The sequence below is a fragment of the Syngnathoides biaculeatus genome, chromosome 12 (assembly GCF_019802595.1).
Source record: "Syngnathoides biaculeatus isolate LvHL_M chromosome 12, ASM1980259v1, whole genome shotgun sequence".
Taxonomy (NCBI): Eukaryota; Metazoa; Chordata; class Actinopteri; order Syngnathiformes; family Syngnathidae; genus Syngnathoides; species Syngnathoides biaculeatus.
This window is the reverse complement of record NC_084651.1, coordinates 24,023,875-24,095,963: the sequence shown is the minus strand read 5'-3', so window position 1 is coordinate 24,095,963 and position 72,089 is coordinate 24,023,875.

Sequence of the window (72,089 nt, the reverse complement as noted above, 5' to 3'; positions counted from 1 at the left end):
CACTGTCGAGCCGGGGCGCATTACTGCCTACCTGTTATTTGGAACCCACGAAGCTCTCGTCCTCTACACCCGTGCAATCCATTTTTCTTGCAAACTTATGAAGGCTAAATCTATTCTCCCGAGTGTTCAAGCAATGTCCAGCAATGCAATGAGCCGGCATTTTGGCTAACACGAAGGAACAACGAGCTACCTTCTCGGAGGTAAAGCTAATGGAAAAAAAACGAGTCCACTAGGGGGTGCCTCTGTTCTCATACATCACTACCTGCTTCTTCTCGAAAATCCCTGAGAGAATTTTCATGGCAGGAGTTACAAAAAGCTGTATACGTCAAAATCATGTTTTGTGGTGAAAAAACACACGGGACCATATTGGCTATGGGTTTTTCATGAATAATATAACAAAAATCATTCATTTCATGAAAGTCGCACTTTAAAAAGGCAAAGGTAGAGGACAGAATCAGGTAGTGGAAGGTGAGAAAGGAAGAATGTTGTGTGGCCTTTCGAAAAGAGGTGAGACAGACTCTAGACTATAGGTGCTCAATGTGTCGATCGCAATCGAAGCGTTTCGGTCGATCGCGATGGCGTGGCGAGAAAAAAAAAGAAAAACATCAGCTGTATATTTTTTAAACTTTAACTTACCGCGCATGTGCAAAGAACGACAGGACAGGAAAACACGCTGTCAGTGAGTTCCCCCCTATTTTAAGCTCTTGCTTAAGAAATCTTAACAAACATGAGTATGGCTGCTGCAGTAAAGAAGACCAAAATGTATCACTTTCATACGGAAATGGGAGACAGACAACTTTTTCATGATGTCATTTACGAAATATGTTTGCCTCATCTGCCAGTGTAGTGAAAAGTGTCACGGCATTTTCAAACTATTTATAGAAAATACGACGCGAACATTCTGCCGAAAAGCAAGCTGAGAATGAGAAAACTGAACAAACTAACATCACAATTGGCCGCACAGCAGTCACTTTTCACAGCTGTAAACAGTTACATGTGATAGGACATCAGAGATTGTGTTTCTCACTGCAATTGGACGAATCCACTGACGTGAGTGACACAGCCCAGGTGGGCATTTTCATGCACATGGCATTTAGTGATCATCAACGTAAACTTAAATAGTTACAAAAAATGTTTATAGTTAATTATGTTGTGCTCATGCGGTTATGCAAGGCACACAAACATATTTACACATGAAGAATCCTCAATATACTTTAAAATAAATGTGTTTTGTATTTTTGTGTGTAGATCTTTCTGACTTGGTCATTCTATTTCTTCATTGGTCATTTAAAAAAAAAAACACCCCCACCCAACACCCCCATCGATCACAAGAGGGTGGAGGCTTGAGAAGTATATCTTGGGGTAAAAAAGTCTCGGCACCCCTGCTCTAGATGGACAGGAAGAACTCACAGAAAACTGGAATACTACTGCCAAGGTTTTCAGAGGGACAGGCAGGAGAGTACTCGGGTGTCTACTGATGGGAAAGGGGAGAAGGAAACTTGGTGGTGGAACCCTAAAATAAAGGAGGTCAAAAGGAGTACATTGAGATGCGACGTAGGGCAAAGGTAGAGGTGGCCAAGGCTAAACAGGAGGCATATGACGACATGTACACCAGGTTGGATATGAAAGCAGTAGAAAAGGATCTCTACAGGTTGGCCAGACAGAGGGATAGAAATGGGATGGATGTGCAGCAAGTAAGGGTGATTAAGGATAGCAATGGAAATGTGTTGATTGGTGCCAGTAGTGTGTTAAGTAGATGGAAAGCGTGCTTTGAGAAGTTAATGAATGAAGAAAATGGGAGAGAATGAAGAGTAGAAGAGGCAAGCATGAATGACCAGCGAGTGGTAATGTTAGGGTTAGGAAAGGGAAGCTAGAAAAACACAGGATGAAAAATGGAAAGACAGTTGGTCTGATGACATACCAGTGGAGTTACAGAAGCAATTGGGAGAGGTGGCTGTGGAGTTTTTGACCAACTTATTCGGTAGAATACTAGCGGGAGAGAAGATGCCAAAAGAGTGGAGGAAAAGTGTACTAGTTCCCATTTTTAAGAACAAAGGCGATGTTCAGAACTGTGGAAACTACAGAGGAATAAAGATGATGAGCCACACGATGAAGTTATGGGAAAGACTAGTGGTGGCTAGACTCAGGTCAGAAGTAAGTATATGTGAGCACCAGTATGGTTTCATGCCTAGAAAGAGTACCACAGATACATTATTTGCCTTGAGGATGCTTGTGGAAATGTACAGAGAAAGTCAGAAGGAGCTACATTGTGTCTTTGTAGACCTAGAAAAAGCCCATGACAGAGTACCAAGAGAGGAACTGTGGTACTGTATGCGCAAGTCTGGTGTGGTGGAGAAATATGTTAGAATAGTACAGGACATGTATGAGGACAGCAGAACAGCAGTAATATGTGCAGTAGGTGTGTCAGAAGAATTTAAAGTGGAGGTGGGACTGCATCAGGGTTCCGCTCTGAGCCCCTTCCTGTTTATGGTAGTAATGGATAGGCTAACTGATGAGGTGAGACTGGATTCCCCTTGGACCATGAGGTTCACAGATGATATTGTGATCTGCAGTGAAAGCAGAGAACAGGTGAAGGAACAATTAGAAACATGGAGGCACGCACTTGAAAGGAGTGAAATGAAGATTAGCCGAAGTAAAGCAGAGTATATATGCATGAATGAGAGGGGCGAAGGGGGAAGAGTGAAGCTCCAGGGAGAAGAGATAGTGAGGGTGGACGACTTCAAATACCTGGCATCAACAATACAGAGCAATGAAGAGTCTGGTAAGGAAGTGAATAAATGGGTCCAAGCCGGGTGGAACAGTTGGCGGAAGGTGTCTGGTGTTCTATGTGACAGAAGAGTATCTGCTTGGATGAAGACCCAAGTTTATAAAACAATGATGTACGGCTTAGAGACGGTAGCTCTGAAGAAACAACAGGAAGCACAACTTGAGGAAGCAGAAATGAAGATGTTGAGGTTCTCGCTCAGAGTGAGCAGGCTGGATAGGATTAGAAATGAGCTCATTAGAGAGACAGCCAAAGTTGGATGTTTCGGAGACAAGGTTAGAGAGAGCAGACTTTGATGATTTGGACATGTTCAGAGGTGAGATAGGGAATATATTGGTAGAAGGGTGCTGAAGATGGAGCTGCCAGGCAAAAGAGCGAGAGGAAGAGCTGTGAGGGAGGACATGAACAATGTCGGTCTTAGACAGGAGGATGCACGAGATAGGCTTAGGTGGAAAAAGATGACACGCTGTGGCGACCCCTAATCAGGACAAGCCAAAAGAAAAGAAGAAGAAGAAGAAAGAGGAAACTTGAGTGCCCAGAGAAAACCCAAACAGGCACAGGGAAAACATGCAAACTCCACACAGGGAGGGCTGGGATTGAGCCGGGTCCGCAGAACTGTGAGGCCAACGCTTTCCAGCTGCCCCACCATGTATCCAATCTAATGTATTGCTATTGAAAATTTAGTGTATTCCTCAGATTTTCATGAGTACATTTTTGTCGCCATCAGAGCACATGCTAAACAAAAAAATTACTCTTCCCTGTGAACCGTTTTAAAAGTGTGGAAAACTATCAATAAGAAAATGAACAAACTTTGTTGTGAAAATATGAGCATGGCAACAGAAAAAAACACATTTTTACAGCACATTTTCATTTAATTGAATGGATCCTTGATCAAAAAAAAAAAAAAAAAAACAGACCTTGACATCACAAACATCAGATAACACAGAATGTGTCCAAGAGTTCCCATTTGTCACTTAAACTGCCAGTGACAAAGTCTATTAGTTCCCGAATTGGAATTTAAGTCATACAGAGCATCAATCCATCCATCCATCTTATCTTCTTATCTTGCAGTATCTTATCTTGCTTATCCTTACGAAAGTCGTGGAAGTGGTGGAGCCAATCTCAGCAGTCATTGGGCAGGAAGCAGGATATCTGCTGAACTGGTTGCCAGCCAATCGCAGGGGACAACAATCACACTCACAATCACACCTCGGGGAAATTATTGAGTGTCCAATTAATGCTTTTTTTCGTGATGTGGGAGGAAACCGGAGTGTCCAGAGAAAGTACACGCAGACTGTGGGGAGAAAGTGCAAACTCCACCCAGTGGGAGGCCAGTATTGAACCACGGTCCTCAGAACTGTGAGGCCAACACTTTACAGCTGTTCCACTGTGCCGCTTTATACAGGCCATGGGAGTAACAAATTTCTGGGTCACATGACTAGATCAAGTTCCATAAGACTTGCCTGCCGTCCCTATGTGGTTCCGCTGTTAATGTGGACCATGGACACGGTGCCCATGTGACGATGGTTCTATGTATGTATATCAAAATAGTGGGGGGAGAGAGAGAGAAACATGAGAGTTTGTTTTCATTGATATTTCATTAAGCGTGAGGATTAAGTTTCTTTATATGCCCTAGGTCTCAGGTGGCTCTATGCCCTACATTGTCTGAACTCACTTGGGATACATTGGATAAGCACCACCAATATTAAGAATATTAAAAATGTTTAATGGGCAGGCAGGTTTATTTCTTTGTCAGTTCAATGAGCCAATGTAATTCAGGATAACTACCATAATTTCTGATGTATAATGGAGACCCATGTATAAAGCGCAAATGGCACTAAAGCTTTCTTAGTTTAATCCTGTATCATATTTTTGTCCTTTTCAGAGGACTTCTTGACTCAGAGTGCATGTTGCCCTTCACAGAGACTTTAGAGACCTGACAAAGTGAAATGAAAAGAGGTATATGGTGGGAGATAGAGGGACTGATACATGTTAGAAAAGTAAAAGGCAAGAAATGTAAAAAAAAAAAAAAAACGAGTAGAAGACCAGAGGAGTCGGAGAACTCCGTTTAATGGGATTGGGCTATTGATTGAATTTTGACATTGATTAAGCATCTCTTGATTCACAATGGCCTGCCTGTCCATGTGCCATGGGTGTGTAGTAAGGTTTATGTATGAGTGAATGTTTATCCACTTGGATTAAACCTAAAGTGGCAGCAATATAGAATGAGAAAGAAAGGACCAGAGTTTATTTTCCTCTGGGTGTCTGTTTACATTCATGTGTGTGTGTGGTGTGTGTGTGTGTGTGTGTATTGCGAGTGTACCAATAGATGTCTACCCTTAGGAGGCCTGACTTGCAATACCACTTCATCCATCCTTGTGGAATAAATATGGGTCCCAGTTCACCCCCCCCCCACCCCCCGAACTCTTTGTGTGCTTTTCTCTTTATTCATCATTAATCCTACAGTCTGGGTCTTGGATGTCAAAGCCCCTACCTCCTTCCACTGCCCCTTTTCTCTTGGTCCCTTTGGCTCTCTTTATCTGTTATTGTGTGCGTGCGTGAGTGCAGGGCAAAGGCCTGTCATCTTGAGCGCCTGTCACTCTCCCCTCCCTTTCAGAGCGTGGCAACCCTTTTACCAGGGATAATTATCACCCCCCCATTACTGGAATTTTACTCTAGCTCCCCCCATTATTTTAACCCTTATGCAGAAGAATTTTTTATTCAATTGCAATTGTGATAAAAGTTTTGAGGGTGGGTCTGAAAACTGTTGCAAAAGCAAAATGTGCATTGGTGAATGATTTTCTTTTGGAACTCGGGCTTGCTTTGTAGAACTACAGTACTTTGGCCTCAGTGAAGCAGGTAGTCTTAACAGGAGTTGCTACAATGCTACAATGCAACCCAGGTATAGAAAGTAAAAGGTTGAAACATACAGTAGATAGGTGATGTTGTTTAGTTGCACCAGTAGTATACTGTGTGTGCATATATATATATATATATATATATATATATATATATATATATATATATATATAAATACATATGCACTGAGGTAAGGGGTGCATTGTGAAAGTAAGTATTCAGTATTCTCCTTGTTCGAAGTGAAAGTTTAGAGGGACGGCTGGGTCTTGGTAGATTTGCAGTGGTCTGGAAATCCTTCCATTTATAGATCATTGCTCTCACAGTGCTCCTTGAGATGTTTAAAGCTTGGGAAATATTTTTGTATCCAAATCTGGCTTTAAACTTCTCCACAACAGTATCTCATACCTGCCTGGTGTGGTCCTTGGTCTTCATGATGCTCTCTGCACTTTAAACAGAACCCTGAGACTATCACAGAGCAGGTTCATTTATACGGGGACTTGATTACACAGAGGTGGATTCTATTTATCATCATCAGTCAATTTTGGATTATTCAGAGAACCTCACTGAACTTCTGGAGTGAGTTTGCAAAGGGGTCAAATAATATTGCACGCCCCACTTTTCAGTTATTTTATTTGTTAAAAAAGTATAAAATATCCAATAAATTTTATTCCACTTCACGATTGTGTCCCACTTGTTGTTGATTCTTGACAAAAAAAAAAAATATTCCAAATCTTATGTTTGAAGCCTGAAATGTGGCGAAAGGTTGAAAAGTTCAATGGGGGCCGAATTCTTTCACAAGCTGACTAGAAAGCGTTGGCCTCACAGTTTTGAGATCCCGGGTTCTATCCCAGCCCTCCTTATGTGGAGTTTGCATGTTCTTGCCGTGCCTGTGTGGGTTTTCTCCGGGCCCTCCGGTTTCTTCATACATCCCAAAAACATGCAACATTATTTGGACACTTTAAATTGTACCTAGGTGTGATTGTGATCCAGCTGTTTGTCTCTATGTGCCCTCCGACTGGCTGGAAACCAGTTCAGGGTGAACCCCACCTCCTGCTCATTGACAGCTGGGATAGGCTCCAGTACTCCCATGAACCTGGTGATGCTTACCAGTTAAGTAAATGGATGTATGAATATATATACTGTTTATATGTCAGTTTTGTTTTGTGAAAATGAGGAATGCAAGGAAAAATGTAGTGGACCCAAGTGCAGGGAAACAAGGAGGCAAAGCAGCTGAGGAGTCTAAAAAAAAAAGTACATTTAATTTCCAAGAAAGCAAACTAAACAATGTCACACAGCTAATAACCAAAGCAAGAAAGGAACAATTAAATAAACCTAAATTAGAAGCAAAACATCACTGCTTAGTGAGACGTGGCACAGAGAAAGAATGACACCTGACAATGACACTGACAGGGTAATGGACAATGGCACAGACATCAACAATACCTGGATGAAACCAGGGAACTAAATACAAACAGATTGATGACACAACATGGAAGACCTGGACATGACACAAGTGGCTGGAGGGATTTGTGTTGTTGTTTTTTTCTTTTTTTTGCATATCTATCACTCAAAGCTTTAAAATAATCAAACCAATTTTAATATCTCTCAGAGACAACCCAAAGAAATACAAAATGCAGTTTTCAAATGACAATTCAATTTATTAGGCACAATAAAAAATCCAAACATTTCTGACCATCTGTGAAGAAGCAATTGGCCCCTGAACCTACTATCGGGCTGCACCATCCTTGGCAGCAAGAACTGAAATCAAGCATTTGCAATAATTGGTGATGAGTTTTTCACATCGCTCTTGAGGAATTTTGTCCCACTTTTCTATGCAGAATTGTTTCAACTAACTAAATAACCCATATTAGATGATTCTCTAGCATGAACTGCCCATTTCAAGTCACGTCACCTCATCTCAATTGGATTTATATCTAGACTTTGATTTGGGCACCCCAAAATCTTTTTTCTTTTTTTTTTTTTTTTTTGAGACATTTAGAGGTGGACTTGCTGGTGTGTTTTAGATCGTTGTCCTGTTGCATGATCCATGAGCATTTGGGTTTGAGGACACAAGCTGATGGCCGGATGTTCTGCTTGAAGATTTTCTGTGACACAGCAGAATTCATTGCTTCATCAATCATAGCAAGTTGTCCTGGTCCTGAGGCGGCAAACAACCCCAGACCAAAAAACTGTCACCACCATGCTACAAAAAGACCTTTATGGAGGGGAGACAGAAACGGACAACAAAAACACATTTTAAAGAGGAGGAGAATCGTAAATCATTGCATATCTACAACAATGAAAAAGATATGTATTGTATGGCACTGTTGTGCTACACCCAGTGAGGGAAGGACCGGACAGAAAAAGAATTGGACAAAGATGAGAAATGAAGCATGCAGGAAAAGGGTTGTGAAGCTGGCTCTAAAACTAAAATGCGGTGGGATTGACTATGTCAATTAAGTGAGTCTATAGGACGATCGTGTGAGTGAGAGGATATCCAAGCAATTCACATATTCATGAGCTATTTGTCGCAATGTGAGCGGTCCCATACCCAACAAAAGAGTCAAAGGAGTGTGTGCCCCCAGACTAAGACTGACAGAAGCATTCTGGAATTGCTGTGGCTGGATCATAGACGCTGAGGACCCCACCCAATCAATCGAATGGTGGGATCATGCCCAGGGGTACACCTGAAGGCCCCAGGGATCCACCCAAGAGCAATTCGGTGTCATGGTCCTGCCAGTCCCACGCTGGCCGTGCGGGTCCCCGCACACCTGCATTGATTAGGAGGCGCACACCTGCGCCTCATCGGCAGTGATTAACCCCTGTATTTATAAAACCCAGCGGACGATCTGTCTTTGCCAGATCATTGCCACCCATGCCTCGTTCCCGCACTTCCACATTCCTGATGCCAACCTTCCATGTACTAACCAACGCCGGTTTCCTGACTAACCCCGTAAGCCTGTCGCTCCTGTTCCTGCTGCTTGTGCTGACTGACTCCCCGGTTACCGACTTTGGAACGAATAAAGACTTTCTCCTAACTGCCTTCCTTTCCACCCAGTCATGCATTTGGGTCCCCCCTCTAGTCCTGGTTATGACACTCCGTGGATGGGACACTTTGCACACTGAGGAACCCAGAGGGGTCTGGTGGAGGGCGCTCTAGGCCCGTCTATCTGTAACTTATAACAACTGAGAAGGACTGAACAAAAATTCCATTGACGAGAAAATCATATTCTGCAGATCATTTTAAATAACTTTGTGGTAAAGCAATGATGACAAAAGTACTTCTTACCATGAATGCAACTTGTCATACGTCGTTAGATTCAGCTTCACGCAGGTGTTGAGACTTCCGTCTGTTTATCGTGAAGGTAACTCAGTTTGGTTTGCCATCATGATGGTGCCATGGTGAACGGTTCTTGCCGACAAAGGCATGTCTTTTATTCGTTTGATTATCTTGTTTTCATGCAAAGTTGGCAGAATGTTTATTGGCAACATCGAGGACGAATGCTTTGGCATACTGCCCATCTGTGCATGTAGACACACACCAGAGCCCTCCCTCTCCAGAAAGGCTGCCCATTCTTGTTGAAAACTTCAGTACTCCTCATATTTTTTCTTTGAGCGACCTTTGTCAAAAGGGTTTCTATAATTACGTAGTTGTTCCGACACGATTACAGTTCGACTCGAAGCTTGTGGACTATGGGAAAATCACTGGGACAAAATGTTTCTGGATCATTGCGAAAGCACAGCTTCTGGGTGAATCCCCCATGCAACTTTCTGGGAAGTCATTGGATGGCTCGACAAAGTGTGAGCTTCCGTGACAACCAAAACCATCCTGTCGGGATTCAGAAAGGCTGGAATAGGCTAGTTGTAACTGCAACCGACAACCAATCTGACATAAGCGACATAGAAGAGGAAGCGGTGTATCGTCTACCTCTGGAATTGGTGCACTTGTTTAGAAGTGACACTGAGGATGAAGATTTCATTGGATGTTAGTTACCTGATATTTGGAGTGACACGGTTGGTTTTAGTAAACTTCTTTGTATGTTATTTATGCTATAGTTATCGGAATAACTCTTAATATGTTATGTTAACATAACAGGCACGTTCTCAGTTGTCATGTAGCGTTAGCATACGATTCAGCCTGTTGTTGCCTCTATTCTATTTTTTTTTTCGTCATTTAAATTTTAAATGACGTCTGTTCTTGGTGTTGGATTTTATCAAATAAATTTCCCCCAAAAATGTGATTTATACTCCAGTGCGACTTATAAATGTTTTTTTCTTAATTTTTATGTATTTATGGGTGGTGCGACTTCTACTCCAGAGCGACGTATAGTCCGGAAAATACAGTGTAAGTGCCCAGACTAGTGAGACTAATATACACAGTGAGCGGCATGAGTGTGTGCAAAGTCAGAGTTTAAAGGAATGGCTCCTGCAGGTTCAGCCAATAAGGCAGGACAGACACCGCCAAAGAGGGCTTTTCCACCGAGCCCCGCACCACCGATCCATGATCTCCCCCCAACATACACACACACACAAATTCCAGCCTGCATCCATTACCCAAATGAAAGTAAATATGTGCCACCAGGATTTGAATTAAAAATACCACTGGAAATTTTATGTTGTAAAATTGACATTGTTACTTCAAAGCGATCACATTTTCAATAGCTGTATTTTAGTTTAACTTTTCAAAAATTCAACCTATAAAATCCAAACGCAATATTTTCAGTCTCCTGAGATTCAACTGGCTGCAATTTGCTGTCTGAAATTCAACTGACTACAATTCGTTGTCTGAAATTCAACTGGCTGGATTGGCTGGGTGTTGGGTTCTGACCTGAAGTAACCCTGCCTTAACACTGAATTTAGACAGTGAATTTCAGACAGCGAATTAGTTTTTGGTAAATTTGTTGACATTGAAAAGTTAAAATGAAAGACAACTATTGAAAATGTGATCACTTTGAAATAACAATGTAAATTTTACAACTTAACATTTTCAGTGCCATTTTTAATTCAAATTCTGGTGGTACAAATTTACTTCTATATTCCCCTGAAAGTGGGAGGTGGACCTGACCCCCACCCCCCCCCAAAAAAAAAAAAAAAAAAAACATGAAATAACTGACAAAACCTCCACAGTGGGCTGCACAGCCTGCAGGAGATCCCCCAACGCACCCCAACCCACACGAGAAGAGTAAGAGCAACCTCAGCAAGAGCAACTGGCTTTTTATCACCACAGCTGATTTCAATCATCTCTAATCGAAGTTGGTTAAACGCAGCCATCAGTCCCCCAATGTCCCAAGCATCGGTGGCCACCTTGCTGACTATGCCCCTGACTGCCTTGGCCCCTCCCACTGCTGATGAATCCATTGGAAGACAGACACGTTACCTCGTCGGGTATTGCCTGGCTGGGCCCCATAGGTGCAGGCTTGAACACAGGGTGCTTGCCTTCGAGCCCAACCTCCAGACCTGTCTCCAGATGCGACGACCAGCGTCAGATAAGCAGGACGCTGAGCAATACTTTGGTCCCTAAGCTAACAACTGTTTACCGTGGGTGAACCGACCAGGAGTGCAACACTCCAGACAACTTAGCTGCTAGGATCATCAAGAAACAAAACCCCCACCATGATAAGGTAACAACTCAGTCAAAACGTGGTTTGTAGTGGTCTTGTGGTCAGTAGTTTTGGCAACAAAACAAACTTTCCATGAAAGAGTGATGGGCAGTGCTCACTCCCAATGATACAAACTGAGAGGAAAAGAAGACAAGTTCCTTCAAGAATAGGGCCTTTAAAGTTGATTATATAAACAGCAAAGCAAATTTAATAGAAAAAAAAATGAAAATAACTTTTTATCTGTAATCTCTACACCCTCGGCAGGATCTTTAAGGGTGCATGAGCGTTCGCTCCTAATATCATTGTGACATACAAACTCCACCACTACAGTAAGGTGATGGCTCAAGGAGGGAGAACAAGAATATATTACATGCAAACAACCCGCTGAAGCTACTGATCAATGACCACATGGATTTACATTGTTTTTGTAGTTGGCCTTTCATCCAATAGATATCATTATCTTACATTTTAATGGGTATGTTGTCATTTATGACAGCTTCTCATCTCTTTTCCTTTCATTCTTGTCAGAGCAATGGTCATTCAGAGGGGCAGATTTCGTGGAGCCAAATGGCTTTCTATTAGATGCCTGATGTGTTTGCATGTATTGATTGCAGCTGGTTCAGTAGCAGAAAATAATGGGCTCATGAAAGCTTAGTCGTAGATTGGGCAATGGAGACAGGAATTGAGAGCCATATGTATATGTGTGTATGCATGTACACATAAACACTTATATTCACAATCCCTTGTTACTGCCCTCCTCAATGCTTTTCACTAACTCCTCAATGTCATCGTGTAGCTGTCCAGGTTTCCTTATTTGCATGTGTCTATGTGATGTCTATGTGAATAAATCCTTTTCCCAATGTGCCTGAGGGTGGTGTGATTTGGCCAGTGCCCGAGCCACCATAGACTAGCTAATTTACAACCAACCTAGTGTATGCCCTGTCTCCCGCATAAATATATACAGACATACCCACGCCTTGATGACACCACGGTGAAACATGCTGTCTAGACGACATTGAACCCTGAGTCCGCCCAGGGTAATTGTTTTATGCAAATGTAGAGAGCTAGGGCAAGCATGATTGGCCCGACTTGGTGTTGACTGTATTGTGTGTGCGTGGGTGTGTGTGTTTGTGTAATATGGTTATGATTGCGCTGTAATGCTGGTAGCCATTAGTATTATTACTATTATTGGAAATGTTCTATTATTCAGCAGGGTAGGGAAGGACAGGATACAGAGCAAAACATAAAAATAGTAAAGTGGGTAACATGCACTCCCCACAACTGTGCATCCGACATATACTGTACATACACACAGTCAATACAGGCCAAAACAATTTGCATGATTTTCAACTTGCCATTTTACTGAATCATCTATCCTTAATCACGCCACATGCTATGTTTCTAAATCTTATTAGGTGACAATGTATGACGCCATGTAAGATATTGACACACTGGAAAGCTACATATAGAGTACACGTACTAATATTGGAGGCATTAACATATGCACACACACACACACACCACACACACACACACACACACACACGCACACACACACACGCACACACAGTTATATGTTATCAAAGCAGGCATCAGAAGGAAAAGCCTGTGTGCGTGTGTGTGTTGAGTGGAGGGCAGTGTTGGGGGGGGGTTCCAAGTTGTAAATTTAATTTCATGCTGGATTTGCAGAGCTCATCTGAATTGCATGTGAGGGTGATGGGCCTCAGTCTCATTGCTGGAGAATGACACTCAGATGCAGATGCTGCCATTGATGGCGTACTGAGGCATACACATGCACACGTACGCACACACATATTCACAACATGAGTGGAAAACCCAAATAGTGTAACCTGCTTTCTTTCGTTTCTTCATGAACTAGTTCATGAACAGCATTTGGAAATCAAAAAGAATGTAGACTGGATATACAGTGAAGAAAATAAATATTTGAACACCCTACTATATTGCAAGTTCCCCCACTTAGCAATCATGGAGGGGCCTGAAATTTCCATCGTAGGTGCCTGTCGACTGTGAGAGATATAATCTAAAAAGAAAATCTAAAAATCACAATGTATGATATTTTAAGGATTTATTTGTGTGATACAGCTGCAAATAAGTATATGAACACTTGTCTATCAGCTAGAATTCTGACCCTCAAAGATCAGTTAGTCTGCCTTTAAAAGTCCACCTCCACTCCATGTATTATCCTAAATTCAGAAGCACCTGTGTGAGGTCGTTAGCTGCATAAAGACACCTGCCCACGCCATACAATCAGTAAGACTCAAACTTGTAACATGGCCAAGAACAAACAGAAGTCCAAAGACACCAGAAATAAAATAGTTCAACTCCACACGGCTGGAAATGCCAAGCAATTTGGTGAAAAAAGGTCCAATGTTGGAGCAATCATTAGAAAATGGAAAAAGCTAAACATGACGGTCAATCTCAATCAAGAGACCCATGTAAGATATCACCCCGTGGGGTCTCAATGATTCTTAGATAGGTGATGAATCATCCAAGGACTACACAACAGGACTTGCTCAATGACCTGAAAAGAGCTGGGACCACCTTTTCCAAGATGGCTGTTGGCAATACACTAAGATGTCATGGTTTCCATGGTCTCCAGACTTAAACCCAAAATAAAATCTTTGAAGGGAGGATAAACTCCTTGTTTCTCAGTGACAGCCCAGAAACCTGTTTGATTTTTAGAAGATCTGTGTGGAGGAGTAGGCCAAATTCCCTCCTGCAGTGCGTGCAAACCTGGTGAACAACTACAGGTAACGATTGACCTCTGTAATTGCAAACAAAGGCTACTGTACCAAATATTAACATTGGTTTTCTCGGGTGTTCAAATACTTATTTGTAGCTATATCACACAAATAAATCATTAAAATAGCATACGTTGTGATTTCTGGATTTTTCTTTTTAGATTCTCTCGCTCACAGTGGACATGCACCTACAATGAAAATTTCAGACCCCTCCATGATTTCTAAGTGGGAGAACTTGCAATATAGCTGGGTGTTCAAATACTTATTTTCTTCACTGTACAGCATGTCTGGAGTATAGACTTGAATGAACAATTTTTTTACACCAGGCTCTGAACCATTCTGATTATAACCACATCTGACCAGTACAAATACAGTATGTGATCCGAGATGAGAATCACAAATAAATGCACCTACTTTGATTTAAATAGAAATAACATTAAATCCACAAACTGTATACACAATGTTGCTGCTGTTGTTTATTTCCTCTATAATTCGGACATCACTGGATGACTGACAGTGGGCTGTAGCAGTAACAAAGTTTACATACCTATTTGGCATTATTTGTTTAACTTCATATCATCCATCCATCCATTTTTCCATGTCCCTTATACCCACAAGGGTTGCGGAGGTGCTGGTGGCTATCCCAGTTATCAACAGGCAGGAGGCACGGTACACCCTGAACTGGTTGCCAGCCAATCGGCGGGCACATAGAGAAAGACAACAGCTGAACACACAATCACAACTAGGACTAATTTAGGGTGTCCGATTAATACATGTTTTTGGGAGGTGGGAGGAAACCGGAGTGTCCGGAGAAAACCCATGCAGACACGGATAGAACATGCAAACATCACACAGGTGGGGCCAGGATTTGAACTCCAATACTCAGAACTGTGTGACCAATGCTCTAACCAGTTGCTCCGCTGAGATTTGTCAACAAATTATAAAATATTGTACATGTGCAACATTGTAACATCGCCGCGACAGCGGTGAACAAAGCAAGAGACATAAATAAAAGACCAACTTGCCAGCTTGGTAGACCATGATTTTATATGCACATGTGTAGCGACACATGTAAGAAAAGGCCAGGATTAGTCAAACTGACTGTCAGTCAATCAATGTGACACAATTGACGTATTGGGCACACCTGAAACATGTGACAGGATGGGTGATAAGGTTTTTGTGTGTGTGTGTCAAACAATAGTAACATTGCTCTTTTTTATTCTAACCTCACCAAACGATATCCAAACCAACGCTATTCAAACGCTCAACAGACCGCAACTCATCGAACAAACCCATTTTTCATGGAGTTGTATGGGGTTTATTTTGCTGAACCACTTCCTGAAGCAGTCATGAGATACTGTTGGACAGGCAAGATTTGGGCCTCATCATTTCTGGCCCCTGCCACAGACAAAGCAAGCCTCGATACACGGTTCGTGGACATGCCCTCTCACTACTTGACATATGCCTTGGAGCGTCGGCACAACCCATAACATCACTTCGAAGAAGAAACTGTGGGTTGGCTAATTGCCTGGGAAACGTAATGTGTTAATTTGCTTGTAACAACGGCAGAATTGTGGAGTTACAAGAATTACTGTATGGACTTACATACATATAGTGGATGAGCGGTTAGCACATCCACCTTACGGTTTTGACTTTTGGGGTTCACATCCATGGTTTGGTTTTCTTTTGTTCTCACTGATTTGTGTGGGTTTTCTCCAAGTAGGCAAGTTTCCTCCCACTTTTGAAAAATGTGTTTTAGGTTCATTGAAGATGAGCCAAGTGTCCTCAGGTGTGATTGTGATTGGGCGAGGACCAATCTAGGGTACCCTGCCTCTCAGCCAAAGTGAACCGGGATAGACTCTAACACACCAATGACAGTTCATCTTTGACAAGACACACACTCCTAAAATTCTAATACAAAATGAACCTAAATTTAGAAGGCACTATTCACTTAATTCTGTCTAAAAAAAAAAAAAAAGGATCTTTGTTCAGCTTTTTGGTTTTGCTCTTGATCTGGACTTTAATTCTTTACATTTATTTGTAGTTTTTTTTTGTCCCTGAATACTCGTTATGCTTTTGTCTTTGTCTGTTGTAGCCATCTCTGCTCCCCTTGGAAATCAGATCTCTCCATCCTCTCATGTCATGTCCCCTTTTACTCCGCTGACTTGTGAGTCTGTTTTCATTTAGTGCCATGTTTTCCTTTCAGTTTATCTTTTCATGTCTTCGATGGTTTGGACTTGTTCAGAGGCGAGAGAGTGAGTATATTGGTGGAAGGGTGCTGAGGATGGAGCTCCCAAGCATAAGAGCAAGAGGAAGACCAAAGAGGAGGTTTATGGATGTGGTGAGGGAAGAGATGAGGGCAGTTGGGGTTAGAGAGGAAGATGCAGGAGATAGGCTAAGATGGAAAAAGATGACACCGGGACAACCCGAAAGGAAAAGAATAAGAAATGTGTCCTGTTGTTTTATGTCTGAAGTGGTTTGTTTGGTCACTTTGTACCCTTGTTGTTGGAGTCTGTTAATGTAGCATTTTTATCTTATCCTCCTATCTGTTACATTTGTTAGACATTTTTGTAAATGTTTCTTTTTTGGGGGCGGAGGGGGTGAGGAGATTAAGCGCTACAGTATTTACTCACCTGGCCTGCTTCCCTGCACCTAGATCCACTTAACTTTTTGCTTGTACACCACCACCACAAAAACCCCAATAAGTGACAAATTCCGTGTTTCACACACATTTCTCAAGCTAAGTGATCTCAAGAGAAGTGAGGGAGTGAAAACCCCATTAGATATACCAAACTTGATGTTAAAAAAAAGTAAATCACCCAATACAAGTGCTGTCACAACTAAAAAAATGTACAGTTCAAGCAGATTCACCGGTTTCAAATGTCTTTTGGAGGCATATGCAGAACCTCAGAAGGCAGTGAATCATTTTTCGCTTCTCAAGTCTCTCTTTGACACTCTCACACTCATGCACACACACAGTGGTGCAGTTTTTTGTTGTTTATAACACTTTCCTCTGTGACATTCTTCTTTCTTTCCTCTGTGCAGGCACAATTTAAGAACTGCATGACAAAGCTATTGTATTTTTTTTTTTTGAGTCTGTAAAGTAGACACACTTGTGTGTCAGTTTTTGTTTTTCCCAAAGTCATTTTGATTGAGTGATTTATGAAGGCTATGTGCTCAGTCATGTGACTGCTTTGTGTTGTTTGCTTTGTGAATTGGAGTCAAATGACTTACTCAATCTGTGTCAGACTACATACAGTATTACTTAGGTACATGTGTGTGTATGTGTCTGTGTGCCTGTTGCTGAAGTGCATCAGTGAATAATGTCAATTAAATATATGAGCCCTGTCTTTGTCCTAGCCAATTAGAGGCAGAGGAGGGCAGATTTTCTTCTTCTTTTCCTTTTGGCTTGTCCCGTTAGGGGTCGTCACAGCGTGTCATCTTTTTCCATCTAAGGCTATCTTGTGGATCTTCCTCTCTAACACCTCTGTCCTCATGTCTTCCCTCACAATATCCATCAACCTTTTCTTTTGTCTTCCTCTCACTCTTTTGCCTGGCAGCTCCATCTTCAGCACCCTTCTACCAATATACTCACTCTCTCGGCTCTGGACATGTCCAAACCATCGAGGTCTGCTCTCTCGAACCTTGTCTCCAAAACATCCAACTTTGGCTGTCCCTCTAATTAGGAGGCCAGATTATCATTCCCAAAAAAATATTTTTTCCTTGATCAGGTAAATGTTGTGTTAACACCCGATGCGCAGCTCAGGACGTAGTGGGGCAGTGGTGGATTAGAAGATACACACAACTGGGACAGGTCATTATTGATCACATTCACAAGCCTGGGAGCTAACTAGCTAACTATCTCGCAAACTAAGGAACTAAACACTGGCCCGTTCGATCATAGCATCATTATTTAAAAAAGGTCATAAATTAGCGGACTATAGTACACGTCCAGACACAAAAACCGTTCTGTATTGACCCATACCATAGACAAAAAAGAGGTTTAGTAATAGATGGAGTTACTGATGGTGTAGTGGTACAAACGCCTAACTTATATGCAGCTGGCGTGGGATCGATTCACGCTCAGGGATGGTGTTGAGATCTGCCCTGCGACTGCCTCGCGACCAGTGTAGTCCGCCTTTTGCCCAAAGCTAACTGGGATAGAATCCGGCTCTTCCGTGACCCTTCTGAGGATAAGCAGCTTGAATGATTGAGAGATGGAAAGTAATAGACAGAGAACGATCAGAAAGTCACTGATAATGAAAGAAAAAACAGAATTTAAATAATAATGCAACTCTCCCCTCTACTTACGAAAGTAATCCGTTTCATATATATATATATATATATATATGTTCACTTACCTTTGGTGTTGGGCAACTATGCGGAAAGAAAGGTGAGTGACAAACAAGAGGCATCATGGGAGATGAAGGAGGAGGCAAACTTTGACAGCCGAGAGAAAACCTACGTACGAACGTAAGCACGCACACAACTTAATTACGCTAAATTTTCTTGGGGGCCCATGATGAAGCAACATTCGATGCCACCACACAAACCACGATACAGGAAAGGCATCATGGGTAAAGATTGACATCCCTCCTAACCAATGGGATGCCAGGAAGATGCTATGGCAATAGCTAATGGGAGAGCAACTCTATCGAGCACAAACCAAGATACAGGATGTTTATGTTTGGTGGAATTTGAGGTTTTTCCTTTCGTTTCCTGAATTTCCTTTGTAACTAGAGACAACATTTTCCAAGGAGCATAACCACAATTTTTCAATACTAGAGATGTTCGTAAGCAGAAGTACCACTGTAATCCATGTCATGTTTTTGTACTTTTCCGTGGGAAATTCCATTTGATATAAGAAATACCATGAAGAACCAAAACAAAGGTTTTGATTAAAATATGTAAAACTGTTCAACGTTATTGTTGCATTGGGATGTCAAACAGAAAACTGGAAATTCTAACTTCTCATTTTCTTCAGATTTTATTTTTACACTCATTACTTTTTATTTACTTGCTCTTTTTGTGAATTGTATTTCAACTTTTAACTTCATAGATGAGAGAACATTACAGTTGTCCTCATATGTTCGATTACCAGGGCAGAATTAGAGAGATGTGTACAATTCTACATTGTGTGATAGTATAATTATTCCAGTGGGATTAAAATGAAAAATAATAATAAAAACAATAGGGAACCTTCAGGATCCTCTTCAGTCCCCTAATAATATCAACAATAAACATCACCAATACTATAATTTATTGTAAAATTTTGAACAAAATATGTTGTTGTAAAAAAATGTATTCTTCTATTTTTGCAGGCCGAAACATAATATATTGCAAGACACACTATACAAAGATTGTAAAAATAGTCAGAGAATAACAACTGCAATAAAAATCTGCAATATAGTGGAACCATGAAGATATAGAGGATGATTTCTGAACCTGTATTGTGATGATAAATTGCAAGGAGTCATTGTTTGAAGGATGTTTCAGTATCCCTGTACAGTCTCACGTGTAAAATGATTGGCTGCAATAAATAATCAGGTAATACATTATTTAATAATATATTAATGAAATATACAATATGGCGACCAATTCAGGGTGCACCCTGCCTCTCGCTCAAAGTCACTTGAAATGGATGCCAGTGGTTCAGATTAATTTTCTGATGGATACAAATATTATAAATATTAAATACATGCTATTACTTTGTTGTTAAAAAATACTCAAAAGTACTAGAAACTCAATGTGTAGGACTTGGGACTTGACTCAGGACTTGCTTGTCTCGACTTGGGACGTAACTCAGGACTTTAAGGGGAAAAAGACATGACCACCAAAGCAAATAAGCAGCTAGTTTTTATTTATTTTATTTTTTTTTTATTTCTGCACTTTCTGTGAATATCCATCCATCCATTTTCTGAGGTGCTTATCCTCACCAGGATCATGGGAGTGCTGGAGCCAATCCCAGCTGTCATCGAGCAGGAGGCAGGGCACACTCTGAACTGGTTGCCAGGCAATTGCAAGGCACATGGAGACAGACAATAGGTGCACTCGCAATCACACCTATGGGCAATTTAGAGTCTCCAATTAATGTTCCATGTTTTTTGGAGGTGGGAGGAAACTGGAGTGCCCAGAGAAAATGCACGCAGGCACGGGGAGAACATGCAAACTCCACACAGGCGGGGCCGGGCATTAAACCCTGGTCCCCAGAATTGTAAGGCCAACACTTTACTGCTGCGCCACTGTGCCTCCTACTATGAATACGCATGTTCTTAAAAGACAAAGTTAATAGATTTGTATTATCTTCACTTATACTTTCATACTGTCAGTCTGCCTGTATACTAGAATTGGGTCTTTTAAACTACTTATCCATCAATGTGTTGTGTACATTTGGTAAGCCAATCAAATATTTATGATTTCACAGTTATAACGGCCTGCTGAAGCAAACTGTAACTACATGAACTTTGCAACCCTGCTTCAGATTAAGACCAAATAACAGAATGTGAAATGCTTGAATTAACCCTTGAGGATATGAGTAGAAAAAAAAAAAAAAAGGAAGGATTTTATTAGAAGCCTGTGAAACCAACAAAAAAATAAATGCAGAAATATCTGGGAATTTGCTTCTCTTTTATTGGAACAGTCATTTATCTGCCATTACCTGGACCTTGTCAAGTGAGAAGTATTTTTTTCCTGTTCAGTGTGTACATAAAAATACGTGTTTTCTAAATGCAAAAAAAAAAAAACAACACTGAACCCTGCCCTAATTCTTCACGAGTCTCACTAAAAATGCATCTTAACTCACTGTCAAATTGTTTTTAAAACATTGATATAGTACAGATGTACAGTTAATGGTTGTATTTGATTCCACTTTACTAATTGGGGTCTCTGTACGTCATTTCCAACAGAAAGATACCCATTCGCCAAACACAATTTTACTCTTAATAAATGTTTGAATCAGTTTGGGCTTAACTATATAAACTGTACAGTATGAGATTCTGACATGCAGTTTATTATTTGCCAAGGGTTGGGATAAGATATCCATCTTTACAGTGACAGTCTACTATTTATTTATCTATTTATTTATTTATTTATTTATTTATTTTAACCATCCTCTATTATTCACAGAAAATCTCACCCATCTGCTACTTTTGTGATCAGGTCAAAGCAATGGTATTTTCTCTGTGTTGAATAATTTAACGACCAAATACAGACGTTTATGTGACATGGGTTCATGAAGGTGAGAGTTTTAGATGGATGATGGTCATCATTTAAGATTCTCTTCATATTGTTTTTTTTTTTGTGGCTATCCTGTGACCTCTATAAGCAAATTTCCAACCCATTCATTCATATTCATGGCATGGTTTGATCCCTCACTTAGTTTCCACTTTACCCTCACTGAAACAATTTTGACTAACTAACATTTCCAATAATTATGAGTGTACACCCAAATGTTTTGTTCTAGAATTCTTGAATTATTGCAAAGGACCAAACTGATCAAATGGGTTGAGTGCTGTGCTACTGGAAAGATCAGAGTGAGGAGGTTACTAAACAAGAATATTTCCCTTCCACAAGCATCCTCCACACCAATTGGTGTTCTCAGAACAAAGACGAATTCCTCACTCACTTTTCTCACCTGACCAGTCTCAACATCACTGTGCTCTTTTAGGTGACATCCCAACTATTCCACTGGGTCCCTCATTAAGGTCTAAGATAACACTCAACTGAGAAGGGATTGTGGATGTTGGAGGGGGCCACCAGGTAAACTTTGGAGAGGTCACCACTCTCGTAGTGTCCTGCTACTCTAATCGCTTGGTCCTGTCAGTGGAGTCCGTAAACAAGCAGAAAGGTTAGCGTCTTCACTCAATTGCATCTTCTCTCATTGAGGATGAGGAAGAGGGCGCCGACACCAACGCGGTATATTTGTGACTGGATACATTTGACTCTTTAAGGTTCAAAATAATTTCAAAGTGTGCACCCAAATCTTGTTTAACAAATAGAGCTGAAGGAATCCTTAAATACTAAAAATTAAACATTCTTGTCCATTAGAAGTGTATATCAACCAAACCAACCGAGTGTGTACACTAACGACATCCATCCATCATCCATCCATCCATTTTCTTTGCCGTTTATCCTCACGAGGGTCGGAGAGAGTGTTGGTGCCTATCCCAGCTGTCAACGGGCAGAAGGCAGGGTATAACCTGAACTGCTTGCCAGGCAATCGCAGGGCACATGGAGACAAACAGCCGCACTCACAATCACACCTAGGGGCAATTTAGAGTGTCCAAGTAATGTTGCATGTTTTTGGGATGTAGGAGAAAACCAGAGTACCCTGAGGAAACCCACACAAGCACGGGGAGAACATACAAACTCCAGACAGGCAGGTCCGGGATTGAACCCGAGACCTCAGAATTGTGAGGCCAACGCTTTACCAGCTGATTCACCGTGGCGCCACAGTAACAACAGTGTATTGTATATAAAAAGGCAATAATAATGACTGTATTCAAGCATATAGAGCGTCAATGACTGTACATCTATAGTAAATCTCTGAGGAGCACCAAAGTGGTGAATGTCTGGTTCTATAGAAGAGCCCATTTAGCATCCTGAATGTCAAGGTCAGTGTGTGCCATCTTTGTCATCACTCGTCAGTGAAAAAGTTCTCAAGAACAGAAAATGCATTTTTTTAGGTATCCGGTACGCTGGAAAGAGAGTAAAAGAAGGAAACCGATTTTTCTCACACTCCAGTCAACAATCTCCTGGTGAAAATTTGATTAATCAGTTTAAAGGATTACTATGATTTTATAGTGTTTTTTTTTTTTTTTAAGATTCAACTTCAAGTTCTATTTGAAAGGCCAGGTCCAAAGGACCAGATAGTCTCAACATTGAAGATCACTAAATCCATTATATTGTTGACTGTCATAGCATTCTTTTGCCACCCATTTGTCAGTCATCTCACTGTTTTGATTGTATTGAGTTGACATTAATTTTACATACATTTCTCAACAGACTCTTCAATTTATCCTGAAGGGAATACTTTGTCGAAAGTAATAAGAAAGGGATTAAAAGTTAGTAGTTGAGGGTTCAGTGTTTCTTTTAATGCCAGAGTTATCCGCAGATTTCATCAAGAAACATCTCTAAATTGGAAAACTATTATCGAAAATCCTCTCTCGCTCAGATATTCCAATAAGCCCGGCTGGAAAACTGACAGCCAATCAGCGTTTGCCACGCCTGCAGTGCTTCCTGTTCTTACCCCCCATTGCTCGCAGATACATTTCACTGAACAGAGAACGTCCACTATCTGGCATTTTGTGGCATTCATTTGTGAAAAATAATCACAAGCAAACAAAATAAAAATAGCATAATCTACAATGTTCAAGCCTGTGCGCTTGAGCCAAAATATACACAGGCAGAACTTTACATTTTGGAGAGGGGGCGTGCCACTGACGACTAACAATAATCCCATTATATGGACTGCGGAGATTTGTTTGATGCTTTTCTAAGGAGTTTAGATGTAGAGAATATACAGCAGTGTTGGCCAGACTTTTTCACTCCAAGAGCTACTTTTCGAGTAACCAGCCTGGAGTAAATAGAAGCCAGGAAGTGTTGTGTGCTAAGAGTCAATAAAGCGAGTATAACAGCTAGTCGATCCTCCGTGTTATTACTACTCTCATCATTGAGCAAACAAAACATTAATAACAATGTATAATGTTCAAGCCTATGCATTTGAGCCAGAATACACATAGACGGAACTTGATGTGTTGGAGAGGGGGCGTGACGCTGACGGAGGAGCACAACAATCACATAACATGGATCTCGGAAATGTTCCAGACAGGCTCATTTCAAAAGATTGGTCTTTGTGTTCTCTTTGTGACCTAATGCCAACTATGGTGGAATGTCAGTGTTGTAGTGAGTTTGAAAGGGTTCAACAAAAAATGGAGCAAATCGAAATGAACTTGGATCACCAATATCATGTCTGCATAACATAGGTACTTGATACTATATAACAGATATGAAGTTGTTTGTTTGGACGAAGACATGTTGCACATCAATTTACTTATGATCCATGAAGTTTTCTGAAAGGACCACTTGTATGTCCAATGGAAAATCGGTGAGTACACAATTTTAATGATCTTGGAATGCTATGTGAATGCTATGTCCAAAGTTTATCAGAAATGCGAACTTATTTTCTGTGTACGGCATAGGACTATCTAATGGTTTATTTATATCTGGAATATAAAACATAAAAAAAAAAATAGGCCTTCCCTAAAGTGATTACACGTATATATTCATCCATCCATCCGTTTTCATAGCCGCATGAAGGTCGCAGGAGTCCTGGAACCTATCCCAGCTGTCAACAGGCAGGAGGCAGGTTACACCCACGCAGACAAGGGGAGAACATGCAAACTCCACACAGGGACGTCCAGGATTGAACCCAGGTCCTCATAACTGTGAGGCCAATGCTTTACAGCTGCACCACCGTGCCATCTCATAAAGTATGTTGTTGCTTATACATTACTGGCACGAGAGGCTATAGCTAAGCGGCTAATAACCAGTAATGATTAGATGCGCGCAAATTTCCCCGGCTAATGAACGAGCCTCAACTGTGACAGCCACAGCTTTATCCTGTGACCCCATGGGAGGTTAAAGAAGGACCAATTTGGGTGTGTTTTCTCAATTTTGTTGCAGTTTGGTGCACAACACGGCAGCATTTTGGACTAGCTAAAACAAATGGTCTGTAATGCAAAGCACCGGGGACATCATGAGCTGGGTCAAGACATTTCTTCCGGGTCTGGCTGTGAAAGCTGGCACATATTTTGTTTGGATCCGGTGTAAAAATTGTGCCAAACGTATATATGCGTTCATCTGAGATGACACGCTGTGGCGACCCCGAAAGGGACAAGCTGAAAGAAACACACAATAATATTACTGTACATTGGAGGGTTTATTGTACATATGAATTTTGGGTAAAGTCCTCCTTTAAGGTTCCGTAGTGATGATAAGTAAATTGGAGCACAAGCTTCATCCAGCACATACAAAGGATTCTGTACAACATTAGCTAACTACTGTAATGCATTCTGAGCCAGTATTCCAGTATTCAATTTGAGTACATAATAAACCAAATAAAAGACTTCCAAACAAGTTCAAAACTGTGTACCTGTATCACTTTCCCACATTCCAAAAAACATTCATGGTGGTTTAATTGAAGGTGGATAATATGGGTTACATGTACTAATGCCAGTCTTAATAACAGCCCACTTATGTGTTTTTTATACTGACATTTATAGGTTACAGGAGATGGGTCCATTCCTACAATCTGACTTCAGGCAAAAGGTGGATTACGGCCCAACCTGGTCCGTGTAGCACATAATAACAGAAAACCATTTACTGTATACTCACATTCACCTTGTCACTTACTTTTAACTTAACCCACTCTACCTGGATGAGAGTAAGGCAAAGAAACCAATCCACTATCATGAACAATATTAAAAAATAATCAATACAATATTAAATTGCAGCAGATCAACAGGTCATCAGACACCAGGACATGTCTCCGGAAGTTAAGATCTTTGTCTTGGGCTCTTTTTGCAAATCTTGTTATTATGTGTTTCTTTAGAAGTAATGGCTTCACTGTCGGTGAGTGGCCTTTCAGCCCATGTGGGTGCAGGAATCATTTCACTGTGGATAGTGACGCTTTCTTACAAGCTTTTATCCAGCATCTTTACAAGGTCATTAACTCTTGTTTTGGGGTTGATTCATACATTTTGGACCAAAACGTGTTCATCTCTGGGACACAGAGCCCGTCTCCTTCCAAGGTGGTGTGATGGCTGGACAGTCCCATGATGCTTACACTTGCATATCATTTTTTTGAAGAGATGAATGGCGGACCTTCGAGCATCTGAAAATTGCAGCTAAGGATGAGCCAGACCTGTGGACCTCTAGGATTGTTTTTGTGATTTCCTGGCAGATTTCTTTGATTTTCCCATGATTTCAAACAAGGAAGCAGTGTTTGCGGTATGGCATGACATACATCCCCATGTGTGCCATCAATCAACCAACATATTGTCAGTTAACCTATCAGGAGCTTCCAAAGGCATGAGCTCATCATCTGGGCTTCCGCATGTTCTTTAGACATTGTATTTTTTTTGTGTATGTAAACTTTTAACCTAGAGTAACATCATAAAAAATTATCTACTAAATTTTCTCTCTCTCATCATTGTGGCATTTAACAAAATTAGAAGTGTTTTGAATGGCACAACATTATTATTATTATTATTATTGTTCAATTCAAAGTTTCATTGTACAAATGGTCATATATGGTATATATATATATATATATATATATATATATATATATATATATATATATATATATATATATATATATTATTTTCATTTCATATTTACACCCTACTATATTGCGAAACCTCCCACTTAGAAATCAAGGAGGGGTCTGAAATTGTTGAAAAACTGTTCTTTACACAGCCACCATTCTGCATGGTCATTCACCTCAACAAAATCTAATCTATCTATCTATCTATCTATCTATCTATCTATCTATCTATCTATCTATCTATCTATCTATCTATCAACAGTGAAGAAAATTAGTATTTGAATACCCTGCTATACTGCAAGTTCTCCCACTTAGAAATCATGGAGGGGTCTGAAATTTTCATTGTAGGTGCATGCCCACATGTCAAGGCCCATCTTAAGTTTGCCAATGACCATTTGGATGATACAGAGGAATCATGGGAGAAGGTTTTGTGGTCAGATGAGACCAAAATGGAACTCTTTGGTCATGATTCCACTAACCGTGTTTGGAGGAAAACGAACGATGAGTTCCATCCCAAGAACAATATCCCTACTGTGAAACATGGGGTTGGTAGCATCATGCTTTGGGGGTGTTTTTTTTTTTGCAAATGGGAGCTGAAGCTCTTTTTTGAAGAGGAGAACATCTCAGAATCGAGTGAAGTGACTGGGGCCATTTTACCCTATCATTTCGAGCTTTAGTGAGATGATGCGCAGATCACTTCTAACTAACAACAGACTCCCCAACAGGCGGACAAGGAACCCAATGAAATATTCAAAATGACAGGCCAGTAATTCTTTGATTTCCTTACTCTTTTACAAGTCTTGTGTATGTAGCGTACACAGGAGGACCCATGCCGGGCGAAGTATGTACTTTAGGGGTACCCGGACACTGGTGGCCAGTGGCGGTTGTGGGGGAGGGGGGGGGTCCTTTCCCCTCCGCACCAGTGGTGTGACAACACGGGGCAGCTAGGGTCCTGGCCTGACCTACCTCCGCATTGGGTGAAATGGCAGCTAGCTGCGGCGACTGTCGATATGATGTGGTTCTTTTGTTACGATCTGAGAGAAGGGTTACGTCGTCGGAAGCGGACAGGTCTTTTTATTCATCCTTCTGCTAATGAACAAGCAAACGGACACTGCCGATATAACGTGGATCTTTTGTTACGTTCTGAGAGAAGGATAACCTTGTCGGATGCAGACGGAGCATTTTTTTATTGCTGCTTTCTAGTTAGCAAGTTAGCTCGTGTTACACACTTTTATGATTTTTATTCATTATTTTATTGTTTTAGGTTGTATTATAGTGTGTGTGTGTGATTAAATTGTTTTAAACGCAAGACAAGTGCTTTGTTATATGTTGCTGGTTTGACCAAAGGAATTTATTCTAAATTCACAAGTAACATATGCTATTAACTGTGAGACAAATTAGTCCCCCAAACTATCATTGTGTTTAATAGCTCTATACACACCTACCTCTCATTTAGAACCTGTCACGACCCATCGGAACGGGAGTAGGACCCAAATGCAGGACTCGGACGATGCAAGGTAGTTCGGGGAGAAACGTTTATTATTCCGTGGTCGGTGATCGGGCAGGCAGTCGGATGCAGCAGCGGTAGTTGGGACGTCGGTCGAAGAGAGCAGATGAGTGGGCAGGCAGGAGTCGGTACCCAGGAGAGCGATCAAAGCAGGCAGAAGTGTCAAAGGAGTCAGGCTTACGCAGTCGGTCGGAGAACAGGTGGAGGTTGATACACACGGGTTGACGATCAGGGATACGGGAGTACTCGAACGGGACATGAAGCTCAGTGAACTGGCGTGGACCAGTCGTCATCGGGGTCATATAAATACACAGGATAATCAGCCCGCATGAGCCGCAGGTGTGCGCCTCCCAATCAGCGCGACCGCGCAGGCACCTGCACAGCCTGGGCTGGAGCGGCAGGATCATGACAGAACCCACACAGGTCTCGTCTTTGTACCTGTTCAATCCATTTTTCACAACGAACTGGGTGTTTTGGAAGTGTGAAAAGTGAATCCATCCTCTGAGCAAAATCCAGCAATACGAAGAGCCAGCATTTTGGCTAACACCATGAAAACAAGTCATTTTTCGCCGGTACACTAAGTATAAACCAATATAAACACTCGTCCCCGCTACTGCAAAAAACATCGCTTCCTGGTTCTTCTCCAACACAAATGCCTCGGTAGGATTTTCATGGCGGGAGATGCAAAAATCCATATATGACAACATCATGACGTGTGGTGAAAAAACTAATAGGTCCATTCCAGCTGCCTTTTTAAAAAAAATTGAAAACATACTAAAAATCATGCTTTACGTGTCAGTAGACCTTTAAGCTTGTTCATAAGTTACAGTTCCATGAAGTGTATTTCAGGTTGGATAGGAAGCAGTTTGAAAGCAGAGATGTGTCGGAAGAGTATGTTGTCCCAGTCCACAAGAGAGTGGGAGACTAAATTTAATATGACATCCTCCCTTTTCCTCTTTTCATTTACAGTACAATTCTGCCAAAATATCACTCAGAAATCTTGCATCCAGCCCCTCTTCTTTTGGAGACATCACAGTGTCCCTGCTCTCAAAAAGGCCTTAAGCCTTCATCACTTGGTTTGTGGATGGCATTTTTCCCACATACAATATATATAAAATGTCCAAGACTAATTTCACAAAACAAAATGGCCTTTCTGCCAGCAACAGCATCACAAATGGTCCTATATTAATCAATTTTACTTGAAAAAAAAATCCCATTGAGCTAAGCAACCGATAAGTCAGAGCCTTCTTGAATAGATAAATGGAACCATCTACAATAGTTTAACAGATTCTAAGTTAAATAGCAAGAGTCACCAAAACAACCAGAATCAATGGCAGGCTAGGTTAACAAATAATGGTAGTATGTAAGCTAGAATTAATTAGACGGGCTTTCAATGATAACCTTAATTTATGTACGTTCTTTTTTAATTAATGTATCTGTTGAAATGTAAATTATGGCTGCTATTGGCTCTCCCTTCACAAGCCGTTTACCTCATGCAGCATCTTCTTTTCAACTGATATGTCACATATTCAAACTATGGCAACCCTGTACCACTCTGCAAGGATAAAATTAGACCTTTCTTTTTTGTATTCAATAATTTCTGTAAGAGATGGAGTACCTGCCTAACTTGATATGGGGTGAATGGCTATAGACAGTTGTCACCATAACAAATTGACAGGATACAATTCTTGGTGGTTGGGCTCAAGGAACATGACCGAAAAATGCACCAATGTCGAGACTACACAACAACACACAATGTTATAGCGGAGCCATTTATTATCTGATGCTTTACAATTATCTGAGCCTCCCTTTGGTTGGGGGTTCTGGATGTTGTGAAGGCAACAGAAACTTTTCATCACCCTTACTTGGCCTGCGCAAGGATTTCAAAGCAAGATCACACATGCCTCCCACTCCTTCCCCTCGACTGCTGTTGCTAGGCCACTTCTAGGGCATGCACAATAACACATGAAAGATTAAGTGTTGCATACCCCTTTGTCATACCACACGCACACACACACACACCACACACACACACACACACATACATCTGCCTGTACCTGCAACAGCCTTTGCACTCTCATCTGCATATCCCTTGCTCTGCACTATAAATTCCACCAGAAACGGGCACTTATACTTTCATAAATCTCCTCCTTGTCACTTTCATATTACAGAGATTTATTCACCGCCGAACAGGGCCGAACAGAGTCAAGGGAACAAGGGAGTCAAGAAGGGAGGGAAAAAATTTTAAAACAGTGTCTTTATGACCTACCAGAGCAATGTAGGGGTACCAGGGATATGCGCTGTGATTTTGTGTATGTAACATTTCAGTGCATATGCCGTGAGTTCCATTTCTACCATCATTAATGTACATAAATGATAATCTTTTAGTAAGAAATTTCAAGTGGTGTCATTTAATTGTGTGGATTTGTCTGTGGATGTGTGCGTTACTTCAATTCTATAATACAGTGCTGTCAACACCTCTTTCACCCTCTCATCATACTTCTACTGTTCATTAAATATACAGTATGTGAAACTGGAAATGACAGATTGTGCTAACGGTCTTAATTAAATCCAATTTACAACATACAAATTATACATGGTTCACACTCACATGCAGATTAAAACAATTCAGCATACTGCCTGAATACGTGCCTAGTGACACAGCAAGTGGGAAGTTCAGACATTTTACACTTTAAAGCTCAAGTGTCGTCAAACGGATGCTTTTTGGTATATTATTAATGAAAAACCCACAGCCAATATGGTCCCGTGTGTTTTTTCACCACAAAACATGATTTTGACGTATACAGCTTTTTGTAACTCCCGCCATGAAAATCCTCTCAGGCATGTGTTGTCTAGAAGCAGGTAGTGACGTAAAGGACAGTAGCGCCCCCTCTTGGACTCGTTTGTTTCCATTAGTTTTTCCTCCGCGAATGTAGCTTGTTGTTCCTTCATGTTAGCTAAAATGCCGGCTCATTGCATTGCTCGACATTGCTTGAACACTCGGGAGAATGGAATTACCCTTCATAAGTTTGAAAGAGACCCTGTTCATTGTGAAAATGGATTGCACGGGTGCAAAGAACGAGAGCTTTGTGGGTTCCAAATAACAGGTAGGTGTGTATACAGCTACTAAAAAAAAAATGTTTGGGGCGGACCACGTAATCGGTCTCTCTCATAACGTAACAAAAGATCTGCGTAGGAAATGTGTCAATGTGCGCGGCGCCCAGCCAACAATGTCTCACTCAGCCTGCAACATAGCTCGGCTCCACCCCCTCCTTATATAGCACGGCGGGCCGAAACTCAGCCACACCGGCTGAGGCGCCGCGTTCGGCGGTCACATCTTCCGCGAAGGCTGCGCGTCAGGCTTTGAGACAGGGGCAGCTCTGAAGAACCCAGCCAAAAATGTTACTCAGTCGCGTGCGAGCATGAAGCGCGCCGGCTCGACTGTGAACCGTCATAAGCCACACCGGCCGCCTGCGATGAACCGCGATGGCTCATCTCCGCCGTGGAAGTGGATCGGACGAGATGCGGTTTGGCTGTGATGGCATAACATCTGAATATGGCTCGAAACAATAGTGTAATATTGCCCCGGTAACTTCACTCTTTTGTGTGGTGTTGTCCTTTTCGAAAAGAGCTTCCGTGTCAGAAGGGGTGTTGGAAAAATCCGAATATCTCTATTGTTCGGCTTCCATAGTAGCAGGCACTGCGCATTTTCACCGGCGGAAGTGACGATGATGTCAAGGACATATGACGCGACTAATATGGCGACCACTTGGATGTCGAGGGACACTCAATTGCGCAACTTTGTGCATGGATGACGCGCTCTCCGCTCACTTTTTTTTCTTCGTATAGACATTGAAGTGAATACTGTTATATGTATTTTTCATTACAATATCTTTTTTAGAATGTTTATAGGGATGTCACCCACACTTTAAAATCGAAATGCAGACAAGACTTTAAGAAGAGGTGCTCTAATTCATGTTTTTCAATGGTTCTTAACAACGAAATATTGTTAACCACTCACTCCCCACACCATACCTACTTGGAGAACTTCTTTGAAAACAATATTTAATTGATTCCATTGTCAACTCAGGAGTACACTGCACATGAATTTCATCTGTACATACTCTTACTTTTGTAGAGACCAGAAAAGTTGACGCTAAATTTCTCCAAAATGTTGCTTTTTAAAATACATTTGACAAAATGATCTCAAAATAGCGTTAATCCTAACAATCACAATAAAATATAAAGTTATTGTGTTATAGGCCATGCATCCATCCATTCATCTTCGACCACCTTTCTTCTAGTCACGGGTTTTAAATTAAGTTGGGGATAAACACTTTTTACACATTTTGATGGGCTATACTTACTGTGAATCTTGGTTTGTTTGGGAAATGTTGGTTTTGTTGTGCTGTGTGCATGAGAAAATAAAAATGGAGCAATTACAGTTCCGAAGAGAATTTGTTTCTGACACATGAACAATGTGACTATTATTACAAACTTGAATTACAGTAACTTGTAAAGAAAAAAAAACACAACTAAATTAATATAATACATGCGTTCAACGAAGCAAGGGTAATATAAACACACATGATCAACATTTCATTAGTATCTTTCGGTCATGGAAATTAAGGGGAAATCAGAATATGCTTTATTGGCCAAGTATGATACAAGACAAGCAATTTGTCCCCAGTAGTTGGAGCCAGTCAAGTATAACAGTAAACAGCCATGACGAAATAGATATTTAGGAAATCCTTACAATGGCAGAAGTTGGACATTTTATCGTGCAAAGGATGATGGGAGCCACATAACTCGGACTGACGTCAACCAAAATTCCATGATGCAGTGGACACTGTACTGTAGTAAGTAGATCATCACTTTACAGTATTTTACTGTAAGTTATGTAGTAAATGACTACAATTTCAATGAAGGTATGTTTATGTGTGTTCTTTTTGCTAGTAAGAAAAAACAAATGCATGAAATTATTTCTGTGTACATGAAATGTTTTGTTAGTTTTTATGTCATATGAAGCAAGTCAACAAACAAGATTTGTAATTTTTTTCATTTTTAAAAAGCATTGCAAATAGTATTAATACAATGCATGGTCATTTTCTACTTATAGCCACTACTAATCAAAATGGCTCTCATTCATTTGTCTCATTCTTGAATTTATTGCCTTCTTCGGTCACTTTTTCTTTCTCGAAATGCTAAGGTTTAGTTAAATGAAGAGACCTTTAGAGTTTTAGTTAGAATTTGTGTAGGCAGAGTGTGCTCCTATCTGTCTCCCTTTATTTTACTGTTGGGATTGACGGTGATGCATGTACTTCTTGTGAAGACCACCATTAATTTCTTGTAATACACCTTTTATCTCAGTCTTTGGGTCCATGATTGCGTCCATTTCTTTTTTTCCCATTTTATCGCTCTCATTTATTTTCTTTGTTCTCGCTGACTTTTCTACCTTTGATTGCTTATCTGCAACTTTCTCTTGGGGAAGGCCTTTCCATTATAATAATTCATCAACGCCCAAGACTTATCTCTACTGAATCAGTAATATTTGTGCCGACCATATCAACACAAACATTTGTGGAATGATATTGTAATGATATTAACATCACAATGGATGTTGCAGTTAAAATAAACTTAAACATTGATTTGCAAGGTTACTCTCTTAGGACCTCATTTTAAAATCTGTCTCTTATTTTTTCTAATGGGATTAATATTCTTGTCAAACCACCATTTTCATCACATATTTACTGGATCCCTTTCTTGTGTTTTTTCAAAATATGGGACAACATGTCCTAAAAATGATACATAAAGAAAAAATCTTTGGTAGATTTGACAATCCATCAATCTATCTATTTCCAAGCCCCTTATCCTCACAAGGGTCGTGGGCGTGCTGGAGCCAATTCCAACCAACACTAACCCTTCTAAGAATAAGTGGCTCAGAAAATTAATGCGTTTGCAAATTATTGTCAACCATTATCATATGCAACATATGCAACAACAAATCCTCATCTGAGAGTGTCTGAAATTAGCTTTGATTCATCGAGGTCAAAGTGTCCTTACTTGGAAGCACACACTGTGGTCAGAGTTGCAGATAGACAGATATATGGTTGCCACATTTATGGAGTTGCACCGTTGGACCATTGCCATAAACTCTATCGATTTGACGGAATGTACCACCAACACACATATTGTAACAGCAACCATCAGAAACCATGTTCCAAAATGAAACACCATGATACAAAGGTTCCTCTAAAGACAAACCACAAGGATGAAAAGTAACTACTTTTCTACAAATATTCCATGAAAACCACAGTCAGTCCACGAGGAGACAAGGTTAGAGAGAGCAGACTTCAATGGTTTGAACATGTCCAGAGACAAGAGATTGAGTATATTGGTAGGAGGGTGCTGAGGATGGAACTGCCAGGCAAAAGAGCAAGAGGAAGACCAAAGAAAAGGTTGATGGATGTTGTAAGGGAGAACATTTGGACAGTGGGTGTTAGAGAAGACGATGCACGAGAGGCTTAGATGGAAATAGATGACACACTGTGGCGACCCCTAACGGAACTAGCCGAAAGAGTGAGCCTGCCCTTTTTACCCAACATTAGTGTCACCTCAAAAATATGCTCCTGGAAAAATGGGCAAAAATTCCCATAAAGTCACTCTTAAAGTTTGGTGAAAGCTTTGGCACATGAGTTGAAACTGTTGAATTTTAAATGCGATAGCACTTAAAACCATATGTGAGAAATAGTAGATTGGAGAACACATTTGGCAATATAGTTTGAGTGATATTTTTATTAATGTGTAAAAAAGATAAGTCTTAGTAATAACAATGGATGATTAACTGATCATGAGAAATAGGTTGATTAATTGTCTTAAAGCCAAAGCCAATGCTATGTTTTTTCTGATAAAAATGATTCCAATACGGACCTGGCAAACGTGATGCTTTTTATCACAAGTCACACTTGGGTAATTTGAGAAAAAGAACTTTGATTCAACACTATTGTAAAAAAAAAATGAAATTCATTTGTATGTGGAAAACAGTATCCAGTGTCATTCATGCATTTTGTACCGCTTTTCTGGGTCAGATCGCAGGGGAAGTAGCTTCAGCAGTGATACCCAGACTTCCCTTTCCCCAGCCACTTCTTCCAGCTCCAGGTATCCTAAGGTGTTCCCAAGCCAGCCGAGAGACACAGTCTCCCCAGCTTGTCCTGAGTTGTCTCTAAGGGAGAGCTTGGACACTCTGCGGAAGATACTCATTTCAGCCGCTTGTATCTGGGATCTTGTTCTTTCAGTCACAACCCACAGCTCGTGCCCATAGGTAAGCAAAGGAATATAGATCGACTGGTAAATTGAGAGCTTCACCTTTCGACTTAGCTCCCTCTTTACCACAACGGACCAATACAAAGTCCGCATCACTGAAGACGCTGCACTGATCCGTCTGTTGATCTCCCGCGCCATTCTTCCCTCACTCATGAACAAGTGATGACAAGTGACAAGTGAAGTCATTAACTCATGACCCCAAAATACTTGAACTCCTCCGCTTGGGGCAGGATCTCATCCCCGACCCGGAGAGGACACGTCACCCTTTCCGACTGGGGACCATGGTCTCGGATTTGGAGAAGCTGATTCTCATCCCAACCAGTTCACACTCAACTGCGAACTGCTCCATTGAGAACTGGAGATCACTGGTTGATGAAGCCAACAGAAGCACATTATCTTCGAAGAGCAGAGATGCGACGCTGTGGCCACCAAACTGGACACACTCTATGCCTCGGTTGAATCTAGAGATTCTGTTCACAAACGTTATGAACAAAATTGGTGACATATAGCAGCCTTGGCGTAGTCCAACTCTCACCGGAAATGAGTCCAACTTATTGCCGGCAATGTGGACAAAATTCTGACAACGGTTGTACAGGGACCGGACAGCTTATGTCAGGGGGTTCGGTACCCCATACTCCTGAAGAAACCCTCACAGAACTCCCTGAGGGACGCAGCTGAACGCCTTCTCCAAGTCCACAAAACACATGTAGGCTGGTTGGGTGAACTCCCATGCACCCTTGAGGATCCTGCCAAGGGTATATACTTAGTCCACGAAATGAAATTCAGTTGACAATGCCGCCCCTCTCTTCACCGAGTGTCCAAGACACGCGGTCACAAGTCCAATGACATGACCACAAAGTCAATCAGCAAACTACGACCTATGGTGTCCTGGTGCCAGGTGGACATGTGGACACCCTTATGCGTGAAAATGGTGTTTGTTATGGACAATCCGTGATGAGCACAGAAGTCCAGTAACAGAACACCACTTGGGCTCTCATCAGGGGGGGGCGTTCTTCCCAATCACACCCTTCCAGGTCTCACTGTCACTGTCCACGTCGGGATTGAAGTCCTCCAGCAGAATGATGGAGTCCCCAGAGGGGGCACTCTGCAGCACTCCATCTAAGGACTCCAAAAAGGGAACTCTGAACTGCTGTTTGGTGCATAAGCACAAACAACAGTCAGAATCCTTCCCCCTACCTCAAGGCGGAGAGAGGCCTGTCAACCACCGGGGTAAACCTCAACTTACAGGCCCCCAGCCGGGGGGCAATAAGTATACCTACACCTGCTCGGCATCTCTCACCGTGGGCAAGTCCAGAGTGGAACAGAGTCCAACCCCTCTCAAAAGGAGTGGCGCCAGAGCCCAAGCGGTGCGTATAGGCGAGTCCGACTAGATCTTGTCGGAACTTCTCGACCTCACGCACCAACTCAGGCTCCCTCCATGCCAAAGAGGTGACATTCCCCTATGGCCCCTCTCACAGATGGTGAGCCCATGGGAAGGCGGGACCCATGTTACCCATGTAACACTTTCCGGCTGTGCTCAGCCGTGCCTCATGGGTGTAGGCCGGGCCACCAGGTGGTTGTCTTCAAAACCCACCTCCAGGTCTGGCTCCAGAGTGGGGCCCCGGTGACCCGCGTCCAGGCAAGGGAAACCAAGATCTGATGTTTGTACTTGTCATAGAAGTTTTGGAGTCGTAATTTGGTCCCTCACTTCGGACCTTTTTGCCATGGGTGACCCTATCATGGGCATAAAGCCCCAGACAACTTGGCTCCTAGGATCATCAGGACACACAAACCCCTCCACCACGATAAGGTTACAGTTCGAGGAGGGGCAGTATCTAGTGGCCATCTAAAATTGATAAATATAAAACGAATAATGAATCATTTGGTAATTTTTCCCAAGGCGATCTAAGCTGTTTAGTCGTCAAATGTGCATTTCCAATATTTAAAAATAAAATCATTGACTCCATCAACCAAATCAATGTTATCAACAATGTGCGAATGTGCATGATGATAGCAATCTCAATCACAATACCAAGACTCCTTCCTCACAACAACGTTGTCACATTTGTTGAGTGTTACCCTCCTTCCCCATGATTCCACCACACAGCCTGCAGTGACACTTGGAATAGAAATGTCAGGGGTCAAGTTTATGTTGATGCTAAAACCCTGGTCACCCTGGGCCATAGTAAAGGTCAGTACCATGGTGACAGCTGGTTTATATTGTCGTGAAGGAACCATATGACTCATTGGTTAAAATCCCACCCAGCAGCAGAACTGTTTCATTTTCATTATTATTCATCTATTTTTTTACATCTCTGCATCTGTATCAGATAAGCAAAACTTCCCTGTGCTGAAAATTAATGAAATGTCACTTCCTGTTGTTCAAATACAAATCTAAAAACATTGGTCACTTTTTCCAAATACCTTTTTTTTTGTTAAGGTGCAAAATAACAGCCATCCATCTATTTTCATACCCGCTTATCCTCATGAGGGTCGTGGGAGTGCTGGAACCTATCCCAGCTCTCAACGGGCAGGAGGCAAGGAACACCCCAAACTGGTTGCCAGCCAATCGTAGGTAACATCGAGACAAACAGCCGCAGTCACAATCACACCTAGGGGCAAATTGTTTTTGGGATGTGGGAGGAAACGGGAGTGCCCGGAGAAAACCCATGCAGGCATGGGGAGAACATGCAAAGACCGCACAGGAGGGGCCTTGATTGAACCCAGGACCTCAGAACTCTGAGGAGGGGCAAATTGTTTTTGGGATGTGGGAGGAAACGGGAGTGCTCGGAGAAAACCCATGCAGGCATGGGGAGAATATGCAAAGACCGCATAGGAGGGGCCTTGATTGAACCCAGGACCTCAGAACTCTGAGGCCAACGCTTTCCAGTGGAACTACCGTGCCGCTGCAAAATAACATAACCAAGTTAGTTTATTATGGGTCAAAAGGATTATATTTGGACTCCTCGGCAATATTGAGGTGCTTAAACGTACCTCAGTTTTCCTCTGGTGTGGTAAAGTGTGAAATTTTGAAAAAAAAAAAATACTGCATACACTATGATGAAGGTCATACAGTTGACACAAGGGAGTAAACGTTTTGATATTTTATTAATTTATATGGTATTTTTTAAACTGAAGGAGCAAGGACACTGGCGTGTACTATATGTTCCCACTTGCCCACATATACAAATAGTAATGAGGGAAAGTACTTTCCTGTTTGCAGTTTTGTTAATTTTTTTTGACTCAGTGATACATACCTGAAGACCAGTGCTCATGACCATGGTGCCCATAGGCACCGGAATTGTCCTGAGGACCACATGGGTACCCCACAGGCCTGATCTAAAAATATCTCATCAATGATCAGTTTAAATACTGTAGGAGATGGTACTACATCAGAGTTCAACTCTGAGCGCCTTCTTATTTGCAGTGTTGATAGGCTGGTAAATGAGGTTATACTGAAATTCCCATGGACAATAATAATCGTAGATGATTGTGTTCTGCATTAAGATTAGGAGCAAAAATCCTTGTGTGTTTTTACACCAATTGCCAATAAACCTGATTCTGATTCAAATTTTGATTAATACATATATTCAAACCAACGGACAATTTTGCTAAACAAGAAGTTGTTTAGGATTGAGAAATAGTGAAAATCCAAGTAAAATGCTGGGGATTGTGACACATTAAATGTCTCATAGCTTTTTAGATGGAGGAAATTATCAGAACACGGCCTTGTGTTGCTATCATTATGTAAGACCCATATTTATGCAAGTGAACAAACTCATGAAACCTTCCTAATTGGCCAAAACATGATATTGATCCGGACTTAATCCCAGTTGGGAATCATCGACTGTCTTCAAATCTGACATGACAAGGTCTCTGAAAACACTGATAAATGTAAATCTTTCATTTAACTATTAAAATGTTTTTTAAATACAGAATGACATGACTGCAATTAATGAAAAAACATGATACAAATTTCCTCGGGTATTTCTGAATCCTTCTACACTTTACAAACACAGAATATAAATGAGAAAGGGCACCAAGGAAAAAATACTGTATGCATGTGTATTGTATATGTTTTGCAATGCAGGTTTGTGGCTGTTGAATATTTTACTGGAATTCAAGAGACAGTATAGAACCTTGAATAGTTCCTATTTTCAAATTTATTGTTAATTATCAAAAGGTCCATTTTAAATGTTCTTGCCTGTAAAGCATATTGGAATGGGACAGAGCTGATGTGTAGAAAACAAGTGCACTTATCTTGAAAGATTAAACAGTTGACGCTGTGTACGTATGTGGTTATGGACACACAAAATCCTGAACCCACAAACTTTTACATTTCACATGCGAATGCTCTCTCTCTCTCTCTCTCTCTCTCTCTCTCTCTCTCTCTCTCTTCTCTCTCTCTCTCTCTCTCTCTCTCTCTCTCTCTCTCTCTATATATATATATATATAATATATATATATATATATATAACAGGCAAAAAAATTAAAAAAAATCACATGATTGTCTTAAAAATGGATCACTGATGGTTTGATGATACACATGCCTGACTTTGGTGCGGGCAGCGTGGGCTTGCCGAGGCTTGGCCAGGAGGCAGCTGTGGACTGGTCACCAACAAGGCCAGGTCATGAAGTGGCTGGGAGCCATCAGGAGCATAGAGTATGATGGAGAGAAGGACCAAAGCCATGACCGCCACCTTCACCATCACAGCCATCACAAAGCCTTTCCAGTTCCAGGGGGGCCCATCAGAACTCCCCAGCTCCTGTTGCCGTCGAGACAGGGGCTTGGGACGGCCGCGGACCGGTCGCTGACGGGACTGGAACAAAGACAACTGTGGTTCAGTCGCCGTCTGCTGGACAGGAACGTGAGGATGCCAATGAGCCGTCGCCATCCTCTGTTGAGACAGGGGTGTGGAATAAACGTGTGCCAGTTGCTGACGAAGCAGGAGTGGGAGGCGGCAGGGGGCCGGTCGCCGACGAAGCAGCAGCGTGGGGCGGGAACCCTCGCTGCCGTCTGCTGGACAGGAACGGGAGGCGACTGGGGAACCCTCGCCGCCGTCTGCTGGACAGGAACGGAGGCGGCTGGGGTACCGTCGGCACCTCCTGGACAGCAACGTGAGGCCGCACCTTCGCCACCTCCTGGACAGGAATGTGAGACGGCTAGGAAACTCCTGCCACCATCTGCTGGACAGGAACGTGAGGCGGCAGCGGCACCATCGCCACCTCCTGGATGGGAACATGAGAAGGCGGCGGCGCCATCAGCACCTCCTTGACGGGAACCTGAGGTGGCGGCGGCGCCATCGCCACCTCCTCAATGGGAACGTGAGGCGGCGGCCGAGCCATCGCCACCTCCTGGACGGGAACGTGAGGCGGTGGCAATGACATCGCTACCTCCTGTACGGGAACGTGAGGTGGCGGCCGAGCCATCGCCACCTCCTAGATGGGAACGTGAGGCGGTGGCGCCGCCATTGGCACTTCTTGGATGGGAACGTGTGAGCTTGCCAGTCGGCGTCAAAGCAGGAACGGGGGGCAACCGTGGACTGGTCGCCGACGAAGCAGGAGCGCGGAGCGACCATGGACCGGTCGCCACCGGTACTCCTGGACACGGACGAGAAGTGGCTGCGGAGATGTCACCATCTCCTGGACAGAAACGTGAGGCGGTGGCGGATCGGTCTCCACTGCCACATGAGCTCTGCTCGGCACCGGATCAGTGGCCACCGCAGCGTGATTCTGCAGTGAAACAGCCAAAACCGTAGCGTTGGCGTCGCGAGGTGGCGGATCCGTTCCCACTGCAACGTGCACTTGGCTCGGTAGTGGATCGGTTGCCACTGCAGCGTGAATGAGAGGAGGCAGAGAGTCAGTTAAAACCGCTACATGGGCGTGTCTCGGGAGCGGATCCGTTGTGACAGCGAAATGAGCCTTGCTTCGTAGCGGATCCGTTGCTACTGCAATGTCACCATAACTCGGCTGGTTCTTTAATCCTTACTGGATCTGGGCCGTGAGGACCGCCATTTCGGTGCTCTGACGCTCTATCTCCACCCGCATTTCGTGGGAGAACACCTCGTGATTTAGCTGCCCCTCCTCCCTCTGGGCTGGGAGCTTCGCCACCAACTGCGGGTCTGCCAGTTTAACCGTTGCCGGTGAGGAGTGGGTGGATGAAGACGCGTCTTCGTTGCCGCGCACCAGGAAGCACAAGGGAGCGCCCGGCCTGGGCGTCTCCTCTGGCCGCCACGCGGAGGTCCCGGATAGATGGCCAAGCGGGTTCCCACAAATGGATTGGGGAACTCGGACCAACCGGGCGAAGACACTCGGGATCTGGAGATGCGGGGAGGTGAAACAAACTGGGTGGGATTAAGGATCGGGTGAAGAGATTCAAAATCGAAAAAATCTGAGTCGTAGTCAGGCAGCCGGTCATACAAATCAAGGTCCTCCTCATAGTCCGAAAAGTCAGAGTCTAAAAGAATATGAGGTGCTGGACGGGTCGTGGTCGGGACGTATTCATAGTTCGCTGGCGGAGCGTGTAACACGGAAGCGGAGGACGTCATGGAGCCTACCCGAATCGGACAGGCTTGGTCCTCCGGCAGTCGGTCTACCTTGCGTCGGTCCCAGCGATGCCGGGTCTTTCCTGCTGGGTCCTGTTTTGGCCAGATCGTTCTGTCACGACCCATCGATACGGAGGTAGGACCCAAATGCAGGAGTCGGGAGACGCAGAGGTAAATCAGCAAAAATGTTTATTATTCCAAGGTGGGGATCGGGCAGGCAGTCAAGTGCAGCAGCGGTAGTCAGGACGTCTGGCGTAGAGAGCAGGTCCCCAGGCAGCCAGGAGTCGGTACACAGGAGATCGATCAAAGCAGGGAGGAGTATCAAAGGAGTCAGGTTTACGAGTTTGTCGGAGAAAAGTCGCAGGTCAGTACACGGGAATACGATCAGACATACGGGAGTGCTGGAACGGGGCATGATCCGCAACGATCTGGCGCCGAACCAGTCGTCCCCATGGTCCTATATACACCGGGGCCAATCAGCCAGCATGAGGCGAAGGTGTGCGCCTCCCAATCAGCGCGACTGCGCAGGCACCCGCACAGGCAGGGCTGGACCGGCAGGATCATGACACTGCCCTGAGAGCAAGGTGTAGTCCGCCTATCGCCAGAAGATGGCTGGGTTAGACTCCGTCTATGACATGTACACCTGGTTGGACATGAAAGAAGGAGAAAGGGATCTCTACAGGTTGGCCAGACAAAGGGATAGAATTTGGAAGGATGTGCAACATCTTACGGTTATCAAGGCCAGTGATGGAAATGTGTTGACTGGTCCCAGTAATGTGCTAGATGGATGGAAAAAATACTTTGAGGAGTTCAGTGAAGAAAATGAATCTGGACAGATGGACTGTCATTTATAGGGCAACACAGTCCTGGCATCTATCTGACTGTACTATTTTAACATTCATGTTTAAAATGCTGATTACATGTCCATGTGTCGCAATTGTAAGAACAGTGAGGCTTCCTTTAAATCTATTGAAAATACTGAATTTTTCCCTCCTTATAAAATGCCTTGGCACCTTAACATTAGAGGGACTTGTTCTACTGTAAAATACTTCCTGGAGTGAGCGTGGCATCTAACCATACTCCAAACATTAAACAAATAAAGGGCTTTCAAATATGGCATTTTACAGTGGGAAAAGAGATACTACTTTGCTGTCATGGGAATGAATGGAAGAGGCATTTAGTGACAAAAGAGGTGGCCTTTTACTTTGCTGCATAATTCGAAGGTAGAGGGAGAGACTAGAGCTTTATCAAACCCTCGGAATGGTTAAATGCTGAATGTTTAAAGTACTCATCATCAAAGTATTACTGATAAGGCAAGAGGAAGGTGAAACAAGGGAATAATGGTGGAATAAACAATACAGGAGAGGCAGGTACCATTTATTTTCCACATGGTTAAATTAAAACCTGCACTGTGAAAGGACAAAAAAAAATCTCGTCATCCCCACTTTTCCATTTAACAGATGTCCGAATGGTTGTTAACTTCTTTTCTTCTTCTTTGCCTGATGGGGTACTGCTCCTTGGGACACAAGAGACCTCATTTTTATATATGAACAGCCCTGAACACCGCTGAATGACACACTACAAAGGTTGGATGTGCTGGTGCCCTTTCTCTCTTAAATGGTACGTTGGCATTTAGCTTCACACGTGTCAGCGGAACACACACCTCAAGTTTTTGTACCGAAAATGTGTAGAAGTGTGTGCGGCCATCTTAACACTTCTTTCTTTTTTGGAAATCAGTTACCATTTACAGGAAATGTGAACGTGTGTCTTTGCAAGAGAGGGATGCGACTTAAAAATGGCAAAGTATGTTTTAACCATGAACAGCCATCAACTGCCCCAACATGAATTCCTGCATTCTCTCGAGACAATAAAATGTTGCTAATATTTGCTGTTCAAAATATTTACAGAAGCATTATTGTAGCACTGAGTGGCAGAAGAAATATTCATAAATCTATCAATATATATCAAGAAAGAGAACAAAAATCTTGTTTGACCTTAGGTGAAGGCAGTTTAATTTACCTTTACATGGGTCAAATACAAGATTAGTCTATTATGTCTGATGGTAATGTGAATACTTTTGACACTTTGTTTGAAACTGTATATCTAGTACACAACACTACAGGCTGTAAGAATAACACACTATGGGCCACTCTGACCATGTCATTTGGTGCATCGTTCCTTTGGTTCACTCACATACCACACTGTAATGCACACTTTAGAAGGGAACTAATTACAGAGGGGACCTTTTCACTGACGACATCCATGGCTGAGGTATGTGGCTTTGTGTGCTCGGGAAAACTCCTGGTGCTTCCAATCAGCAGTCCCGCCATGTCTGTGTGTGTGAATATGTATGAGTGAAAAGTGAGGAAGGCACAAGATAGAGAGGCGCAAGACAGAAAATTCACATGCACATTAAATTTCACAGAAAGATAATTTACATTTTGAGTCCATATTATGTTAATTTGGAGTGGCCTCTCCAGCTAATTCTATTACACAGATAGCTCTTATATGTCATCCAGGGCAGAATCATCTTTTTGCCAAGAATGCACACCTGCTGATGAGCACCACAACATGAAAGACTAAAGCCAAGTAGGTGTGTATTGGAATTATTTGTGTTCATGTATGTATGTGTGAGAAGACAGATGTACTAATATACTGTACTTCCAAAGAGCATATTCTCTAAGCCACTTGTGATTTGATAAAATAGCTCATCGACTTTTTTTTAAGATTATGTATCCAACGAGTAGAGTAATGAAACACATTGTAGCTTGTGCAACACAACATACATACGCAAATCTTATAATAGGCAATTGTAAATCTTTGCTGTCGAAAATGAATGGACAGGGGGTTGAAAACAATTAGATACAACAAATGATTTATATGAGACACGAGTTCAACATCTCAACTTTTTCCAGGCATTAATTGTACATCTGGAGAGCATTATTTGTAACCAAGCTTTTTTTTTTTTTCTGGTGCGCAAAAGTGATGGAACAATATTCAAATAATTTCCTTGCAATAATAGCATTGCGCTAGTGACAGTTCCGTAAACCCAACATTTGCCTCTTTTTGTTTCTTTTACAGCGTTTTCACTGCAGTTGTTGGTGATGCTCATTTGTTTATTTATTTATTTTTGGGTGGGGTGTAGGGGGGGGGTTACTCACTTTTGTCCCCTCTTTTTCTACAGAGATTAAATCCAGCAATTGATTTGGCTCACCTTAAGAAAAGTTTGCTTGTGAACACCTCTGTTGCTTTGCTGCATGATGTTAGATCACCCAGTCAGTTTGCTTGCATCTTTGCAGACAAAATGTTTCAGAAGACTTTTGCATTTGTTTTGCTCTAGTCGTGACGTTGCTCATAAACGTGTCTTTGTGAGATCAGCTCTAGTTCCAGTCGAACTCACTTTCAAATGCTCTGGACTTGGAGTCTTCCTCTTCCCTTGGTCAGATTATTCACCAGTTTGAACTGATATTTCATTCCAGTGGAACTACTGTCAGCTCCACGTCAGCACACACCCATACAACCCCTTCCATTACTCGAAACTGAAGGATATCAATCTTACTTGATTTAAACACAGATAAGGGGGAAACTCATGGTTGTGGGCCCTGTGGCACTGCTCAGAAAGGTTGGAGAAATCACCATTAACATCAATGGCTGCTTCATCCGCCCTTCTCCTGAAGTCACAACCAGTGCATTATTCTGGACTTAAGCCCAACATTCTGATGAAAGAAACATTTAAACGTTGGTATTACTCACTGAATATTTTGAGGAGATCTTCATCCATGTCTGAATTACTTCTCAGCTATACTACTGCAATGGAGTCCAGAACTCCTCTGCCAGACATCTCACCCGCTCAAAGCCCTGGCAGAACATCTGCCTCACCCTCATGCACTTTCACTGACTCCCAATCAAATTCCAGATAGTCTTTAAATTTCTCCTCATGACATATCCAATGAATCTCTACACCCCTGGCCAGAAGCAACACTTATCTGATGCTGGCCTGCTTTCCATCTCTTCATCACAAACATCAGTTTCCAGATGTTTGGTGACAGAGCATTCAGTGCTGCAGCCCCCCTACCTCTTGAACTCATTGCTTGCAAAGATATAGGATGGAATTTCCCTGGATGTTTTTTTAAAAAGTCCTTAAGCACCATCTGTCCACCAAAACTTACATTTCGCTAGATTAATAACGAAAATTTAATGCATGCACAAGGAGGTCATGCAAACACCTCAAAGCCTTTAGACCAGGGGTCTCAAACTCAATTTACCTCGGGGCGACTGGGGGCAGCGTCCGGCTGGACCTGAGCCTCGGCGCACTTGCAACCAATTGAAATTAGAAATTTAAAAGAAATTCAATCTTTTCAAACATCTTAAAAAAAAAATAAACACATTAAGATAAACTAGGAGGCAGCACAGCGATGCAAGTGGTTAGGCCATTAGCCTCACAATTCTGAGGTCTGGGATTTAAGTCCCGGCCCCGCCTGTGTGGAGTTTGCATCTTTTCCCCGTGCTTGCGTGGGTTTTCTGTGGGCATTCTGGTTTCTTACCACATTCCCAAAAATATCCATTAAATAGGGACTCTTAATTGTTATTAGGTGTGATTGTGAGTGTGACTGTTGTCTGTCTCTATGTGCCCAGCGATTGACTGGCAACCAGTTTATAGTGTACCCCACCTCTTGCTCGATAATATCTGGGATTGGCGCCAGCACTACCGCGACCCCGGTGAGGATAAGCAGCTTGGAAAATGAATGAATGAAAAAGATAAGGATCCTTGTATCAAAAGTTTTGTACAAAACTAATAGTTATACGCTACATGGCAATGCTGCTGTAATTTTCACTCCGAAAAATATTTCTCTGATTGCACGTGGCTGAGAGCGATATAACCCACCATGATTGGTTGGCTTTGCACACAACACTGTAAAAGTGTTATTCCTGGAAAACACGAGGGCCGCACGAACATTACACTTCCATATGAAGGTGGGGGCCACACAATAAAATGGGCCACAGGCCGCCAGTTTGAGACCACTTCTTTAGACCTTAAAGTTCTGCATGCTACCGCACATTAATATTCAAAAATTGCTTTGGAGTCTGTTATGGCTTGGTTTTTGAATTTACAACATTCTAAATATGGAAATCTACAACAGCAGCATGATTTTGAACTAGTCTTAAATTTACAACAGTTACCATTGTCCTAATTCATTTATTATTTTGAATATACAGGATAGGATTTCCTGACCATAAACTAGTACTGACAACAAGCCACTTGAATAATTTTGTTGTGTCTGGTCAAAAGTTATGTATATGGACTTTGTGCTTCTCTCTGGTCTGTTAGCGGCCACAATCGCTGCCCCCTCAATCTCTCTGAGGAGGTAGGGGTCATTAATGAAGTGGGCTTCTCATTGATATTGACTTGCCTGTCAGCTGGCCTGCCACACACCCTAATAGGACTCATTGGTTTTGGGTGAAGACCTGACTAAGGAGTGGGTGCAAGAAAAAAAATGAGCAGAAGTGACACTTTTCCTTAAAGTGGCTTTTTGCTTATTGCCTACAAAAATGGGATTATGGGTATAATGCCCTCTGTTGCTATTCAAAATACTTAGAACAAATTGTACCTTTATACAAATGCAAAACATAAACAATAAATACACATTTAAAACCATGTCTGATGTCTTCCATATTGGCTTGGTAGATAGGAAGTAAATACATCGGCAATGCGATTGTAAAAAGGCAAAAAAAAAAAAAAAAGAAACAAAGAAATAAGCACGGACTTGGCAGCAGCACCTAAAATGAAGATGTACTTTCGATTCTGCAGGGAGAATGAATATTACTGCAAAGGATTGCTTGCTGGGTTTTAGCCAGTTCATCGTCAAGTCACTTTACAATGGAGTACGTATCTTCTTCTACTTTTTCTTTAGGCTTGTCCTGTTTGGGGTCACCACAGCGTGTAATCTTTTTCCATCTAAGCCTGTCATGTGCATCCTCCTCTCTAACACCCACTGTCCTCATCTCTCCCTCACAACATTCATCAACCTTTTCTTTGGTTTTCCTCTCATTCTTTTGCGGCTCCAACCTCAGCACCGTTCTACCAACATTGTCTACCAACATTGTCACTCTCTCACCTCTGAACATGTCCAAACCATGAAAGTCTGGTCTCGCTAACCTTGTCTCCAAAACATCAAACTTTGGCTGTCCCTCTAATGAGGTCATTTCAAATCTTATCCAACCTGTTCACACCAAGCGAGAACCTCATCATCTTCATTTCTGCTACCTCCAGTTCTGCTTCCTGTTGTTTCTTCAGAGCCACTGTCTCTAATCCGTACATCTTGGCCGGCCTCACCACTGTTTTATAAACTTTGCCCTTCTTCCTAGCGGATACTCTTCTGTCACATAGAACACCAGACACCTTCCGCCAACTGTTCCATCCCACTTGGACCCGTTTCTTCACTTCCTTACTGCATTCACCATTGCTCTGTATTGTTGAACCCAAGGATTTGAGGTCGTCCGCCCTTGCTATCTCTTCTCCCTGGAGCTTCACTCTTCCTCCTCCGCCCCTCTCATTCATGCACATATATTCTGTTTTACTTCGGTTAATCTTCATTCCTCTCCTTTCCAGTGCGTACCTCCAGCTTTTTAGTTGTTCCTCCGCCTGCTCCCTGCTTTCACTGAAGATCACAATATCATCTGTGAACATTATGGTCCAAGGGGATTCCAGTCTAACCTTGTCTGTCAGCCTATCCATTACGACCGCAAACAGGAAGGGGCTCAGCGCGGAACCCTGATGCAGTCCTACCTCCACCTTAAATTCTTCTGACACACCTACGACACATCTCACTGCTGTTCTGCTTTCCTCATACATGTCCTGTACTATTCTAACATGTTTCTCCGCCACACCAGACTTGCGGACACAGTACCACAGTTCCTCTCTTGGTACTCTGTCATAGGCTTTCTCTAGGTCTACAAAGATACAATGTAGCTCCTTCTAACATTCTACGTACTTTCCTACAAGCATCCTCAAGGCAAATAATGCATCTTTGGTACGCTTTCTAGGCATGAAACCATACTGTTGCCCAAAGATACATTCTTCTCATCTCTATCCCTCTGTCTGGCCAACCTGTAAAGATCCTTTTCTCTTTCTTTGTACCCAACCTGGAGTACATGTCGTCATATGCCACTTGATTAGCCTTCGCCACCTCTATCTTTGTCCTACGACACATCTCAATGCATTCCTTACGCCTCTCCTCAGTCCTCTCCATGTCCCACTTCTTCGCTAATACCTTTCCTTGGATGACTTCCTGTATTTTGGGGTTTCACTACCAAGTCTCCTTCTCCCCTTTCCACCGAGATTACACCCCAAGTACTCTCCTGCCCGACTCTCTGAATACCTTGGCAGTAGTATTCCAGTCTTCTGGGAGCTCTTCCTGACCATATAGAGCCTGTCTCACCTCTTCTCGAAAGCCCACACAACATTCTTCCTTGTTCAACTTCCACTACATGATTCTCTGCTCTACCTTTGTCTCCTTGATCTTCCTACCTGCTCCCAGAGTACTTACCCATCACTTCTTCATTTCCCCTGTTTCCTTCACCAACATGTCCCTTGAAAACTTCACCAATCACAACTCTCTCTCTGTCTGGGATGCTCAGGACTACTTCATCTAGTTTCTTCCAGAATTTCTCTTTCAACTCGTGGTCACATCCTACCTGTGAGGCGTATCCGCACACCACATCCTACATAACAGCCTCAATTTCAAGTTTCATCATCATCACTTGATTTGATACTCTTTTCACCTCTAAGACACATCCACCTCTTGCTTTAAAATAACCCCTACTCCGTTTCTCTTGCAATCTACTCCATGATAAAATAATTTAAACCCTGCACCTAGACTTGTAGCCTTACTCCCTTTCCACTTGCTCTCTTGGATGCATTATATATCAACCTTTCTCTTAAGCTGATAAACTTCACTTATTATTAATAATTTATCAAGTCTTTCACTGATATTGATACTGATTGACCCCATGACAACAGTGCCACAGAAAATGATTATTAGCATTCTTGATTATAAAAAATTAACAGAAAGAAGCAAATAAAGTATTTCAAACTCAATTTGTACAGCAAAACTGTTCTAGCACAAAAGGTTTACACAGCCACCATTATTCTGCATGGTCATTCACCTCAAAATATGTGAAAAATCTACCTATCTATCTATCTATCTATCTATCTATCTATCTATCTATCTATCTATCTATCTATCTATCTATCTATCTATCTATCTATCTATCTATCTATCTATCTATCTATCTATCTATCTATCTATCTATCTATCTATCTATCTATCTATCTATCTATCTATCTATCTATCGTGAAGAAAATCAGTATTTGAACACCCTGCTATATTGCAAGTTCTCCCACTTAGAAATCATGGAGGGGGTTGAAATTTTCATTGTAGGTGCATGTCCACTGTGAGAGAGATAATGTAAAAAGAAAAACCCAGAAATCACAATGTATGATTTTTTAACAATTTATTCGTGTGATACAGCTGCAAATAAGTCTTTGAACACCTGTCTACCAGCTAGAATTCTGACCCTCAAAGACCTGTTAGTCCGCTTTTAAAAGTTCACCTCAATTCCATGTATTATCCTGAATCAGATGCACCTATGTGAGGTCATTAGCTGCATAAAGACACCTGTCCTCCCCATACAATCAGTAAGACTCAAACCTGTAACATGGCCAACACCAAAGAGCTGTCCAAAGACACCAGAGACAAAATTGTTGAACTCCACACAGCTGGAAAGGGCTACAGAGAAATTGCCAAGCAGCTTGGTGAAAAAAGGTCCACCATTGGAGCAATCATTAGAAAATGGAAGAAGCTAAACATGACGCTCAATCTCAATCGGAGTGGAGACCCATGCAAGATATTGCCTCGTGGGGTCTCAATAATCATTAGAAAGGTGAGGAATCAGCCCAGGACTACATGACAGGACTTGGTCAATGACCTGAAAAGAGCTGGGACCACCGTTTCCAAGGTAACTGTTGGTAATGCACTAAGATGTCATAGTTTGAAATCATGCATGGTACGGAAGGTTCCCCTGCTTAAACCAGCACATGCCAAGACCCGTCTTAAGTTTGCCAATGACCATATGGATGATACAGAGGAGTCATGGGAGAAAGGTTTGTGGTCAGATGAGACCAAAATGGAACTTTTAGCCATAATTCCAAGAACCGTGTTTGGAGGAAGACGAATGATGAGTTCCATCCCAAGAACAGCATCCCTACTGTGAAGCATCGGGGTGGTAGAATCATGCTTTGGGGTGTTTTTCTGCACATGGGACAGGACGACTGCACTGTATTTAAGGAGAGGATGACCGCAGCCACGTATTGTGAGATTTTGGGGAAAGCATATAAAGGTTCTGGCATGGCCAAGCCAGTTTCCAGACCTAAACCCAATAGAAAACCTTTGGAGGGAGCTGAAACTGTGTGAAGGAGTGGGCCAAAATCCCTCCTGCAGTGTGTGCAAACCCGGTGAAGTTGCAATATAACAGGATGTTCATACCTATATATATATGGGGTCTCAATAATCCTTAGAAATATATATATATATAATATATATATATATATATATATATTATATATATATATATATATATGTAGCATGTAGCACATTGAACAAGTAGCACATTGAACAAGATCAACCCATTGTAAATTTGGATAAAATGTACAATTTGAAAAAAATGTCAATGCTTTTGTATTTGGTATTCATTTACAATAACATTATACTGCACTCGTCATTTCAGGCCATAACCAAGACGTACAAAAAAAATATTTTTAACTGTACAGTAATATGGGTACATATGGCATAAAAAGTTATTTCAAGTAATATGGAATTCATGGCCAGGATTTTATATTTCTGACAACAGGTAAATATACATTGTGCCAACAGTAGATGGATTGCGTTTTCACATGAAAAATTCCCCACCAAAATTTTAGCCTTATAAAAGAAAAAAAATCTACCATCAAAATTTTGCATGCATTAATCTGAATGTTGATTCACATTATTCTGTATGAATGTAACACAACAATCCTTTCAGTGGCCCTGTCCTCTCACTAAAAGCCTTTTTGACATTAGCATGTCATCCTTAAAAGGTAGACAGCTCCAATTTTCCTTTGAAAAGTGTATCTGTAATAGGTACTTCTCAAATTCCAGCCTTTTGTAACCTTGAATAAGGCCTGTGTACTACCCCCCCCCACACCATTATATACTTCCCTGACTTCCCTTTTCTCTTGCCTAACTTCTTTATGGGAAAGAAAACATTTTTAAAAAAGAGGATAGACTGATACATTACAGTTTGCCAAATTAGATCCATCAAAAAATATGCAAACAAAACAACAAATGAATTTCCATTCTGGATTATAATGGAGGTGGAACGGTGGTGATGCAGCTGTAGAGCATTGGCCTCACAGTAGTGGGGACCAGGGTTTGAATCCCGGCCCCGCCTCTTTGGAGTTTGCATTTTCCTCCCATCCCTTAATAGCTTTTCTCTGGGTACTCCGGTTTCCTTCTGTGTCCCAAAAACACACATTGTTTGGAAACTATAAATTGCCCCGAGGTGTGATTGTGAGTATGACTCTTGTCTGTCTCCATGTGCCCTGCGATTGGCTGGCAACAAGTTCAGGGTGTATGCTTCCTTCTGCCCGAAAACAACTGGGATTGGCTCCAGCCCTTTTGTTAACCTTGTGATGATAAGCAGCTCTTAAAATGGATGCATGGATTGTAATGGATGTGGGATGTATTTGAACGGGTGAGAAGAGAAAGCAAACACCTTCCTGACAATGGGCAAGGAATTGTCATTATTAGCCAATTTTCCATAATCTCATTTGTTTTTAGTAATATATTTAATCCGGATAAGGAGACATTTCATACATCATAAATGGCAGAAATCAAATGTATAGGGCTGATAAATTAGTTTTAAATTTAAAATGTATCAGTTAATGCCAGTTGCTCAATGGTTTGAGCTAAGGTATGCGTGTTCAAGTTTATTTTATCTTCATACCATATATAGCAAATAAAACAAATATTCATATATTATAAATATAAATAAACATTAGATATTAAGGGCCGCACGCTGACTCAGCTGGAAAGCGTTGGGCTCACAGTTCTGAGGTCCCGGTTTCAATCCCAGACCCGCCTGTGTGGAGTTTCCACGTTCTCCCCGTGCCTGCATGGGTTTTGTCAGGGGCATGACGATTTCTTCCCACATTCCAAAAAACATGGATTTATTGGAGACTCGAAATTGCTCTCAGGTATGATTGTGAGTGCGACTGTTGTCTGTCTCCATGTGCCCTGCGATGGGATGGCAACCAGTTCAGGATGTATCCCGCTTCCTGCCTGTTGATAGCTGGGATAGGCTCCAGCACTCCGCACAACCCTCATGAGGGTAAGCGGCTACAAAAATGAATGGATTATATTAATATTTAAAATGTAACCATTGATAGTTGTGTATAGATATTCATCCATCCGTTTTCTAGGCCACTTCCCCTCACAAGGGTCAGTTGACATTTTGGATGAATTCCACTTGTTAGTGTAGCTTTAGAGAAGCATACTTTTTACTTTTACTCAAGTATTTACGTTAAGAAGAAATGGTACTTTTACTGTTCACTGAAAAACTTTTATTTCATCATTAATACAGTACTGTACCCTGTTTCTCTTTATAGGTCATTCATTGTGTTGGATAAATGGTTATGGATATATTTGGGGAAATGATTAATTCATATATTTGGGTAGGCCATACTTTTGTGGATTAGGACGAGGTAACATTCAACTTCAGTTTTGGATTGACTCCACAAGTCATATACACACGTTTTCTTGATTATACACATAAGAAATTGTAATGTGCAGCCATTCCATGTAGATGCCTGTAGACTATAATCTGCTGTGGTCGAGGAAAATTCCAGAAGCCTGGACCATAGCCCATGTTGCTCAGCATCCTCTCTAATAAACGTTCCAACGATGCTGTAGTCCGGAGTCCAAGCAATAAATTATTTGTGAGTGAGAATCTTGCGCCAGTCCTGGTTACCAACCTGCGTAGATTTTCAAGCATGTTCTAAGTTGCAATGCATTGATACATTTGACACCAAATCCTCACATCAATTCAAATCCTATCAACTCATGATGATGGATGCCTTGGTTGAAGTCTCATTTACAAAATGTTGCCATGTCAAGTGAAGATACTGTCCATATTGGCCTATCAATAATATAGCACCCTCACTTCAAAAAATAGATCCTGTGATTTACATTGTAAAATTATAGTATTTCCTAAAGGAGTCTGGTGGCCTTGAAAATAATCATATAACGGACTATGGCTCTGGGATCTAACAGTGATGGAAAATATACAGATGCATAGTTTGCTTCTGCCACTGTCCATTGCAGAACCCATCTTATTTATGCAACCCATTATTTTCTTTGTCACTTGTGGTTGTTTTTCATATGTATCTTCAGGAGTTGTGCATACTTATGTGTATGAAGAGGAATTTCAAATGTTGGAAACTATCCTTAGCCTATCCCTTCAATGGAGACAAGGAGGGGCTGTTGGGTGCTGGAACACTTTGCCCCATTTCCCCTTGATGCCCAAAGTGCCCTTTTGTCATGTTTTTTATTTCTTTCCACGTGCAGCTGTGTCCGTCAAAGCCTGTGTTGAGCCTCTTAACAATGGGATCTACTGTAACTAAGATGAAAATAATGGATTTATATAAAAGAAACAAACAAACAAAACCTCAAGTATTTAGTATAGTTATAAGCATTGGACTTAGCGAGTCTGTGTGTATGTGTGTGACTGAAATGCGGAAATGGCTGTGACGAGAGGAGTGAGCTAGTTTTCTGTGCGTCTGCATGCCATTTTGTGTTTGAATGGGAAATTCAAATATGGTAAGCTACCTTGTCCTAACCCTGCGATTGACATCTTTGTTTTTACCAGTTTGGAATTGACCCCTCCGTACAGGGCACTTAACCACGCCTCCTGAAGTGACGTCAAGCCACGTGCGCTCACGTAAGACAAACAGTAAAAATGGCAAATACAATACAATACATTCTGAACTGAGACAGACTCTATGCTTCTGATTTCATTCAAATCAACGATATATTATAGATTCTAAATACAATACATTCTTAACTGAGAGAGACGCCATGCTTCTGATTTCATTCAATCATTCACACGTAGCAATGTTATGCTAGCGCAGAACGTCTCATTCATTTATACGATACGTGTATTAAAAATCAAATTTAGGGCATATCTTCGTGCAAACACAGTCTGGTTAAGCTTCGGCCGCGAGCCAGCAAGAAATCAATACGTTTGTGCAGTCCGATCATCGCTAAATATCGCTCAACAAAGAATAAGTGTGGCAATCATTCGGACGTAGCAATGTTATGCTAGCGCAGAACGTCTCATTCATTTATACGAGACGTGTATTAAAAATCAAATTTAGGGCATATCTTCGTGCAAACACAGTCTGGTTAAGCTTCGGCCACGAGCCAGCAAGAAATCAATACGTTTGTGCAGTCCGATCATCACTAAATATCACTCAACAAAGAAGAAGTGTGGCAATCGTTCACACGTAGCAGTGTTATGCCAGCGGAGAACGTCTCATTCATTTATACGAGACGTGTATTAAAAATCAAATTTAGGGCATATCTTCGTGCAAACACAGTCTGGTTAAGCTTCGGCCGTGAGCCAGCAAGAAATCAATACGTTTGTGCAGTCCGATCATCGCTAAATATCGCTCAACAAAGAATAAGTGTGGCAATCGTTCACACGCAGCAGTGTTATGCTAGCAAAGAACTTCGAATTCATTTATACGAGACATCTATTGAAAATCAAATATAGGGCATACCTTCGTGCAAACATATGTGTTCCGGTTGATATTAGATGGATTTAGTTGATGATGCCGTCTTCCACAAAGTTTGATCCATCGAAGGCATTTTTCATACTGGGTCTTCGGTTTTGGAAAGGGTACGAATCGAACTCCACCAACTAGCCTTTCAAGATACCTGTCGTCACTATTACAAAGTCCGTGACTACACCTCTTAACCATATTTTTTGTTAAGTAACCCAAATACGCGATAAAACGCTAACTAAACCTATACTGGACCATTCAATGTTGTCAGAGAAAATGGCGGGAGCAAAAACGGGCTTTGGTCTATGCAGATCTCTGGCCTCTGATTCATCAGTGACGCGGATTGCGCAATATCCACAGAGGTGTCAATTGTAAAGGAGAACCTGTTCTCAATTGGTGGCTCAGCTGGTTACAGCGTTGACCTCACACTTCTAAGGTCCAGTGTTCAAATTGCAGCCCTGCCTGTGTGGAGTTTGCATGTCCTTCCCGTGCCTTCGTGGGTTTTCTATGGGCAGTACGGTTTCTTCCCACATCTCAAAAACGTAAATTCATTGGAGGCTCAAAATTGCTCTCAGGTGTGATTGTGACTGTGACTGTTGTCTGTCTCCATGGGCCCTGCGATTGGCTGGTAACCAGTTGTGGATGTACCCCGCTTCCTGCTCGATGATAGCTGGGATACGCTCCGGCACTCCTGTGACCCTTGTGAGGATGAGCCGTTCAGAAAATGAATGGGTGGATAATGCAAAAATTCTTCTCAATGCTGGAAAATGCCTTGAATGATTACATTTTCTTTTGAAACTGCCTTGAAATACAGAATGGTGAAGAAACAGAAGTGCCATCTGCTGGCATTTTAACTAAAAAAAGAATACTACAATGGATGGGAAAAGCCAAACAGAACGACCAGATGATAGAAGATGGAAATCCCTAAATTCCATTCATTTGTACTTGCTCTTACACTGCAGGACTATTTTTTCATGCAATTGTTCATACAGTGGTGGACCTCTCCCCATCCTTGCCTGTGAACAACTGAGCCTTTGGGGATGCTCCTTTTCACCCACACGCCTTCATCTGTTTCTAGATGTTCACCTGTACAATGTTCCGAACAGATGTTTTTTGTCTTTCTTTGCCTTTTGTCGACCACGTCCCAACTTTTTTAGGATGTGATGCAGGCATCAACTTCAAAATGTGTGAATATTTGAAAAATTAATAAATAAATTGTGTTTTTGGAATGTATTCATTTAAATATAGATTGAAAAGGATTTGCAAATAATTGTATTTGGGTTCTTTAACAATAGATATGGTTAAGAGGTGTAGTCACGGACTTTGTAATAGTGACGACAAGTATCCTGAAAGGCTAGTTGGTGGAATTCAATTCGTACCGTTTCCAAAACCAAAGACCCAGTACGAAAAATGTCTTCGATGGATCAAACTTTGTGGAAGACCGCATCATCAACTGAATCCATCAACCGGAGCAGATATGTTTGCATGAAGGTAAGCCCTATATTTGATTTTCAATACATGTCTCATATAAATGAATTAGCAGTTCTTCGCTTGCATAACCTAGCTACGTGTGAATGATTGACACACTTGATCTGTGTTGAGCGATATTTTGCGATGATCTGACTGCACAAACTGTCTCTGTTCGGCAGCTCCCGAGCTCAGCTAAACCGGACTAGCGAGTCCTAAAAGCCTTCGACGTGCACCGAGACACCAAGACTGAACGAAGGATGTTTGAGAACACTATAAAGTAGTGATTGTCGTACTCGGTCAGGACTTACGTAGGTTTGGCACTAATTCAAGAATAATTTTTGAGGGGAGCGCGTGACGTTACACAAAGAAAACGAGAGAAACAACTCGTAAATCAAGCCTCGCCTTCTTCTTTTCCTTCATACGGCGGTTCACAAACGCAGATACAGATACACATACAGATTCTGCACACAAGTGTGATAAGTAACACGAAAATAGGAAACTGTCAATGACGAATTCGTCTTTGGGTTATAATATATTATGTGGCTTCTCGGTCTTCCTCTGACTCCGGTAAGATCTTGCGCTAATTTCAATGGTTTCTCCGTCGATATGCATGGAAATACCATTGAAATACCCCTCGCTGAAATACTTGAAGCCCTGCTGTCTACTTTTCAACGATATTTCGCTATTCGCTAAGAATGTGAGTGAGAAATCAGCTGGTAAATCGGACAATTTTGCTCTAGTCTTTTCTTCCTGCGCCGCCATTTTTGGTAATTGTTTGTCTGAGGTTAGCACACGTGGGTTGACGTAAATTCAGGAGGTGTGGTTAAGTGCCCTGTACGGAGGGGTCAATTACAAGCCAGTGCAATCTGTAGGTTGATCCCAAGCCCGGATAAAAGCAAAAGTTTGGACCAGGAAGGGCTGGAGTTGTTGGGAATAGAAATGGAGTAAGGGTTATTTTTAAGGAAGAACTGTCATAGAATCTCTTGGAGGTGAAAAGAGTATCAAATCGAGTGATGAGGCTGAAATTGGAAATTAATGGTACTATGGGCACGGTGGCTCAGCTGGTGAAGCGTTGGCCTCAGTTCTGAGGTCCTTGGTTCAATCCCAAACCCGCCGCTGTGGAGTTTGCATGTTCTCCCTGTGCCTGCGTGGGTTTTCTCTGGGCACTCCGGTTTCCTCCCACATACCAAAAACATGCAACATTAATTGGACACTCTAAATTGCTCCTAGGTGTGATTGTGAGTGCGGCTGTTTATCTCGATGTGCCCTGCGATTGGCTGGCAACCAGTTCAGGGTGTACCCTGCCTCCTGCCCGTTGACAGCTGGGATAGGCTCCAGCACTCCCCGCAACCCTTGTGAGGATAAGCCTCAAAGAAAATGGATGGATGGATGGATGGATGGATGGATGGATGGATGGATGGATGGATGGATGGATGGATGGATGGATGGATGGATGGATGGATGGATGGATGGATGGATGGAGGATGGATGGATGGACGGATGGTATTATGTACAATGTGATTTGTGGCTATGCCCCACAGGTAGAATGTGACCTCGAGTTGAAAGAGAAATTCTGGAAGGAACTAGATAAAGGAGTTCTTAGCATCCCAGTCAGAGAGAGAGAGTTGTGATTTGTGCAGATTGTAATGGACATATTGGTGAAGGAAACAGGGGCAACGAAGAAGTTATGGGTAAGTAGGGCATCCAGGAAAGGAACTTTGAGGGACCGATGGTGGCGGACTTTGCAAAAAGGATGGAAATGGCAGTTGTGAACACTTTTTTTCCAGATGAGGCAGGACGATAGAGTGACCGACAAGAGTGGAGGTAGAAGTACGCAGGTGGATTATATTTTGTGCAGACGATGTAATCTGAAGGAGGTTACTGATTGTAAATTAGTGGTAGGGAGAGTGTAGCGTGACAACACAGGATGGTGGTGTGTAGGATAACTCTGGTAGTAGGTAGGAAAATTAAGACAAAGGTAGAGCGGAGAACCATGTGGTGGAAGCTGAGAAAGGAAGAATGTTGTGCGGCCTTTTGGAAAGAGGTGAGACAGGCTCTCGATGAACAGGAGAAGCTCTAGATAGATAGATAGATTAGATAGATAGATAGATAGATTAGATAGATAGATAGATAGATAGATAGATAGATAGATAGATAGATAGATAGATAGATAGATAGATATAGATAGATAGATAGATAGATAGATAGATAGATAGATAGATAGATGTGCCCTGCAATTGTCTGGCAACCAGTTCAGGGATAGGCTCCAGCACACTTGTGAGGATAAGCAGCTCAGAAGATAGCTGGATGGGTGGAGATTTAAAAATTGCCCACAAAGTACTATGCCTTTACCCCTGCCATCGTCCAGTATAAAATGGTGTGGATCAGCTACAACTGTATTCAATTAGGTTTAACCTCTATGAAATTAGTCTTTAGAGCATCCACACAATCTCACATTTCCTAAAAGCCTGAAAATTACTAGTATTTTGTTTCACCATAAACTCTTGTTCCTAGTTTGTTTCACAGTTTACTCTGAGCTGACTTCCTTGTCTCCATTTTTAGCATTTTCTCCTTTATCTCTGAACACAGCTACAGTGGGCCATCTGCCCACACAACTGCACTACCAAAGTCTACTCTTAAACAGAAGCGGACCTGAGGAGAGTGTCCCATAATGCATCTCTCAACATCTTTCATTAGCCACCCCCCTCCATTTACACATGCTGGAGAGAAGCTCTCGTAGTCCGCTTGGCCTCAATCTCCTTTGTGCTGTGATATGAATGCACTTTGATGCCTAAAAAGTGGCTCTGTCCTTTTTGACATGAGCAGCCTGTGCCTGCCCTGTTCAACCAGTAATTAGCCTGCTCTTCTTAGCAGTTGGTGACAAATTATACTCCACTCTCCCTCTTTCTCCCCCTCCCCAACATTCATTCATTTATGGGCAAGATCTGCAGTGTACTACTCCCTTTCCATTTGTCTCTCATTTCCTTTAAATACTTTAAAGAAGAGATGAGTTCCTTTCACATTAATGTGAATAAGTTATTATTCCTGCCTTATTCTATAAAATGGTCAGCATATTTAGCGTAAATGTATTTATTTTTCCCTAATTTTTAACAAATCACTAGTTTCCATTCGGCGGCATGGAGAAGCAGCGGAGCGTTGGTCTCACAGTTGTGAGGACCAGGGTTGAAATCTTGGCCCCACCTGTCTGGAGTTTGCACGTTGTCCCCGCGCTTGCATGGGTTTTCTTCAGGCACTACGGTTTCATCCCACATCTCAAAAACATGCATTAATTGGTGACTCTGTTTTTAACATGACAGCTACATTTCATTAAATTAGAAGTGTCAAAAGGTAATTTAGTTACTTCACTTAAAAAAAGCAAAACTTGGATTTTAGAGATGCTCTTCCCACAGAGTAAAATATTTCATGATTGACTATGAAGAAACAATAGAAAAAAAAGTCTTGTAAAAGTGACATCACTGGAAAGAGGCTTGTTAACAAGGCAGACAATGAACAAATGAATACAAAAATGTGAAATATGTAAAATCAGGTTTCAAAATGGTCAAGAATTGACACATTGTTTCATCTTACAGAAGGTGTGGGTGTGTCGCTGAATGCTCTCAAAATCCCACCTCCCTGGAACTGAAAGCTGCCAATCAAAGACAGGGCTTCTCTCTCATGGCTCCTGAAGGGAGTAAAGGAAAAATTCCTAGCAACCCACATTGTACTGGCTCTCACAGGTTGCTGAGAGGCAGATCCGAGCAGGCATAATGATGGTAAGATGCGCTTCAAGAACCAATCCTGTCCAGTTCGCCTTGGCATTGCAACACAATACGCGTGGTGCCAGATAGCAAGACACGGTAGCCCAAATAACAAAAACACATTACACTTGAAGAAAGATATAGTTTCGGGAATTAGTGTACATTGCTCTATGGCCAATGGTATGCTATCCTGGTAGTAATGGGTTTCGATTAAAAGTAGTGAAGAAGGGGAAAATTTCCCAAATGGCCACAGCATGGAATAAAGCACTTGGGTTTTCTATAGTGGGGGAGGCCCTTATGATAGAAAGTATCAGCTCCAGAACTGTGACATCACATTTGTGAATGCAGAATGTGACCCTGAAACCTGGATGGTCACTCCTGCCCACCTGACGGCCCAAGGCAGCCAATAAGGTAAGATATTTTCACTGGGTATACTGAATACAAGTAGGGCTGTTGTCCAAAAACTAGCGAACATTAAACTAAAAACCCATGGCAGGCTCTCAGATCATAATAGACAGTGAGGGTGGTGTGGGGATTGAGGTGGATGCCAATGTAGTTGTCAGGGATAAAACCGGATTTTTAATTGTAGCGGGGGCTTGAGAAAAATCACATACCTGTCTCAAAATCATTCTCAGCATTTGGTGGCTGCACTGTGCCAAAAGTATGCTTTGCCTTCTGTAGCCATGCTGGCTAGATCAAAAGTTAAGACTCTTATGAAGACTCTTCTGATGATGATTTCCCAGATGCAGAGAGGAGAGATGAATAGGAGATCATGATGTTGAGATACAGTATTTATTGTTACAGAAGGTAGATGGTTTGCTGTGGATGGAAATCCAGGTGCTTAATTCATGCAGGCAGGAGTCAAGATTCACGTCATGCATGAAGAGAAGAATGACAGGAGTCAGGCTAGAGAAAAGAGGTGCAGATGGAGAAAGAGCAGGATAAATATTGAAAATTCAAAATATAAGTATTTGTAAAGACTAGACACAATGAACTGGCCATAGACAATTAACAATCTAGCAATGAGGTTGAGACTATGACCTGCGTCAGACAAGCAGCTGCTAATTGGTGTCATGGCGTGCAGCTACTAATTGACACCAACATTCCTACACCCAAAATGCAATTGAACACATATAGGCACACACACAAAACAAAAAAGAACAGTGCTCAGTATGATGAAACGGGGACTTGAAAACGTCCTGTATTTTAATGCTGCCTACCCATCACACGATAGCATTGAAAAGAGAAAAAAAATATGAAACAGAAGACTAGCAAAAAATTTTATAGGGGCTGAGTCTCATCAGGATGTATAGATCTATCTTTCCCTTCCTTTGGATAGTATTGTCTGTTATCTACCCAATCCATTGTATTGTTGAAGTACAGTCGCAGGTATTCTCCTGGGCTGACCACCTCCATCCCCAGGCAGTTGATAACAACAAGGTGAAGAAGGGCTGTGTTCTTGTTTAAGTCCACCATCTCCCTAGTTTGACAGTTATTAGGGTACTTTGTCATGTGACATAACCAAGTCCTCTACCAGGTTATTGTTCACCTTCTATCAAACCAAAGGTTTTAGTGTTGTCTAAATATTTCTGCAGGTGTCAAAAGTCACATTAACACTGGAAGTTGAATGTGCAATGTGAAGAGACAATCTGCAGTTGGCACACCACACGGAAAAGATGACCACACACATACAGGCATACACAGAGAGTCGTCAGTGTTGGGATGAGTGCTCCAGTTCTAACATGTGTGTGCATGTGGGTGTGCGTGTGTCTGTGTGTGCGTGTGTGTGTGTGTGTGTGTGTGTTTGTGTGCATCACAATCTATTCCTCTCAGAAAATTATTGCTTTTTATTTTAAAAAGGACATCCGCACCTTGTTCTTGGACAACTCATTCAGACTGGTGAGCGTGTGACAAATCACCCATTAAAGACAACACAAACTGAGAACAGGAGTCATAGCCTAAATCTTTATGTTTTGGTCACTATATCAGTACTAACAGTAGGCGTAGTAGTATTTGTAATTATACAGACAACTACTCTCAGATCACGGATATAAGAGAATTGAATTACTGATCAGCAGGGATAAAAAAAAAAATAATTCAAAGCAATTTAGTTCACTCTAATGGCGACTGCAAAATAACTGGATAAATAAAGGCAAAGTGAAATAATTTCAGATCTAAAAGCACCATGTACTCATGCAAAATCAAAATGGTCCTGAGTTTGGCAAGCAGACAGTATTCAAAGCTTTTTGCCGTAATGGCTGACACTATTACAAGCATTAGCCCAATTCCCTTATGAATGCAGTGCTCTGTTGTGAGATGGGTCAGAAACATGCACACACTTGTTTCAGGTTCGGATGGGTGCTGTGGTGATGATGGTGCGTTTGTAGGTTGCTGACTGAGAAGAGGCAAGAGGGCAAAAGGAACGTGCTTGCATAATGCATTTACTAATAACTGTTTATTATTGTTGGTTCCCCAGGGGGAGCACTTTATGGAAATGTCTACATATGAATGGCGGAGGTGCGAGAAGGCCATCGGGAAAATTAATGTTTTGCATTCCCACAGTGTCCTAGCAGCTGCTTGTGGAGTGTCACCCTGACAACTTGGATCATACATGTGTTTGTTTGTCCTCAGACAGAAGTAAAACATTGGATCCATGTGAGGAAAACAACAATAATTTGTTCATTTTTAGCATACACAAATTTTGTGTGTATTTTTTTTTTATATCAAAGTTATTGGTTGGATGCAATACTTTCCACAGTGAAACAGGTGATATATCCACAGTTCACACTTTGGAACAAGGTGGAATACTATCTCATTATCACAAAAACATACATATGCAGCACACAACTGGGCAAGGTGTGATCTTGCACTGACTTGCATACATTAATTAGAAACTTTTCTTCTAATAACACAAAATGACAACTGCAGTGCATTAATGAACAAATTGTTCCAGTCTCATGCCAAAAACAACAACAGCTCTAATTTTCCATATCTTAACACTGTCTTGACCGAACAGACAAATTCACAACACAAACTGAACCTGTGTTCTGACGGCTTGTGCTGTCATGCTATCAAATTCGTTTGGGCAGTGCAAATTCTAATAAATCGCTCATTTACCGTACTTTCCTGACAGAAATTATTTTGCACAACAGACTTCTTCAGCATAATATGCACTTCACAACAACGGCCAGGCTCGGTCATACACAGTTAACTTCCCTTTGTCTCAGTTGTGTGCGTCTATTGAGCAAACGCCATTCTGCCAGCGACGTTTTGTGTCATGAGTGGCATGGCAGGTGTTACAACAACAATGAAAATGTAAAAAGTCCAGAAAAAACTCACTTCACTGTACAGAACGATAAACTTCCCTACTCTCCCTCTGATTGTCTAGTGCCAAGACAGGATTCGTACATTTGATTTACTCTGTCAAATTGCTTAAGGTACACGCACACACACACACATATGTGGGAACGTTAACTGTTGAGAAACCATAACACACATTTTCAATTTTCAGCCAGCTGTTGACTTAACCAAACTCTTTTTGTCCATCATTTGATGGACAGGTAAAAATCACACATCACAGGCCAGTGGCCTCCTGCCCGTTGACAGCTGAGATAGGCACTCCTGCAACCCTCATGAGGATAAGCGGCTAAGAAAATGGATGGATGGATGGATGGATATATATATAAAAGGTCAGCTCCAACACAAGAACAAGTGTGCAGTGACTTGCAAGTGAAATAATATTGTTGTCAGACAGTGTTGAAATTCACTGGTCTTCATGTCCAGGGAATGAGCAACCTAAGCATGATCTCATTGTGATCAGGATATAACCAGGGCCAACACGAATTACGGTTCCTCATGTGCGGAACATGAAGCCTACTTTTGAATTCTTAAACTCTCATATTCCATCGAGGAAATTACTCTGGATTTCCCTAATTCATAAGGAAGGTGTGCTTTTGGAGAGGGGTGAAAGAAGATGGACCATCTCCATTGACATACCAAAAAAGGAGAGGTAGACAACATGGAGTGGCTAGTAAGTGCCTACAAACGAAGTAGGTGAGGAGATCAGTAACAAATATAAGTTCTGTGAAATGTGAGGCTCCACAGTGGTCTGGAAAAACAAAATATACAGTAAGCACACATAACTTTCTCTAACAACAACCTGCTACTCGGCCACACATTCTTCTTCGTAGTTTATCCTGTACCGCCCCCCTCTGCTCTTAAAGGGGTACCCTCAATTACAAATATTACAGTACGCAGCCTATCAATGTGGTTTATAATGAGAGCGCGTTTATGCGCCACCCATCACCGGTGCTTTAGTTTGCAACGCAGTCTGGGAAACATAGAGGAAAGACAAGCTAGACATGCTGCTTATGTTTTTTTCTTCATAATGGAGAAAGTTAAAAAAGAAATGCTGTTGTTTTAAGATCCAATGACTATTGGAGTATGTCAATAATCAAAGAAAAATTGGTAAAACTGAACGAGAGTTTCTCTTTTTCGAGTGGGAAAGGTCTGGTCTGAAGCCAAAGTAGAAAGTGCAGGATGAGATTGTGTGTAAATTTAAGATTCCACTTTGGTACAGCTAGGATGAAAGTACAGACAATACAGTGCACAAAAAGCTAATTCTGTACTTTAAATATAGGAGGCTACATAATATTAACCTTAAAGCCCAACTGAAACCAAAAGCACGATTTTTTTATTTAAAAAAAAAAAAAAAGGCAGCCAGACTGGACCTATCCGTTTGTTCACCACACAACATGATTTTGACGTATATGGCCTGTTTGTCACTTCTGCCATGGAAATCCTCTCGAGGGATTTATTTTGGAGAAGAAGCAGGAAGTGACGTTATTTGCAGATGCCCACTCAGGCGGGTTTGTGTGTTTGTATCAGTTTTACCTGCGGGAAGGTAGCTTTTTGTTCCTTCTTGTTAGATAAAATGCCGTCTCGTTGTATCGCTGGATATTGCTCAAACACTCGGGAGGATGGATTTACTCTTTACACTTTTCCAAAAGACCCGGTTCGTCATGAAAAATGTATTGCACAGGTGCAAAGAATGAGAGCTTCATGGGTTTGAAATTAAAGGTAGGTGTGTATAGAACTATTAAAAATAATAATAGTTTGGGGGAGACGACGTAATCCTTCTTTCAGCGAGCGACGACAACAGTCGCGGCCGGGGCGTGGCGGCTCATTGCGGCGGGGCCACGGTGGATCATCGCTTGCAGCTGAGTACGCTACATACTGGGATACATACTGTCGGGGAGTCTGTTGTTAGTTAGAAGTGATCTGAATATCATCTAAATATGCCTCGAAACGATAGAGTAATATTGCGCCGATCTTCCCTTCTTCGCAAAGAGCTTCTGTGTCAGAAGGGGCGTCGGAAAAATCGAAAATCTTTGGTGTTTATCTCCTATAGCAGGCGGCACAGCGTCTTCTCAATGGCGACTGTGCCAGTGTGACAGCTGTAAATGACGTAGGAGGTAATATAGCTACCACTTGTCGAGTGAGACTTCCGCAACTTTGTGCATGAATGACACACTCACAGCTCATATTTATTTTTCGTACAAACATTGAAGTGAATGATATTATATGTAATTTACAATATCTATTTTACAATGTACTGTATATAGGGATGTCAGTGGGACTTTAAAACTGTTTGGGAGCATCATTGAGCTTTCAACATGCATTGCTAAAGATATTCTCCAAGCAATAATTCAGTGTTAAACTGAGAAAAGAGAAGGGGATATCATTGTTGATTAAAAAAAAAGTAACTAAGTTGGAAGCAACCTTTCAAATTTATAGTTCAAAGTTGGCTTGGTTTGGTTAGCATTGTATTTTTTTGTTTGTTGACATTTTCATAATAAATTTTACAAAATCACAAATAAAACAACAATTTACAGTTCCTTTCATAACCATACCTCCCGATCCCCCAAGCCCCTTCCTGTTGGTAAATTGCGAGAGGCTGGCTGCTTGAAAAGTAGATCTTGGGGTAAAATAGTCTGGGCATCCCTGATCTATAATTTGTGTTCAGCACCAGCCAGTTTACTCTGCAAAAAAACTGAGTTTTTGATCCTTGTTAGATGGAGTTGTGGATATGGTTTGGGGTTTTTCCAAGGAATGGCATGAATACAATGGCTGGATGTGTGACAGTGTCATCATACTGCTGACAAGTGGCCTGAGTGGAGCTTCTCTTATGAGTTTTTAATGGGGCAACAAATTGGGGTGCACACTTTGGTTCCAGAGTCAGGTGTTCATATCTATCACAAAGAGATAGACCATTGCTTTGAGAACAATGATAAAAAAATAGTGGGCAGTGAGGGTCAATGGTTTCAAAGAGGAAAGGAAGCCATCTCAAGTATGTCACACTACAGGTGAAGGTTTAAACCATCACCAGTTGTCAATTTACAACAAGATCCTGGCATCTTTGCCCTGTCACACTGTGACAGTATCACAACCTAACGGAAGTGTCCGCTAATGAGGCGTTTGCCACAAAGCAGGTTAATGACCAGAAGATGGCCTAACACACCTGACAACAACAACACTCATGTGAACATCTTCAAGGGATCCGACCCTCCAGAGACCTTGATATAGGAAGTCTTCAACATTTTAAACTGAACCTTTTGAATTAATGATAAAATATCTTTATCAACCAGGATGAGTCCTCTTGCCTCTATCCGATTTTTGCAAATTTGATGACTTGGATAACAAAGAATCTACACAGACGTATAGTGCCGTAAAAAAAGTATTCACCTCCTTCCAAATATTTTTTGCACATCTTTCAGTCACAAAGGTTTCAAAACATCAAAAAATGATAATATCACTCAGAGACAACCGAAGGGAATACCAAATTTAGTTTTCAAATGACAATTTAGTTACTTAAGGAACAAAAAATAATAATTCCAAACATTCCCGACCCTCTGTGAAAAAGTAATTGCCCCCAGAACCTAATAACAGGATGTTCCACCCTTGGCAGCAATAACTGAAAAAAAGGAGTTTTTGATAGTTGGTGATGAGTCTTTTACATCATTCTGGAGGAATTTTGTCACACTCTTTTTTTGTACAATTGTTTCAACTCTGCCATATTGGAGGGTTTTCTACCATAAACTGCCCACTTAAGGTCACACCATACCATCTCATTGGTATTTAAATCCAGACCTTGACTTGGCCATGCCAAAACCTACATTTTGGGGGTTTTGTTGAGCCACTCAGAGGTGGACCTGCGGGTCTGTTTCAGATCGTGGTCGTTGTCGTGCCGCAAAGCACCCTCAGAGCATCACATTGCTACCACCATGCTTCACTGTTGGCATAATGTTCTTTTTATCAAATATTGTGCCATTTTTACACCAGATGTAACGGGCCCCACTCCTTCCAAAACTTCCAGAATTGTTGACTCATCAGTCCACAGAATATTTCTCCAGAAGTCTTGAGAACCATTAAGATGTTTTTTTGACAAATATGAGACGCGCCTTTGTATTCTTTGCTGACAGAAAGGGTTTTCACCTCGGAACCCTCCCATGGATGCCATTTTTGACCAGCGTCTTTTTTTATGGTGGAGTCCAGAACAGTGATCTTAACTGAGGCCAGCGAGGCCTGCAGGTTTTTAGATGTTTTTCAAGGTTCTTCTGTAACCTTATTGATGAGTCGTGGTCAGACTCCTGTAATAATTTGAGTTGACCGTCCACTCGTGGGAAGGTTTGGCACTTTTTCCAGTTTTCTCTATTTGTGGATAATGGCTCTGACAGTGGTACACTCGAGCCCCAAAAGTGCTGGAAATGCATTTGTAACCTTTTCCAGACTGATGCATTTCAATCCCTTTTTTCCCCCATTTCTTCTTGAATTTCTTTGGATTGTGAGGTGATGCATTGGTTCTTGAGATTTTCTAGCCTACTTCACGTTTTCTGACAGATTCTATTGAAGTGATCAACAGGTATGGTGGTTATTGGGCTTGGGTGTGGCTTGTGAAATTGAACTCACCTTTCCCAAATTTGTGATTAGTCACAGTGACTTTGTGATTTAAGACGAGGGGGGGGGGGGGCAATTACTACATAGAGAGTCAGAACCGTTTAGATTTTTTTGTGTCTTGATAAATTTAATTGGAACCTATCCCAGCTAACCTCAGGCAAAAAGCAAACTACACCCTGAATTGGTCACCAATCGGTCAAAGTGCATATACCAACATCGCCACTGAGTGGCATTCGTTTCCACGCTGCCTGCACCAAAGTCAGGCATGTGTACCACTACACCATCAGTGACGACACCATAACAAATATAATCAATATAATAATAATAATATATAATAAATATATTTCTGTTCATCAAACATATCTTGTAAAAATTTTACAAATTTCAAATATGACCTTTCTGAAATAAATAAAAAGAAGATAAAGAAATGTTTGCTTTCTATAAAAATAATAATAAATCAAAGCTTCACATTTTCTTTGTTTGTGTTGTACTTGGCCATTAAAGCTTATTCTGATCTGATTCTGATGTGGTCAAACACAAGAGATGATCCCCGTGGCATTCTACACACATCAACAAGTTTTGCCTCGTGCACATCAAATGACGCATAGGAGCCACACGGCACATTGCGTCGGTCACGTGATGCAATGGCATCGGCTGCGCGAGTGCGGCAGTATAAAGAGGCCTTTACTCTTTAATGAAAGTGAATATCTGATATATAATGCATACATCCATATCCTCTTCCATTGGCTGCAGTCCAACCCTCAACCTCTGAGCTGCGTGTGCTTACAACTCGTAAAATTTGCAACACTGACATGATGCGATGTAGTCCAAACATTTCACACACAGTGTAAAGTGTGTTTGCACAGTAGTATGCTGTATGTTCCCTGAGAGTGAATTATGGCTTTGCCAAATTCATCCAGGTGTCCTATGGTCGAACACGATAAGCGGTATAGAAAATGAGTGAATGGGAATAGAGCACTGACAATGCACGTTATTTGACTGAAGTGAAAGAAGTTATGACTTTTGTGACCAAAACAAATATAGCTGGCAGAACATTAAAGAAAAGTGAGGGAATCGCTGTTGTATTTTGATTTTTTTTTTTCAAAGTATCATGGCATGTCATTTTCTGCAGAACGTGTTTATGTGCATGTGTGTGTTCTTTTTAATGACAAGGTTGGATGATACTGAGTTGACTTTAATGTGAATCACTGGGAGAGCCTATTTTCCTCATTCTTCAGAGAAAGCAGGAGGCCAAACCCCACTGGTTTTGGCAGGAGTTTGTGTTTGTCTGCTGTGTTTTTCTACTGACTGTCTGCTTGTGCCTTTTGCGGTTAGGATGAGTAAATCATTATCCAGCAGGGCCCAGCCAGAACAGTCTGTGCACACCAGACAGTACACATAAAGCCCACAAAATTAGGTACACCTGCTCAACTAAGATGAAATAAAATGTTTGAAACAAGTTTAATTTGATGCAATATTTTTTACTACATTACAATGTACAACTATTAATCTACATTTCTGAGATTTTTGTAGTGGAAGTGTATGTGATTGTATTCCTGCTACTTGATATGGAGTACCAAGTATTTTTGGTATTTCTTAAATACAAACACTGCTAGAATGTTGCCCATTTTAATGCAGACTTTTAAGGACAAACAAGCAGATTTAGGAAAACTGTAAACCCATGGCCATTCAGAGACGACAAAATGTTTTTATCTCTGTATTTGACTGCTTTGAATCATGTTGAGTTAACTTATGTAAGAAATGCGCTATAGAAATAAATTTGCTTTGCTTTGCTTTAGACACCCACCGCTTGCATAGGCCCAACTATTGGTTTTACAATTAATGAATTATTTTTGAAAATGGGGTTTGCATCTTACATTGTAAGTATATTAAAAAGTAAACTGGAACCACACCTTCATTATAGCAATGCAAAAAAAAGGTTTCTTGTGTTGATTTTTCCTTGGCCCATATCGCCATATCTCCAAAATTTAATTCAGGCTATATGTGAAGTGATACCAAAATTGCATTTGTCTTTATTTTTGTATTTCTTTCATGTGTGTTCATCTTTGAAGGTGGAGTAAAAGAGGCGTTATTTATTTTTGTGATGCACTGCACACCAAGTCCTGTCGTAACAGTCACTATTGTTATCCCAAGCCATGGCAGTGGAGACAGTTGACTACTATCTTAGCATAATTACGCATGCTTTTGACTGTGGGAAGATGCTTGCGAACCTAAATTAGCACAGATAGGATCTGGAAAGCTCAGACAGATTTAAACCCAGAACCTTCTTGCCGTGAAGCAGCAGTGCTGTCCCCCAACACAAAAACCTAGGCAACCTAATGTGTAATGATAACCAGTATGTCCCATTTCCTTACATCAATATTCACAAGATGTGAAATCTACAGAGAAAGAAAATATGACTAAATATGTCTAAATACAAAATCAAGGAGATCAAATCAAACAAGGAAGACATAACTTTGAGAAGGGACTGGTGAGGCCTGGCAGGCAGCCGTTCTGAACTGTAATTAATGAACAAGTTTCTCATGATTAACTTTTATTAAGCGATACTCTTGAGCCCTTGAGTAGACAGGTAATAGGAGAGGCCTGGAGAGAGGGAGCGAGGGATGGAGAGCAGGAAGGACGAGGAGGGAGACTCTCGACCCCATTATTTCTCCTCAGTCGCTCATAAAAACAGCATCCCATAAACTCATAAAATCCTTTCCCACCGTAACTGGACCCTTAAGATGCAGCTTGGTGAATTAGAAGGGCACGCAATGTTCAGCAAAGGACGCCTTCTTTTGGAAGGACCATTATGCCTCTACATTATTTTTTTTCCCCTCATGAATAGTAATTCAGGGGCATCATGAATGACTGATGATAACTACTGAATGAGTAAAGGTTAGAAAAGCTGACTCATAATGGATTGTACTGTTAAAAATAATATAATGCAGCCCTATGGGGGCACAAACCAGTGCAATCTGTAGGCCGGTCCCAAGCCCGGATAAATGCAGAGGGTTGCGTCAGGAAGGGCATCCGGCGTAAAAACTGTGCCAAACAAATATGAGCGTTCATCTAAAGAATCCCATACCGGATCGGTCGTGGCCCGGGTTAACAACGCCCGCCCCCGGCACTGCTAACCTGCAGGGCGTCGGTGGAAATTCAGCTACTGTGGGTCGAAGACAAAGAAGAGGAGGAAACCGGATCCAGCGTCAGAAGAAAAAGAGGAATGCACAGAGCCTACAACTGAGTGTAGGGACTTTGAATGTTGGGACTATGACAGGAAAAGCACAGGAGTTGGTTGACATGATGATTAGGAG